General features: G+C 43.4%; 3 protein-coding genes across 4 annotated transcripts in view; 1 reads left to right on the top strand and 2 right to left on the bottom strand.

Annotated features, from left to right (window-relative positions):
* The window catches only part of rgs9b (regulator of G protein signaling 9b), a 24,901-nt gene extending 10,746 nt beyond the window's left edge, over positions 1-14,155 (top strand). Inside the window, exons 9-19 of one of the 2 annotated variants that reach the window (XM_072456190.1) lie at positions 812-874; positions 1,920-1,949; positions 2,035-2,096; positions 3,015-3,128; positions 3,882-3,997; positions 4,501-4,588; positions 9,339-9,477; positions 10,998-11,080; positions 11,342-11,465; positions 12,989-13,374; positions 13,881-14,155. In XM_072456190.1, coding sequence (XP_072312291.1) covers positions 812-874; positions 1,920-1,949; positions 2,035-2,096; positions 3,015-3,128; positions 3,882-3,997; positions 4,501-4,588; positions 9,339-9,477; positions 10,998-11,080; positions 11,342-11,465; positions 12,989-13,374; positions 13,881-14,037 — 1,362 coding nt within the window. In that variant the 3' untranslated portion in view covers positions 14,038-14,155. Of the gene's footprint in view, positions 1-811; positions 875-1,919; positions 1,950-2,034; positions 2,097-3,014; positions 3,129-3,881; positions 3,998-4,500; positions 4,589-9,338; positions 9,478-10,997; positions 11,081-11,341; positions 11,510-12,988; positions 13,375-13,880 lie in introns of those variants that run through there. The other variant, XM_072456191.1, reaches the window with a different exon arrangement.
* A 40,593-nt stretch (positions 14,156-54,748) lies between these two features.
* Positions 54,749-56,393, bottom strand: LOC140369478 (E3 ubiquitin-protein ligase TRIM39-like). The gene has a single exon (XM_072456824.1). The coding sequence runs from the start codon at positions 56,372-56,374 to the stop codon at positions 54,749-54,751; it is 1,626 nt and encodes a 541-aa protein (XP_072312925.1). The 5' UTR covers positions 56,375-56,393.
* A 6,968-nt stretch (positions 56,394-63,361) lies between these two features.
* Positions 63,362-65,199, bottom strand: LOC140369385 (E3 ubiquitin-protein ligase TRIM39-like). Its single transcript, XM_072456715.1, has one exon. The coding sequence runs from the start codon at positions 65,197-65,199 to the stop codon at positions 63,580-63,582; it is 1,620 nt and encodes a 539-aa protein (XP_072312816.1). The 3' UTR covers positions 63,362-63,579.
* Positions 65,200-72,089: the final 6,890 nt, after the last annotated feature.

Below are 72,089 nucleotides of genomic sequence, written 5' to 3'. Positions count from 1 at the left end.
CCAGTGTCTAGACTGTGGACCAGTGTGGGCCAGTGTCTAGAGTGTGGGCCAGTGTGGGTCAGTGTTTAGAGTGTGGGCCAGTGTTTAGAGTGTGGGCCAGTGTGGGTCAGTGTCTAGAGTGTGGGCCAGTGTGGGCCAGTGTAGGCCTAGACAAAATGTATGATTTGTGTCAGCAAAAGGTTTTATGATTTTTATTTCCTGGTGTGAAGCTCTAGAATTGTCTTGTGTGAATTGTCTCAATAAATAAACGTAACTTGTCTTTCTTGAGGCAAGTTAAAGTCCCAGAGGACGACCGGGATCGTCTGGTTTAGGCAAGGCAAGGCAAGTTTATTTGTAGAGCACATTTCATACACAAGGCAATTCAAAGTGCTTCACACAGCAGGAAAAATGCATTCAAATCACAAAGAAAATACAGAAACAGAAATACAATGAAATTAACTAAATTAAAAATTATCAATCCAACTGATTTTCTAAACTAATAAAATCACAAACAAAAGAGAAGAGTCCAAAGAAAAAATCCTTTCAGTCATATGCACAGCTAAACAAAACTGTTTTTAGCTTAGATTTGAACATTGTCAGAGTTGAAGCCTGTCTCACATCTTCAGGAAGACTGTTCCAGATTTTAGCTGCATAAAACTGAAACGCAGATTCCCCATGTTTTGTCCTGACTCTGGCACCAGCAGGAGGCCGGTCCCTGAGGTCCTCAGAGTCCGAGATGGTTCATATGGTTTAGTCTTTTTCTCCTGTTTAAGTTCTGTTTCTGTTCAACATGTTTGTGTGAAAAACACATTCTGTGATGTTGTGTCCAAAGCCCGGAACTGTGAGTGGAATGGACTACGGACTGGAGCGCAGAGCTGACCCCAACACTGAGCAGGTACCAGGTGAGAAGAACCAGGACTAAACCAGGTCTAAACCAGGACTAAACCAGGACTAAACCAGGAGAAGACATTATGTATTAACTACTATCGTGTAGAAACTACATCATTACAGAGACATGTCCGGGTCATATTTTTCTAAATCCAAACCTTGTGTTAGAGCGTCACAGAGTCTCAGGTGAAGACAATAATCCATGACCTGATATTTAGTTTAATCAGATTATAATCGGTAATCAGATTAGGCTGTTCTTCTTCTTCATGTTTCTGCTGCTGTTGAACTCTTCTAAACCTTTGTGTTTGTTTCTCTTTCTCTCTTTGCAGATTTCACTTCTGACGTCTGTATAAACCAGGTCTAAACCAGGACTAAACCAGGTCTAAACCAGGACTAAACCAGGTCTAAACCAGGACTAAATCAGGACTAAATCGGGTCTAAACCAGGACTAAACCAGGACTAAACCAGGACTAAACCAGGTCTAAACTATGACTAAACTAGGACTAAACCAGGACTAACCCAGGTCTAAACCAGGACTAAACCAGGTCTAAACCGGGTCTAAACTAGGACTAAACCAGGACTAACCCAGGTCTAAACCAGGACTAAACTAGGACTAAACCAGGACTAACCCAGGTCTAAACCAGGACTAAACCAGGTCTAAACCAGGACTAAACCAGGTCTAAACCAGGACTAAATCAGGACTAAATCGGGTCTAAACCAGGACTAAACCAGGACTAAACCAGGACTAAACCAGGTCTAAACTATGACTAAACCAGGACTAAACCAGGACTAACCCAGGACTAAACCAGGTCTAAACTATGACTAAACCAGGACTAAACCAGGACTAACTTAAAACAGGGAAAGTTTCCATTAAACTTGTGTAAATTACATTTATTTTTCAAATGTAAATATTTCATTCTTCCCCAAACATCTGATCAACTCATGATCAGTTGAACAAATATTCTTAAACACTTAAACACAACAAGGACTTAAAGCGCCTTGAATGAAACAGAAGGAAACATTTAAAGACAAAAGTGTGTGTCGTCCTCCAGGCCACGACTCCAGACTTCTACCAGAGGATTGTGAGTTCAGATCTCCATTAGAAACATTTGAATGCTTTGATTTGTTACGATGAGATGATTCAAACACATTTGTGTGTTTGTTCAGATCATCTTCACTCAACAGTCCATCATGAGGCCCAGAGTCAAGTCGTCCGTGTCGTTGGGAGCGTGAGTTCAAATACACCTCATCATCTTCTTCAACTGGAACATTCTGTGTCCTTCAACTCTCATCTGGGCTTTTCAAACTTCAACTAAAGTCAAGATCAAAGATCAAAGCTGAGACTTGAACCCAAAACCCTCTCACAGGAGGTCACCATGAACAGGATTCAAAGAAACCTTCCCTGCCGGACTCTAACCCTCCTCCTCTGCCAGACTCTAACCTTCCTCCCGGACTCTAACCCTCCTCCTCCTGCCAGACTCTAACCCTCCTCCTCTGCCGGACTCTAACCCTCCTGCCAGACTCTAACCCTTCTTCTCTGCCTGACTCTAACCTTCCTCCCGGACTCCAACCCTCCTCCTCTGCCGGACTCTAACCCTCCTGCCAGACTCTAACCCTTCTTCTCTGCCTGACTCTAACCTTCCTCCCGGACTCCAACCCTCCTCCTCTGCCGGACTCTAACCCTCCTTCCGGACTCTAACCCTCCTGCCAGACTCTAACCCTCCTCCTCTGCCGGACTCTAACCCTCCTCCTCTGCCGGACTCTAACCCACCTGCCGGACTCTAACTCTCCTCCTCTGCCGGACTCTAACTCTCCTCCTCTGCCGGACTCTAACTCTCCTCCTCTGCCGGACTCTAACCTCCTCCTCTGCCGGACTCTAACCCTCCTGCCGCACTCTAACCTCCTTCTCTGCCGGACTCTAACCCTCCTCCTCTGCCGGACTCTAACCCTCCTCCTCTGCCGGACTCTAACCCTCCTGCCGGACTCTAACCTCCTTCTCTGCCGGACTCTAACCCTCCTCCTCTGCCGGACTCTAACCCTCCTCCTCTGCCGGACTCTAACCCTCCTGCCGGACTCTAACCCTCCTCCTCTGCCGGACTCTAACCCTCCTGCCGGACTCTAACCGCCTCCTCTGCTCTTGTTTTCAGTTTGGTGAAATACTCTGCCACGTATCAAAGTCAAGACCCGTTTTTCTCCAAATGTTTGCCCTCGAATCCCTGGCTCACTGACGAGGCCACCTACTGGACGTTCAACATGCCCAAGTCTGTCCTGTCTGGTCTTTATACCTAATGTGTGCTTTTTACACTTAATGTGTGCTTTTAAGTTCAGGATTTACCACTTTGAAATGTTTTTGTGCTCATTTTGAGTTTTTTGTGTTTGGTGTTTTTGAGGTGTTTTTGTGGCGTTTTTTTAATGTTTTTGTGGTGTTTTTGTGATGTTTTTGTGATGTTTTTGCGGTGTTTTTGAATGATTTTGTTGTATTTTTTGCTGTCTTTTTTTGGTCTTTTTGTGGTGTTTTTGAATGATTTTGTTGTGATTTTTGTGGAGTTTTTGTGGTCTTTTTGAATGATTTTGTGGTGTTTTGTTGTGTTTTTAAATGTTTTTGTGGTCTTTCTGTATGTTTTTGTGGACATTTTTGGTGTTTTTGAATGTTTTGTGGTGTTTTTGAATATTTTGTTGTGTTTTGTGGTCTTTTTGTGGTGCTTTTGAATGTTTTGATGTGTTTTGTGGTCTTTTTGTTGTATTTTTGTGGTGTTTTTCTTGTGTTTTAAAATGTTTTTGTGGTCTTTTTGAATGTTTTTTGTAGTGTTTTTGAATGTTTTGTTGTCTTTTTGAATGTTTTGTGGGGTTTTTCTTGTGTTTTTAAAAGTTTATGTGGTCTTTTTTGGTCTTTTAGAATGTTTTTGTAGTCTGTTTTGGTGTTTTTAAATTTTTTGTGGTGTTTTGTTGTGTTTTTGTTATGTTTTGTGGACTTTTTGTGGTCTTTTTTAATGTTTTGTGGTGTTTTTCTGAAGCGTGGAAGTTCCGACTAAACAGCGCGTGGAGAGATGGACCTTCAGCTTCGGAGAACTTCTCTCAGATCCACGAGGACGAGACGACTTCAGACTGTTTCTGAGGAAAGAGTTCAGTGGTGAGACCAGGACCAGAACCAGGACCAGAACCAGGACCAGGACCAGAACCAGGACCAGAACCAGGACCAGGACCAGAACCAGAACCAGGACCAGGACCAGAACCAGGACCAGGACCAGGACCAGGACCAGGACCAGGACCAGAACCAGAACCAGGACCAGAACCAGGACCAGGACCAGGACCAGAACCAGAACCAGGACCAGGACCAGGACCAGGACCAGGACCAGGACCAGAACCAGAACCAGAACCAGAACCAGAACCAGGACCAGGACCAGGACCAGGACCAGGACCAGAACCAGAACCAGGACCAGAACCAGAACCAGGACCAGGACCAGGACCAGGACCAGGACCAGGACCAGAACCAGAACCAGAACCAGGACCAGGACCAGGACCAGAACCAGAACCAGAACCAGGACCAGAACCAGGACCAGGACCAGGACCAGAACCAGAACCAGGACCAGGACCAGAACTTGGAAACCTAAACTTTGTTTCTTGTGTTTTCAGGAGAAAACCTTGCATTCTGGGAAAGTTGTGAAGACCTGAAGTGGGGAGCGGCCGCCACCATGAAGGAGAAGGCGGAGCATATATACAAGTACTAATACTTTATATACTTGTACTGCAATAATCACATGATGAAGGAGAAGGCGGAGCATATATACAAGTACTAATACTTTATATACTTGTACTGCAATAATCACATGATGAAGGAGAAGGCGGAGCATGTATACAAGTACTAATACTTTATATACTTGTACTGCAATAATCACATGATGAAGGAGAAGGCGGAGCATGTATACAAGTACTAATACTTTATATACTTGTACTGCAATAATCACATGATGAAGGAGAAGGCGGAGCATATATACAAGTACTAATACTTTATATACTTTATATACTTGTACTGCAATAATCACATGATGAAGGAGAAGGCGGAGCATATATACAAGTACTAATACTTTATATACTTTATATACTTGTACTGCAATAATCACATGATGAAGGAGAAGGCGGAGCATATATACAAGTACTAATACTTTATATACTTTATATACTTGTACTGCAATAATCACATGATGAAGGAGAAGGCGGAGCATATATACAAGTACTAATACTTTATATACTTGTACTGCAATAATCACATGATGAAGGAGAAGGCGGAGCATGTATACAAGTACTAATACTTTATATACTTGTACTGCAATAATCACATGATGAAGGAGAAGGCGGAGCATATATACAAGTACTAATACTTTATATACTTGTACTGCAATAATCACATGATGAAGGAGAAGGCGGAGCATGTATACAAGTACTAATACTTTATATACTTGTACTGCAATAATCACATGATGAAGGAGAAGGCGGAGCATATATACAAGTACTAATACTTTATATACTTGTACTGCAATAATCACATGATGAAGGAGAAGGCGGAGCATGTATACAAGTACTAATACTTTATATACTTGTACTGCAATAATCACATGATGAAGGAGAAGGCGGAGCATGTATACAAGTACTAATACTTTATATACTTGTACTGCAATAATCACATGATGAAGGAGAAGGCGGAGCATATATACAAGTACTAATACTTTATATACTTGTACTGCAATAATCACATGATGAAGGAGAAGGCGGAGCATGTATACAAGTACTAATACTTTATATACTTGTACTGCAATAATCACATGATGAAGGAGAAGGCGGAGCATGTATACAAGTACTAATACTTTATATATTTGTACTGCAATAATCACATGATGAAGGAGAAGGCGGAGCATATATACAAGTACTAATACTTTATATACTTTATATACTTGTACTGCAATAATCACATGATGAAGGAGAAGGCGGAGCATATATACAAGTACTAATACTTTATATACTTTATATACTTGTACTGCAATATTCACATGATGAAGGAGAAGGCGGAGCATATATACAAGTACTAATACTTTATATACTTTATATACTTGTACTGCAATAATCACATGATGAAGGAGAAGGCGGAGCATATATACAAGTACTAATACTTTATATACTTGTACTGCAATAATCAAATGATGAAGGAGAAGGCGGAGCATGTATACAAGTACTAATACTTTATATACTTGTACTGCAATAATCACATGATGAAGGAGAAGGCGGAGCATATATACAAGTACTAATACTTTATATACTTGTACTGCAATAATCACATGATGAAGGAGAAGGCGGAGCATGTATACAAGTACTAATACTTTATATACTTGTACTGCAATAATCACATGATGAAGGAGAAGGCGGAGCATGTATACAAGTACTAATACTTTATATACTTGTACTGCAATAATCACATGATGAAGGAGAAGGCGGAGCATATATACAAGTACTAACACTTTATATACTTTATATACTTGTACTGCAATAATCACATGATGAAGGAGAAGGCGGAGCATATATACAAGTACTAATACTTTATATACTTTATATACTTGTACTGCAATAATCACATGATGAAGGAGAAGGCGGAGCATATATACAAGTACTAATACTTTATATACTTTATATACTTGTACTGCAATAATCACATGATGAAGGAGAAGGCGGAGCATATATACAAGTACTAATACTTTATATACTTGTACTGCAATAATCACATGATGAAGGAGAAGGCGGAGCATGTATACAAGTACTAATACTTTATATACTTGTACTGCAATAATCACATGATGAAGGAGAAGGCGGAGCATATATACAAGTACTAATACTTTATATACTTGTACTGCAATAATCACATGATGAAGGAGAAGGCGGAGCATATATACAAGTACTAATACTTTATATACTTGTACTGCAATAATCACATGATGAAGGAGAAGGCGGAGCATGTATACAAGTACTAATACTTTATATACTTGTACTGCAATAATCACATGATGAAGGAGAAGGCGGAGCATATATACAAGTACTAATACTTTATATACTTGTACTGCAATAATCACATGATGAAGGAGAAGGCGGAGCATGTATACAAGTACTAATACTTTATATACTTGTACTGCAATAATCACATGATGAAGGAGAAGGCGGAGCATGTATACAAGTACTAATACTTTATATACTTGTACTGCAATAATCACATGATGAAGGAGAAGGCGGAGCATATATACAAGTACTAATACTTTATATACTTGTACTGCAATAATCACATGATGAAGGAGAAGGCGGAGCATGTATACAAGTACTAATACTTTATATACTTGTACTGCAATAATCACATGATGAAGGAGAAGGCGGAGCATGTATACAAGTACTAATACTTTATATATTTGTACTGCAATAATCACATGATGAAGGAGAAGGCGGAGCATATATACAAGTACTAATACTTTATATACTTTATATACTTGTACTGCAATAATCACATGATGAAGGAGAAGGCGGAGCATATATACAAGTACTAATACTTTATATACTTTATATACTTGTACTGCAATAATCACATGATGAAGGAGAAGGCGGAGCATATATACAAGTACTAATACTTTATATACTTTATATACTTGTACTGCAATATTCACATGATGAAGGAGAAGGCGGAGCATATATACAAGTACTAATACTTTATATACTTGTACTGCAATAATCAAATGATGAAGGAGAAGGCGGAGCATGTATACAAGTACTAATACTTTATATACTTGTACTGCAATAATCACATGATGAAGGAGAAGGCGGAGCATATATACAAGTACTAATACTTTATATACTTGTACTGCAATAATCACATGATGAAGGAGAAGGCGGAGCATATACACAAGTACTAATACTTTATATACTTGTACTGCAATAATCACATGATGAAGGAGAAGGCGGAGCATATATACAAGTACTAATACTTTATATACTTTATATACTTGTACTGCAATAATCACATGATGAAGGAGAAGGCGGAGCATATATACAAGTACTAATACTTTATATACTTTATATACTTTATATACTTTATATACTTGTACTGCAATAATCACATGATGAAGGAGAAGGCGGAGCATATATACAAGTACTAATACTTTATATACTTTATATACTTGTACTGCAATAATCACATGATGAAGGAGAAGGCGGAGCATATATACAAGTACTAATACTTTATATACTTGTACTGCAATAATCACATGATGAAGGAGAAGGCGGAGCATATATACAAGTACTAATACTTTATATACTTTATATACTTGTACTGCAATAATCACATGATGAAGGAGAAGGCGGAGCATATATACAAGTACTAATACTTTATATACTTGTACTGCAATAATCACATGATGAAGGAGAAGGCGGAGCATGTATACAAGTACTAATACTTTATATACTTGTACTGCAATAATCACATGATGAAGGAGAAGGCGGAGCATATATACAAGTACTAATACTTTATATACTTTATATACTTGTACTGCAATAATCACATGATGAAGGAGAAGGCGGAGCATATATACAAGTACTAATACTTTATATACTTTATATACTTGTACTGCAATAATCACATGATGAAGGAGAAGGCGGAGCATATATACAAGTACTATTTCACCCTGGAGAGACGCAGAGACGACCAGAATGGACTGTTTAGCAGCTTTATTACATGAGTTATTTGGCGCTCAGACCCCGGCGGAAGACGTTGCAATCATGGGCACTCCATGATCTATTTGTATTAGATGTGTCCCCCCGGAGCCTGTAGGTGGTAGATGTGAAGAGGAGGTAGAGGATGAGGGGGATGTAGAGGAGGAGCAGGGGAGGTGGTGGGTCGCAAAACGGGTTTGAAGCGGCCGAACCATCTGCCTGAGGCTTAAATGCGACCGCCTGGTGCTGATTGGGAGCGGGGAGGAGTGACTGAGAGCGTTGATAGGGGATGAGGAGCAGGTGTAGGGGCCATGGTGCAGACGCCCCCTGACCTTTCACCCTACTTCTTGGCCGGGAAAAACTGCATAACCTCTTTGGGATAAGCGCAGAAACCTGGGAGAGTCCATGGTGAAGTGAGGGATCTGACTCTCACAGACGGACAGGCCACGCCCGCTTGAGTGCGATGATGGTGCTGGGGAGAGGGGTCCTTCCATGGTGGCCGACGCCCAGGCTGGGTGCGTTGGTTGAGCAGGTGGCCTTGATGTAGATGGGTGGAGTTAGGTCTTCCAGGCTGAATTTACGCAGGCTTCATTACTTTATATACTTTATATACTTGTACTGCAATAATCACATGATAAATTAGAAGGTGGAGCATATACACAAGTACTAATACTAGTACTTTATACTCATACAAATACTTTATATTTATACATATACTTTATACTTGTTTTGAGGACGTTCCTGGCGCGTGGAGCTCCTCGATGGATCAACATCGACGGGAAAACCATGGAAATCACCATCAAGTCACTGAAGCACCCGCATCGATACGTCCTGGACGCAGCGCAAACTCACATTTACATGCTCATGAAGAAGGTCAGTGAACGCACCACACCTCATGAAGAAGGTCAGTGAACGCACCACACGCTCATGAAGAAGGTCAGTGAACGCACCACACCTCATGAAGAAGGTCAGTGAACGCACCACACGCTCAAGAAGAAGGTCAGTGAACGCACCACACCTCATGAAGAAGGTCAGTGAACGCACCACACGCTCATGAAGAAGGTCAGTGAACGCACCACACCTCATGAAGAAGGTCAGTGAACGCACCACACGCTCATGAAGAAGGTCAGTGAACGCACCACACCTCATGAAGAAGGTCAGTGAACGCACCACACGCTCAAGAAGAAGGTCAGTGAACGCACCACACCTCATGAAGAAGGTCAGTGAACGCACCACACGCTCATGAAGAAGGTCAGTGAACGCACCACACCTCATGAAGAAGGTCAGTGAACGCACCACACGCTCAGGAAGAAGGTCAGTGAACGCACCACACCTCATGAAGAAGGTCAGTGAACGCACCACACCTCATGAAGAAGGTCAGTGAACGCACCACACCTCATGAAGAAGGTCAGTGAACGCACCACACGCTCATGAAGAAGGTCAGTGAACGCGCCACACCTCATGAAGAAGGTCAGTGAACGCACCACACGCTCAGGAAGAAGGTCAGTGAACGCACCACACCTCATGAAGAAGGTCAGTGAACGCACCACACGCTCAGGAAGAAGGTCAGTGAACGCACCACACCTCATGAAGAAGGTCTGTGAACGCACCACAAGCTCATGAAGAAGGTCAGTGAACGCACCACACCTCATGAAGAAGGTCAGTGAACGCACCACACCTCATGATGGTCAGTGAACGCACCACACGCTCATGAAGAAGGTCAGTGAACGCACCACACGCACCATACCTCATGATGGTCAGTGAACGCACCACACCTCATGATGAAGGTCAGTGAACGCACCACACGCACCACACCTCATGATGGCCAGTGAACGCACCACACGCTCATGAAGAAGGTCAGTGAACGCACCACACCTCATGATGAAGGTCAGTGAACGCACCACACGCATCACACTTCATGATGGCCAGTGAACGCACCACACGCTCATGAAGAAGGTCAGTGAACGCACAACACGCACCACACTTCATGATGGCCAGTGAACGCACCACACGCTCATGAAGAAGGTCAGTGAATGCACCACATGCAGCGCAAACTCACATTTACATGCTCATGAAGAAGGTCAGTGAACGCACCACACGCTCATGAAAAAGGTCAGTAAACGCACCACACGCTCATGAAAAAGGTCAGTGAATGCACCACATGCAGCGCAAACTCACATTTACATGCTCATGAAGAAGGTCAGTGAACGCACCACACGCTCATGAAGAAGGTCAGTGAACGCACCACACACTCATGAAAAAGGTAAGTGAACGCACCACACGCTCATGAAGGTCAGTGAACGCACCACACGCTCGGTCCACACACATGAAGATGACAAACATGAGTGAAGAGAGGGCTCTGTATTTGACATGAACGTGTTTGTGTCTTTCAGGATTCGTACGGTCGTTATCTGAAGTCTCCGGTTTTCAAAGAAACTCAGAAGAAAGCGCTGAGCCCCGAAGAGCACAAGTTCACGTACGTCTGCCAATAAACAAACAAACAAACAAACAAACAAACAAACAAACTCCCTGCCGCAGTACTAACCAAGGCTAAACCAATTCTAAACCAGGTCTAACCCTGGTGTAAACCAGGACTATAACAGGACTAAACCAGGTCTAAACCAGGTCTAAACCACTTCTAAACCAGAACTAAAACAGGACTAAACCAGGACTTAACCAGGACTTAACCAGGACTTAACCAGGACTAAACCAGGTCTAACCCGGTCTGTCTCCTCAGTGACACTCAGCTGGAGCAGAACGCCCGCTGTCGTCGCCCGAGCCTCAGCCCCATCATCCTGAGGCAACTGGAGCAGGAGAGGAGAGCCAAGATGGCGGCCGCCGCTCCGGTGGACATCACACAGGTCATGAGCAAACTGAGCCGGAAGCCGCAGTGACCCACAAACTGTGAAGAGAGACTATCTAAACTGACTTCAGCTGCATCTATGATTATTATTTTATTATTACATTGTAATTATGTAACGCTTTTCCACCTCCGCAACAAGAGCAATTTAGTTTAAATAGAGTTTGTTTTACTCATCAAATCATCAGTCCACAACATTTGTATAAGATTTATTTCATTTTATTTATCTGTGTGTGTTTAGTGTTGTGTTTATGTGTGTTTAGTGTTGTTTATGTGTGTTTAGTGTTGTATTTATGAGTGTTTAGTGTTGTTTATGTGTGTTTAGTGTTGTTTATGAGTGTTTAGTGTTGTGTTTATGTGTGTTTAGTGTTGTGTTTATGAGTGTTTAGTGTTGTTTATGTGTGTTCAGTGTTGTTTATGAGTGTTTAGTGTTGTGTTTATGTGTGTTTAGTGTTGTGTTTATGAGTGTTTAGTGTTGTTTATGTGTGTTCAGTGTTGTGTTTATGCATGCGTAGTGTTGTTTATGTGTGTTCAGTGTTGTGTTTAGTGTTGTGTTCAGTGTTGTGTTCAGTGCTGTGTTCAGTGTTGTGTTTAGTGTTGTGCTCAGTATTGTGTTCAGTGTTGTGCTCAGTGTTGTGTTCAGTGTTGTGTTTAGTGTTGTGCTCAGTGTTGTGTTCAGTGCTGTGTTCAGTGTTGTGTTTAGTGTTGTGCTCAGTGTTGTGTTCAGTGTTGTGTTTAAGTTGTCGTCTGTCAGAATAAAAGTCGCTCTTCACTTCACTCTGTCTCATTCATTCGTCACGACTTCATCTGTTCACGTCACGGTGAGTCTCATTTTATTATTTTATTCATATTTTATTGTTTAGTCGTTTAAAACAAGTGTTTTTCACTTAAAGACCTTTCAGAGATATGAACTGTGAAAATGATCAGCTCTATATCTTGTCTATGTAGTGGTCAAACTGAATATAACACAAACTCACCATCGATGTAAGAGCTAAACCAGGTCTAAACCAGGTCCAAACCAGGTCTAAAACAGGGCTAAACCAGGTCTAAACCAGGTCCAAACCAGGTCTAAAACAGGGCTAAACCAGGTCTAAACCAGGACTAAAGCAGGTCTAAACCAGGACTAAACCAGGTCCAAAGCAGGTCTAAACCAGGTCTAAACCAGGACTAAAGCAGGTCTAAACCTGGTCTAAAGCTAGTCTAAACCAGGACTAAACCAGGTCTAAACCAGGACTAAACCAGGTCCAAACCAGGTCTAAAGCAGATCTAAACCAGGACTAAACCAGGTCCAAACCAGGTCTAAAGCAGGTCTAAAGCAGATCTAAACCAGGACTAAAGCAGGTCTAAACCAGGTCTAAACCAGGTCCAAACCAGGTCCAAACCAGGTCTAAAGCAGGACTAAACCAGGTCTAAACTAGGTCTAAACTAGGTCCAAACCAGGTCCAAACCAGGTCTAAACCAGGACAAAACCAGGACTAAACCAGGTCTACACCAGGTCTAAACCAGGTCTAACTTGTCCCACAGCTGTGCCGGTTCACCACGCCCGTGCCTCACCTGGCCGTATACTCTGGTTTCTCGGACTCCGGCTCTTCGCCTCCCTCGCCGCCCTCGTTGACCTCGTTGCCCTCGCTGCCCGTGCCCTCCATGATGCCCGCTTGCCCGTCGCCCATCAGCCTGGCCCTGGACTCCACCTCGGACCTGGACCCGCCCCCTCCGGCCTCCGTGGCCCCGCCCCGCTCCAGAGTCGGCCTATCGCTGCGCAGGTTACTTAGGAGGGGGTGTGGCCCGTCCAGCGTCTTCGCCTCGTTGTCGCCAAGATGTCAGTCAACGCCAGGGGGAGGGGCCAGCGGCAGAGTGCGGCCAATCAGCAGCGAGCAGCAGGGACAAGCCCCGCCCAGACGCTTTGGAAAGTGAGTGTTCAAATATAAACTTGAATTTAGAATTAAAGCTGTAACTAACGATTATTTTAGTGGTCGATGAGTCAAACCATTATTTCTATTGAACATTGAGACTTTTTAAATACATTTTCAACCAAATAAATGTTGGATTAAGACGACTGAAGAGAATTATCATAAAAAGTGAATTCATTTTTGCCGTAGAAATAAAAAATATAATCATATACAAGCTAATTAGCTCTGTGCTAACTCATCTCAATAACGCAGTTGTTTTCAGTAAAAAAAAAAAAAACACGTGAAGATGAAAATAAACAGATTTAAAATTGAATGTGTCAAATGGTCTAAATATTGTCAACATTGCCGGCTAAATGTGAGCAATTCTAATGAATGTTTCCAGTAGCAATGATTCAAACGTGACTGGAGCGTAAAATGAGCCACAAACGTGCAGAAATGTCACTTTATTCTCACCACAAGGTTCTGTTCTTTGCGTCGCACAACTTCTAACTTTGTCATTTCTACAGTTTTTTCCAGATCAAAGTGGACATCCCTCCGGAGTGCAGGATTTATCCCATCGAGTCTGAGGACGAGGACGAGGAGAGAGCGCCCTCTAGAGGACTGGCCAACAAGGAGATCATCTGCCCCTGGGAAAGCATCACCTCTCAGAACGGGACGTCATAACACACGCTAACAGAGCACAAAACTACAACTACGGCAACGCCAGAGGGTCAAAAAGGTCATAACATACCTGCTACATGTTAACAGAGCACAAAACTACAACTACGGCAACGCCAGAGGGTCAAAAAGGTCATAATATACCTGCTACATGCTAACAGAGCACAAAACTACAACTACGGCAACGCCAGAGGGCCAAAAAGGTCATAATATACCTGCTACATGTTAACAGAGCACAAAACTACAACTACGGCAACGCCAGAGGGCCAAAAAGGTCATAATATACCTGCTACATGCTAACAGAGCACAAAACTACAACTACGCCGGAGGGTCAAAAAAGTTGTAGGTTACTTAGGAGGGGGTGTGGCCCGTCCAGCGTCTTCGCCTCGTTGTCGCCAAGATGTCAGTCAACGCCAGGGGCAGGGGCCAGCGGCAGAGTGCGGCCAATCAGCAGCGAGCAGCAGGGACAAGCCCCGCCCAGACGCTTTGGAAAGTGAGTGTTCAAATATAAACTTGAATTTAGAATTAAAGCTGTAACTAACGATTATTTTAGTGGTCGATGAGTCAAACCATTATTTCTATTGAACATTGAGACTTTTAAAATACATTTTCAACCAAATAAATGTTGGATTAAGACGACCGAAGAGAATTATCATAAAAAGTGAATTCATTTTTGCCCTAGAAATAAAAAATATAATCATATACAAGCTAATTAGCTCTGTGCTAACTCATCTCAATAACGCAGTTGTTTTCAGTAAAAAAAAAAAAAACACGTGAAGATGAAAATAAACAGATTTAAAATTGAATGTGTCAAATGGTCTAAATATTGTCAACATTGCCGGCTAAATGTGAGCAATTCTAATGAATGTTTCCAGTAGCAATGTTTCAAATCAAATCAAATCAATTTATTTTTGTAAGGCCCAAAATCACAACAACAGTTGCCTCTGAGGGCCACAGGGAGAAATGAATCAACAATGTCTGTGGTGGCGATGGAGTCAGACAATGTCTGTGATGGCGAGGGACGATGTCCCAGGGTCCTCTGTCCTTAGACTCTCCTTCTCGGCCAGGAAAAACTACAAAAAAAACCTCTTTGGGAAAAAAGCGTAGAAACCTGGAGGAGTTCCAGTGAAGGAGAGATCCGACTCTCACAGACGGACAGACGGACACGAGGAGACTGGAGCTGGACCCACTCTTCAGGCAGATGAGGGACCGACTGAGGCGAACTGGACCCACTCTTCAGGCAGATGAGGGACCGTCGGAGTCGAGCAGGACCCACTCTTCAGGCAGATGAGGGACCGTGGGAGGCGAGCTGGACCCACTCTTCAGGTAGATGAGGCACCGTCGGAGGCGAGCTGGACCCACTCTTCAGGCAGATGAGGGACCGACTGAGGCGAACTGGAGCCACTCTTCAGGCAGATGAGGGACCGTCCACATGGGGCAGGGACCACTTCACCAGGAGAGGGACATCTGGGTCCACAGGTCCTCAGGAGTGAGAGAAAGAAAAAGAAGGCGGTGAACAGTTTGCAAGTGGAATTAAAAAATAAATATTGTTTGATAGCATAAGTAGTCAGAAGAAGAGGATAGTGCTCAAGCTGTCATACTTCCCCCAGCACAGTTACTCCTAGGGCAGCGTAGCTGAAGCTGTGGGTTTATCTTTCTGTTCCTAACTACTCTGACCACGCCGGAGGGTCAAAAAAGTTGTAACATAATTGCTACATGCTAACAGGGCACAAAACTACAACTACGGCAACGCCAGAGGGTCAAAAAGGTCATAATATACCTGCTACATGCTAACAGAGCACAAAACTACAACTACGGCAACGCCAGAGGGTCAAAAAGGTCATAACATACCTGCACAAAACTAAAACTACAGCAACGCCAGAGGGTCAAAAAGGTCGTCACATACCTGCTACATGCTAACAGAGCACAAAACTACAACTACGGCAACGCCAGAGGGCCAAAAAGGTCATAATATACCTGCTACATGCTAACAGAGCACAAAACTACAACTACGCCGGAGGGTCAAAAAAGTTGTAACATAATTGCTACATGCTAACAGGGCACAAAACTACAACTACGGCAACGCCAGAGGGTCAAAAAGGGCATAACATACCTGCTACATGCTAACAGAGCACAAAACTACAACTACGGCAACGCCAGAGAGTCAAAAAGGTCATAACATACCTGCTACATGCTAACAGAGCACAAAACTACAACTACGGCAACGCCAGAGTGTCAAAAAGGTCATAACATACCTGCTACATGCAAACAGAGCACAAAACTACAACTACAGCAACGCCAGAGGGTCAAAAAAGTCGTAACATAATTGCTACATGCTAACAGGGCACAAAACTACAACTACGGCAACGCCAGAGGGTCAAAAAGGTCATAACATACCTGCTACATGCTAACAGAGCACAAAACTACAACTACGGCAACGCCAGAGAGTCAAAAAGGTCATAACATACCTGCTACATGCTAACAGAGCACAAAACTACAACTACAGCAACGGCAGAGAGTCAAAAAAGTCGTAACATAATTGCTTCATGCTAACAGAGCACAAAACTACAACTACGGCAATGCCAGAGGATCAAAAAGGTCATAACATAACTGCTACATGCTAACAGAGCACAAAACTACAACTACGGCAACGCCAGAGAGTCAAAAAGGTCATAACATACCTGCTACATGCTAACAGAGCACAAAACTACAACTACAGCAACGCCAGAGGGTCAAAAAGGTCATAACATACCTGCTACATGCTAACAGAGCACAAAACTACAACTACAGCAACGGCAGAGAGTCAAAAAAGTCGTAACATAATTGCTACATGCTAACAGAGCACAAAACTACAACTACGGCAACGCCAGAGCCGTGTTTAGGAAGCGTACTAGACTTTGTCCCAGAATAAAAGCTTTAGGCCTTTTTTATTTATCTGCAGACGACGAGTTACTCAAGTAAAACTAGGACTAAACTAGGACTAAACCAGGTCTAAACTAGGCCTAAACCAGGACTAAACCAGTTCTACATTGATGTGGTTTGTGGGGAAAGAAACCAAAAATGAAACACAAACAAAAGTACCGTTACTTCACAATGAAAGTAAAAGTAAGGCAGTATTTGTGTAAACTCTGACCTGCTGCAGTAAAAGTGACGTAACAAAAACACCAGCTGTTTTTTACCCCAAAAGATCGACACAAAAATGAGACACAAACGTTCAGATCATTTTGCTTTTGTCACTGGACTCGACTTCAGAAGAAACGGCACATTTGGTCTTTATGGTGTCATTCTTTGACGGTCATGTGTGGTCATCCTCCCAGTCCAGAGTTTGTGGTGACAGTTTTGTACTTTTAGACCATGAGACACAATGAGATGAGTGATGTTTAACGTGGCCTTAATGTTAGAATGATTTGTGTTTGTGTTTGAAGTAAATATTGACAGAGATGTAGCATGTGACACACACGAGCCTTAGACGTGACAAACGCAAAGCAAACGGGACTTTTTTCACAGACACATTAGAGATTTGTAATGATCCATTTGTGATTCAGATGTTTCTGATTTGGATGAAAACCATGTGAAATATTTGAACGTACCCTCATGTTTACAGACACTAAAATGTGAAAATGACGTGTTTGATTTGGTTGTTCTACCAGTGACTTTGTCAAGTGCCTCAATAAACTCATGTATCAAGTGAAATGATTTAGTTTTGTCTTTTTAATATAAGCGCTGATGAGAATGAAACGCTTTGTATTTGATTCAAACATGTACTTAACTGAAATAAATAGAAGGCCACTAGAGGGCACTGTATCAGGCGGTAAAACAGTCATTAAAGAAGGTTTATTGTCTAATAAAAGTGTTGACTTTAGCATTTGTACTTTTAGGTGCAGAGCAGAGGTGTTTTCAAAGACGGATGTCGATCAGTCCATTTTACACTGTCATTTTAGCTTTTTATCACAATGAAATGTGATGTTATTGAGGTTATGACAAAATTACTTCATTTACAGTCAAAAGTTCTAACCATTTGGACCCATTCAGCAAGAGACATGAGCCATAATTGGCCCCCGGGCCATAGTTTGGACGGGCTGAGTAATAATGATCCTAAACCAGGTCTGAACCAAGTCTATACCAGGACTATACCAGGACTAAACCAGGTCTAAACCAGGTCTAAACCAGGACTAAACCAGGACTAAACCAGGTCTAAACCAGGACTAAACCAGGTCCAAACCAGGACTAAACCCGGTCTAAACCAGGACTAAACCAGGTCCAAACCAGGTCAAAACCAGGTCCAAACCAGATCAAAACCAGGACTAAACCAGGTCTAAACTAGGACTAAACCAGGTCTAAACTAGGTCTAAACCAGGACTAAACCAGGTCCAAACCAGGTCAAAACCAGGTCCAAACCAGATCAAAACCAGGACTAAACCAGGTCTAAACTAGGACTAAACCAGGTCTAAACTAGGTCTAAACCAGGACTAAACCAGGTCTAAACCAGGTCTAAACCAGGACCAAACCAGGATTAACTTTAAACAGGGAAAGTTTCCATTAAACTTGTGTAAATTACTTTTATTTTTCAAATGTAAATATTTCATTCTTCACCAAACATCTGATCAACTCATGATCAATTGAACAAATATTCTTAAACACTTAAACACAACAAGGACTTAAAGCGGAATGAAACAGAAGGAAACATTTGAAGACAAAAGTGTGTGTCGTCCTCCAGGCCACGACTCCAGACTTCTACCAGAGGATTGTGAGTTCAGATCTCCATTAGAAACATTTGAATGCTTTGAGAGTCAAGTCGTCCGTGTCGTTGGGAGCGTGAGTTCAAATACACCTCATCATTTTCTTCAACTGGAACATTCTGTGTCCTTCATCTCTCATCTGGGCTAAACCAGGTCTAAAACAGGTCTAAAGCAGGATTAAACCAGGACTAAACCAGGTCTAAACCAGGTCTAAACCAGGACTAAACCAGGGATAACTATGACTAAACCAGGACTAAACTTGGTCCAAACCAGGACTAAACCCGACCAGACCCTCACCATAGTCCACAAACACCCTGACCTTCTGAGGAGCTCGCTGCAGAGACAGAGGGACAAAAGGATCTGCAACAGCCCAGTACTTATCGATGTTTCTCAAACTGATGCAACAGAACACATTTTTAGGACTCGGATAGATCTTTCCCTTCCTGTTGATGGACTCTTGGGCCACTCCTAAATCCCACTCTGTTTTCCCTTTGACCTGAACCTCAAAGTAAAACCTGCCTGAGGAGAAACTCTCCCAGAACACAAAAACAAGGATCAAACCTCAGAGCAGAATCTGGGAGCTTCTTCTTCTTCTTCTTCTTCTTCTTCTTCTTCTTCTTCTTCTTCTTCTTCTTCTTCTTCTTCTTCTTCTTCTTCTTCTTCTTCTTCTTCTTCTTCTTCTTCTTCTTCTTCTTCTTCTTCTTCTTCTTCTTCTTCTTCTTCTTCTTCTTCTTCACAATGAACCTGTTTGAGATCTTCAGACAGAACGAGCCGAGGATGAGCAGTGTCTGTATCCAGAGTGACGTCCACCACAAACTGCTGCACTCTCAGTAGTTCTAATCTTGAATGCAGTTTGTTAAAGTCTTCAGAGAGATGTTTCTTCAGCTCAGACAGAGCCCGGGCTGCACTGCCCTCACACGTCTCCGGCTCAAAGATCACGCGGCTCCACTCCTTCAGTCCAGCAGGGGGCGTGAGTGCAGGGCAGCTCTGTAGAAAGTGGAGGGGGTCTTGAGAGCGTGAGAGCCGCTCAGCCTCAGTGCTGCTCTTCTCCAGCTCACAGATCTCCTGTTCCAGCTGCTGCACCAGCTCCTGGGCTCGTTTGTGGCTCCGGCTCTGCTTCTCCTGCAGCTCCTCTAAGAACCGGTCCTGACGCCTCTGAACAGACTGCATGAGATCAGTGAAGGCCTGCAGCCCCACAGCCCTCTCTCTGTGGACCTCTGTGTCACTGAGCTCCACACAGCGCTGGATCTCCTGGACCTTCAGCCTCCTCTGCTCCACCATGTGAGAGGACCTCCTGCTCTCACACGCCTCCTCCAGAGACAACAGCTCATGGTTCTTGTGCTCTAGAAGGCCACACAGGGTACAGACGCAGCTCTGGTCAGTGCCACAGAAGAGCTCCAGGGGGCGCTGGTGTTTGGGACACATCCTGTCTTCCAGGTTCTCCACAGGCTCCATCAGCTGGTGTTCTTCACGCTGGGACTTCAGCGCTGTTTGAACCAGCAGCAGTGGAGATCAGTGCTGAGAAATTTAGCACTTCCGGTGAGGTCCAGGTTTCCGGTGACGTCATTTCCGGTGAGTGTGTCGCGTTTTCAGAGCTGTTCGTTCTTAGAGCCTTATACCGATTAATCCACGAATTATACACACTATTTACGCATCATATACACGAAAGTGAACGTTTGATTTCTCCGCAAACAATCCGGAGCCTCAAGCCGCTTGCTTTTCAGTATTTCGTGGATTAAAAAGCCCTCCTCACTTTCTAGCTCCAGCCTGAACTAGCCTAGCGTAGCCTAGCCGCTAGCGTCATGGCTGGATCTACCTTTACCTGTTTGAGCTGTCATATGTCGAGTCAGAACCCTGGCTCCTTCTCTGATGATAGGTGCGTGAAGTGCAGTGTAGTGGTAGTTTTGGAGGCCAGGGTTACGGAGTTAGAAGCGCGGATCCGCTGTTTAGAGGAGCTTAAGTCCAGTTATAGTTCGGTTTTAGCGCGAGGGCTACCATTAGCATTAGCAGTAGCAGTAAGGCCGAGCTCAGCCCCTCAGCGTCTCCCGTGCAGCCGGGACTAGACCAGGAACAGAATAGGGACCATTTTGTGACAGTTCGGAGGGGACAAGGCGCTAAACGCCGAACCTCAGAGCGCCGTGAGCTTCACGTCTATAATAGGTTTTCTCCCCTCAGCGAACACACGCCCGCTGAACACACGCCCGCTGAACACACGAGAGAAACTCTTGTAATCGGGAGTTCTATTGTTAGAGACGTGAAGCTGCCAGCTGCTAGCGTTAGGTGTTACCCGGGGGCCAGAATGGGTGACATCGAAGGAAACCTTAGGATCTTAAAGCGGAGCAGGACCCGTTTCCGGCGAGTCGTGGTTCACGCAGGCGGTAACGACGCCCGTCGGAGACAATCAGAGGTGCTCAAAGTTCAAGTAGCCGCGGTGTGTGACCTAGCGAAGTCGATGTCAGACACTGTAATATTTTCTGGTCCCCTGCCCAATCGGATCAATGCTGAATTGTACAGCCGTCTCTCAGCATTCAACAACTGGTTATCCAGATGGTGCCCTCAAAACAACGTTGTCTTTATTGATAACTGGAGTGCGTTTTGGGGAAAGCCCGGGCTCATACGCAGGGATGGCATCCATCCGACTTCGGAGGGTACATCCCTATTAGTTCGGAATTTGACCGATAGTCTTAGTCGTGTTAAGTGACCATCCAGGGATGAGCCCTGGGCGCAGAGCAGCAGTTCAAGACGCTCCACTGTCGCCGAACTCTCGCCCGTTCTGTTACATGTGAAGTGTTCAGATTCAAGACAGATAGAGACTGTGTGTGTCCCTCGTGTTCCTCGTACAAATAATGCCAAAAAGTCACATCTCAGAAAAAATATTTCAGGCGTCAGACCAAATAACTTAAGGAAAATAACAATCACAAATGACACAAATATACAAATGAATAAACACGTAATATGTGGACTGCTAAACATTAGAGCAATTTCCTCCAAATCGCTCTTAGTTAATGAATTAATTAGTGACTATAACATAGATCTTCTAGCTCTAACTGAAACGTGGCTTCAACAAGACGACTACGTCAGACTAAATGAGTCCACCCCACCCACCCATGTTAACTTTCAGACCGCCAGGAGCACAGGCCGAGGTGGTGGTGTGGCAGTGATCTCACACTCAAGCCTACTCATGAGCCCTAAAACTAACAATGCATTTCACTCATTTGAAAGCCTTATGCTGTCGATCACATGTCCAAATATGAAAAACCAAAAAGGAGTTTTGTTCATAGTTATCTACCGACCTCCTGGTCCCTACTCAGAGTTTTTAACAGAGTTTTCTGACTTTATATCAAACTTAGTGTTAGCCTGGGATAAAATAGTTATAGTTGGAGACTTTAATATCCACGTGAACATGAGTGATGACGCTCTCAGTAATGCCTTCAGCGCCTTGTTAGACAGCATTGGTTTCACTCAGAATGTAAATAAAGCGACTCACACTCATAACACTCTGGATCTTGTCCTAACGTATGGAACAGAGATTAGTGACCTCATTGTCCTCCCTCAAAACCCTATATTGTCAGATCATTTCCTAATTACCTTTCAGTTTATTCTTAAAGATCATCCAGTCCCACAAAATAAAGTTATAATGAAAAGGACAATATCTGAAAAATCTATCTCAAAATTCAAAGAAATAATAGAGCCAATATTCAGTGTCATGTGATCCTGCTGAGAACAGTTTTAGTCCCAGTTTAAGTGATCAATGTGTCGACTTGACCATGAATTCTCTGAAGTCTGCTCTTGACGTTGTCGCGCCGTTAAAACAGAAGGTCATTAGGCCAAAGCGCGCCTCCCCATGTTACGACCAAGAACTGCGTTCACATAAACAAAAAGTTAGAAAGTTAGAGGGATTATTTCGTCGCTCTCACACCGAAGAATCCCTAAAAGCATGGAAAAGTTGCCTGCTGTCCTATAAGCAGGCTCTGCGTAAGGCCCAAACCAGATATTATTCAAATCTAATAGAAGTCAACAAAAGTAACACTAAATTCCTTTTCAGCACTGTAGCTAGGCTAACAAACTGTCACAGTGCAGTAGAGCCCTCAATCCCAGCTACACTTAGCTCTGATGATTTCCTCCTATTTTTTAATAATAAAATAAAAACAGAGATAAATTAGATGAAATTACCCCCGCTATTAGCCCTGAACTAGCCCAAGCTGTAAATCTAACGTCCCATATAAATCCACCTGTAAACTTAGAAAGGTTCACAGCTGTTGATCAAGCAGAGATAACTTCAGCCATTATGTCCTCTAAAAGCTCCACTTGTGTCCTAGACCCCATTCCAAGCAGACTCCTCAAAGACATTCTCCCCCTAATTATAGACCCTATTCTTAATATAATAAATACTTCACTCGAAAGTGGCTATGTTCCACAGTCCTTCAAACATGCAGTCATTAAACCTCTTCTGAAAAAGCCTAATCTAGATCCCGACCTATTGGTAAACTACAGACCTATTTCAAATCTTCCCTTCGTCTCTAAAATCCTTGAAAAAGTTGTAGTAAAACAGCTTTGTCGCCACCTGCAGGACAATAACTTATTTGAAGTTTTTCAGTCAGGGTTCAGAGCCCACCACAGCACTGAAACTGCACTAGTTAAAGTCACAAATGATTTGTTATTAGCCGCTGACGATGGACTGGTCTCAATCCTGGTTCTGTTGGACCTCAGCGCAGCGTTTGACACCATCGACCACAACATTTTACTGCAGAGGTTAGAATGTGATGTAGGTGTTGGAGGAACAGCCCTCAGCTGGTTTAAATCCTATCTATCTGATAGGTTCCAATTTGTTAATGTAAACCAGAGCTCCTCACCAAGCTCTAAAGTAATTTACGGTGTGCCACAGGGTTCGGTGCTCGGTCCAATTCTGTTTACTCTTTATATGCTGCCATTAGGCAACATTATCAGGTCACATGGCATTAACTTCCACTGCTATGCAGACGACACTCAGCTGTATTTATCAATGAAACCTGATCAGAGCGATCAAGTAGACAGACTTAGTACTTGTGTGAAGGAGATAAAAACCTGGATGACACTAAACTACCTGCTTCTTAACCCTGAAAAAAACGAGGTCATTGTGCTTGGCCCTAAGCATCTACGAGACGCTCTATCTGAGCAGATAGTCACACTGGACAATGTCAGTGTAGCCTCCAGTTCTACTGTAAGAAACCTTGGAGTCTTATTTGACCTGGAGCTCTCATTTAAAGCTCATATAAATCAAGCTTGTAAAACAGCCTATTTCCATTTGCGCAACATCGCCAAAATCAGAAGAATCCTGCCTAAAAGTGATACCGAAAAACTTATCCATGCATTTGTAACAACTAGATTAGACTACTGTAACTCCCTGCTTGCAGCGTGTCCTAAAAGCTCCATAAAAAGCTTTCAACTGGTTCAAAATGCAGCAGCAAGATTACTAACAGGAACAAAAAGAAGAGAGCACATTACGCCAGTGCTGAAGTCTCTTCACTGGCTCCCCGTCGAGTCTAGAATCAAATTCAAAATTCTACTCTTGACCTACAAAGCCATAAATGACATGGCCCCATCCTACCTCAAAGATGCTATAGAACCATATCATCCAAACAGAGCTCTTCGCTCTCAGAATGCCGGCCTTCTGGTGGTGCCAAGAGTCTCTAAAAGTACTGTAGGAGGTAGAGCGTTTAGCTACCGAGCTCCTGTATTATGGAATCAGCTCCCGGCCCATGTTAAATATGCTGACACAGTCTCTTCATTTAAGTCCAGACTTAAAACGTTCCTCTTCGAAATCGCTTATGGTCAGACTAGTTAGGAACAGAAACATAAACCCACAGCTTCAGCTACGCTGCCCTAGGAGTAACTATGCTGGGGGAAGTATGACAGCTTGAGCACTATCCTCTTCTTCTTCTGACTACTTATGCTATCAAACAATATTTATTTTTTGATTCCACTTGCAAACTGTTCACCGCCTTCTTTTCTTTCTCTCACTCCTGAGGACCTGTGGACCCAGATGCCCCTCTCCTGGTGAAGTGGTCCCTGCCCTGTGCGGACGGTCCCTCATCTGCCTAAAGAGTGGGTCCAGCTCGCTTCCGACGGTCCCTCATCTGCCTGAAGAGTGGGTCCAGCTCGCCTCCGACGGTCCCTCATCTGCCTGAAGAGTGGGTCCAGCTCGCCTCCGACGGTCCCTCATCTGCCTGAAGAGTGGGTCCAGCTCGCCTCTAGACGGTCCCTCTTCTGCCTGAAGAGTGGGTCCAGCTCGACTCAGTGGGTCCAGCTCGACTCAGACGGTCCCTCTTCTGCCTGAAGAGTGGGTCCAGCTCGCCTCCGACGGTCCCTCTTCTGCCTGAAGAGTGGGTCCAGCTCGACTCAGACGGTCCCTCTTCTGCCTGAAGAGTGGGTCCAGCTCCAGTCTCCTTGTGTCCGTCTGTCCGTCTGTGAGAGTCGGATCTCTCCTTCACTGGAACTCCTCCAGGTTTCTACGCTTTTTTCCCGAAGAGGTTTTTTTTGTAGTTTTTCCTGGCCGAGAAGGAGAGTCTAAGGACAGAGGACCCTGGGACATTGTCCCTCGCCACCACAGACAATGTCTGACTCCCTCGCCACCACAGACATTGTCTGACTCCCTCGCCACCACAGACATTGTCTGACTCCCTCGCCACCACAGACATTGTCTGACTCCCTCGCCACCCCAGACATTGTTGATTCATTTCTCCCTGTGGCCCTCAGAGGCAACTGTTGTTGTGATTTTGGGCCTTACAAAAATAAATTGATTTGATTTGGTGTCTTTTCAGCCCAGAGACTGTGAGATGAGGCTTGAGGTGGGTCTAACAGAACGAGGACAGACGGACCAGGCAGGACTTCAGGGCCTTCAGCTTGGGCTCAGAGCAGAGGTAACACTGGACCTCACTAAAGGTCATGTCCTTCATAGATCTGCTCTTGTTCTTTTAGTTTAGTTTAGTAGTTCCAGTTTACCCTCTGAAACCAGCTCTCGCAGCAGTGTGTTGATGCTGAGCTCAGGTCTTCTGTCATAGCTCCTGTTACACAAAGGACATGTGCAGGGCCCCTCAGGGGCCCAGGCCTCACTGATGCAGCGTTTGCAGAAGTTGTGTATACATGAGTGGACACAGAGAACTCAAGTGTTACACTACCGTCACCTACTTTCTTCTTTAGACTTTATTCTTCAGAAGCACAGGAGTTCACCCACTCTGACTCCCTGAATGGGTCAGGGCGCCTCGATTCCCATGCAGCACGTTCTCTATCTCTGCCCACTCAAGACCTTTAGTTCCAACGTATTTTCCTGCAGCTTTAGCGATGATCCTGGTCTTTTCAGATTTCTAATGCGTTTGACCAGTACAGTTAATAACTTCCAACATAAAGAGGAGAAAATCCCTCCTCTTCATAACCAAGACATCCTCAGCACCTTCAGAGCCTCTGTCCCACTCTTGGAGACCACCTTGGGGACCTCCTTCTGGCTGAGAGAAGCACTGGCATCTCTCACTGCATCCACATTCTTACTTGATACTTTCTTGACAGCATCCGCATAGGATATGTATCAAGCGTCTTTAATATTTTGCACCTCATCTTTGTTTCTCAACCAGATGCACCAGAATCCATTTTTTGGACTCGCAGTGATCCATCTCTTCCTCTTTATGGACTCTTGGGCCACTCCTAAAGCCCACTTTGAACTTGGGATGGTAAAATGCCATGTCATTGTACCTATGCTGTTATTGTGTAAGGATAATATGAGAACATGGGTTACTGATCAAGATTGTCCGGTGCCTCTGTATCGGGCCAATCCTGCCTCAGGTCATGGCTCCGGGGTCAGGTAGCATGAATCTTTGCTTCCGTGATGTTTGTTCCGTCTCTTTTGAAGCTGATTTGATTGTGATGATATGCGTACGTGTCAGTTTATGTCACAAGGAAGTGTGATGTAATTGTTCTGGAGGATGAGGAACAGAGAGAGTCAGGGAAAGTGATAATTTACTGTGCACGAGTAAATAAAGTTCTACTTTTTGAGAAAGACAAACTTGCACCCAGACCACTGCCTCACCCGCACCCAGACCACTACCTCACCCAGACCACTGCCTCACCCACACCCAGACCACTGCCTCACCCACACCCAGACCACTGCCTCACCCAGACCACTGCCTCACCCACACCCAGACCACTGCCTCACCCAGACCACTACCTCACCCGCACCCAGACCACTGCCTCACCCAGACCACTGCCTCAGCCGCACCCAGACCACAGCCTCACCCGCACCCAGACCCCTGCTTATATATATATATATATATACAGGGCTCAGATTGAGGATTTTCACTTGTATAGCGGTGCTGCTAAACAATCCGTTAATTTTTCGAAATTTGTATAGCAACTTCATAATTGCATAGCAAAACACGAAAGTGACTAACAATCAATATTTTCCATTGATATAACACGATCATTTATTTAAATGTATTTGTAAACATTCTATTAAAGAAAACTCTTAACAAATTAACTTTTAAACACTTTTTAAACATTCAAAAATTTTCTTTAAATAAAACTTTCAAATAAAATTAATTATTGAACAAATTAATCAACACAAAGTCAGATAGCCTTATTTACAACTTTCTTCCATATCATCATCAATCAGATGACTATTTGCAGGAGTCTCATTTACATATTAATTGTCATTACACTAAAATTATTTTATAAAATACAATACAAAATACAAAATAAAGTTTGCTGTGGCGTCCATCATGGTGTATTTTATGTGTTATTCAAATTGTACCGCTCTATTTGACGTTTCATTCCATTTTTCGTTTTTCTACTTGATGACGGTCCCTAAGTACTCTCGTCTCGTGTAATTCGCTGCGCCCAAAATATGCATCTGATTGTTAAAAACGAGGTTGTCGTCACTTGGCAGTGTAAATATGAATATTTTGGCATCTGAATGATCTGCAAAGACTTTTGCTTTTAGGAGCTATTGACCTCGGAAGTCCGAATCTGTGACGCTAACCGCACGTGGCTCCTCCCACTTTCAGACTCTGATCTGAGACAGCAGCGGGACTCGTCATGACAACACAGCATCTTAAGTGTCATGACGTTATTGACGATCGATTGACGAGTAATCAGTACTTTTAGGCGCTTTGGTTATACATGTGAACACACATTTTTGTATCGCAAAAGCTGCAATACAAACACACTTTTTCTGACGAATGCATCGCATTTGAGAGAAATTGCGTCGCATTTTGCGATGCGATACCGCTTATTTGAACCCTGATATATTATATATATATATATATATATATATATATATATATATATATATATATATATATATATATATATATATAATATATATTATATAAGTGTAACCCTTATTTCTTGTGGCTCACCAGTCTCTGAGGCAGTGGGTATTGCGGGTTACAGTTGAGTTTATAATGTTGTGGGTTTTCTGTTATTTTCCTGTGCCAAAATAGACCAACACGGCAGGACAGTGTTTGAGCAGCCGTCTCTTTATTTCACGTGCTCTCAACTCTCAACTCGACTCCTGTGCGTCAACAAAAAGGGTTGTACTGAAACAATATACAGAATAAATGTTCCCAAAATAAAATAAGTGCAACACACTATAATCAAATAATAAATTCCCCAAGTAAATCAAACAGAAATTAATATTAAATAAAATCATATGTTACAGTCTTCCCCTGCCACAAAATGAAATGTCCCCATTTCAAATAGGACACTCATAACCTTGAGCACACAGTAGAATAATCAACAAAACACAATACGAACAGTACAATATGTGTAAAATTAGGCCGCACACATACAGCACTAGAAACATCAGGGAGTAACATATCAAGTGACAAAGTCCCTGTATCTATTTGGCTTGCAAACCCTGCGACCAGAACGGGACACAACAGGGCGTGCCATGGGGGAGGATGGAGGGGACACACTGGGCTGGGAAACAGGGGAGAATGGAGGAGAAACAGAGGGAATAGAAGAACAAGGAGAAGGCGGAGCACCTGGAGTAGCCACTCCTGCAGGTGCAACTTCAGGCAGCCTACACCGAGCAGGCACATGTGGTGGAGTAGGAGGCAGAAAAGGTAGAGCCCCAGACAAAGCTGTAAGGTGAGGAGCTACTAAGGGTGTAATAGTCAGTCCGGATGAAAATGTCCTGTCCATATTCTCAACAGGCTGCAAAGCTCCTTTGAATGCTTTGAGTCTATTGTGGTGTACAATCCATGTCTGTGAATGTGCTTTCTTAGGATCCGTTACCTCATAAGTCACACCTGGACGACCGACTTGTGTCACATGTTTCAAAATGACAAATGGTCCTTTCCACCTGGGAGCCAGTTTATTCATTTTGTTACCAGGGTCATCAAGAAGAACAAGGTCCCCCGGCTTATGCGGATGAAACACAACTTTCTTGTCATAGTGGAATTTTTGACGCAACTTACCGAGTGTGGAATTGTGAGTCGCATCCACAAACGCGTGTGTCAAACGTGACGTCAGGTAAGAGGCATAAGCTGCAGGCGTACCTGGTGTAGGTGAGGTCACAGAGGGACTACAGTTCAAGATAACGTCCAGTGGCAAGTTTGGTTCAAGAAAGAATGGGGAAAACCCTGTGCTAGAATGTACACTGGAGTTGTATGCGAGTTCCACTTGTGGGAGAAACTGGTCCCACTCACCCCCAGTTTGAGCAATGTACTTAGAAAGTTGGTCCTTCAGAGTCCTGTTCAGTCTCTCCACCATACCATCCGACTGGGCGTGGTACGGGGTGGTGCGTGTTTTGGTTATCCCCAGTAACCTGCACAAGTGTTTCACAAGGTCAGATTCAAACTGTCTACCCTGATCTGTGTGAATTGACTCGGGCAACCCGTGTTGTCTGACATAGTCCTCAAAAATGCATTTTGCTACCGTAACGGCACGTTGGTCTTTCAGTGGAAATAGATTTGCATAACGTGTAAAATAGTCTGTGACAACCAAAACATACCTATTGCCCTGAGATGTAATAGGTAGTTCAGTGATATCAGCAGCTACTTTTTGAAAAGGTCTGTCAGCCTGAATAGACTGCAGTGGAGCGCGTTCATGTGGTACTGGAGAACCTCGTTTTTGACAAGGGAGGCACTGAGAACAAAAAGCGTGCACATCACGTGTCATAAAAGGCCAATAACAGATACGCCTAGCTCTCTGTAGTGTGCGTTCTGCGTTCAAATGTCCACTTAACTGATTACCATGTGAAGCTGACAAGGCTTTGGGGAGAAGTACTTTTGGTAAAACCACTTGAAAGTTTACAGATGAGTGAGGACTTCGTTTTGACTTTCTGCAAAGAATCCCTTGTCTCATAGTAAGGTTAGGAAACTCATGCCATAGTTTTCTCAACAAAGGGGAGGAGTACCTCAGCCTACCAATAGGGGGCCTACACGTACTATCATTCACCCATGAAATAACTGTACTGAGACATTCATCACTCTGTTGTTGTTGTTTCAATTGTTCAGAGTCAATAGATAATGTGTCGCCAATGTCCTGAGTAATGTTGTTAGTGTTGATGTCTGTGGCAGCCACCGCGGTGGTTGTGTCAGTGACAGCCACAGTAACACACTGCTCCGCTTGGTCAAGTCTTTCTGTACTGGGGCGTCTGGACAAAGCATCAGCATTTGCGTGCTGTTTACCTTGCCGGTGCACGATAGAATAGTCATAAACGTCCAACTCAAGTATCCATCGGCTGCGTCTGCCTGTAGGATCATTGTCAACGGCAGTTTTCTTTAGGCTCAGCAGAGGCTTATGGTCTGTGATCACAACAAAGGAACTGCCAGAAAGAAAATGTTTAAAATGTCTCACAGACCAGACAATTGCAAACAGTTCACGATCAAAAGTAGACCATTTCCTTTCTGAGTGACTCAAGGTGTGGCTTGCATAGGCAATAACATGTTCTTTACGGTCCTGTCTCTGGGCTAACACTGACCCAATGCCCTCTAGTGATGCATCAGTGTACAGCAAGAAAGGTTGAGAAAATACAGGATGTGCCACAACCGGTGGTTTAGTAAGAGCATTCTTAAGTGACTGAAATGCCTCCTCACACTCAACTGTCCATAAATAGTACCTTTGTGAGTAAGCGAGTGCAGTGGGGCAGCAGTGACAGAGAAGTTCCTAACAAACCTACGGTAGTAGGAGCATAGTCCGACAAAAGCCCTAACTTCTGTAGCCGTCCTGGGCGTTGGCCACTTGCGCACCTTTTCCAGGTTCTTCTCGTCGGGCTGAAGTCCTTGGCTGGAGACAACATGACCCAGAAATGTCACTTCTGTCTGGGCAAAGTGACATTTCTTTGCTTTCAATTTAAGACCAGCTGATCTGAACCGGTCAAAAACTTCACCTAGGCTCTTAAGGTGGTCAGTGAATGTTTGGCTAAAGACAAGTACATCATCTAAATAGATTAAGCACTCCTTCCAATGCAAACCATGAAGGACTAGTTCCATCAGTCGTTGGAATGTCGGGGGAGCATTTGTCAGTCCCATCGGCATAACCTTAAACTGGAAAAGACCAGTCCCACTGTGAAATGCCGTTTTCTCTCTGTCTTGTGACTCAAGTTCAACCTGCCAATATCCACTTGAGAGGTCTATGGTGCTAAACCAACAGGAACCTGACAAGCTGTCAAGCGCCTCTGCTGGACGAGGAAGGGGATAAGAGTCTTTGATAGTGACTGCATTGAGTTTTCTGTAATCTATACAAAATCTGTAAGTACCGTCCTTTTTCCGTACCAAAACAACTGGGGAGGACCAAGGGCTGTAGCTTTCCTCAATAATGTCCTGTTTGAGGAGCTGCTGGACCTGTCTGTCAATTTCAGCTCTGATGTTAGGGGAAGCCCGGTACGCTCGCTGCTTGATAGGAGGGTTGTCACCGGTCCTGATGCTATGTTTAACCAGGTCAGTCCGTCCATAGTCCTGGTCATGGGCACTGAACACGTCACAATAAGACATAAGTAAAGCCTGGAGCTGTTGTTTCTGATCAGCAGTCAGAGCAGAGTCATCAATGTTAACATCTGGCAGTAACTGCTCAGTGGTGTCAATCTGGGTAGTGACTGCATCTACATTTCCCTCAACAATGCAGTAGTCGTCATCACTATCTTGGCCTATAGGATAAAAATCACCTAGTTTAGTGTCACTGGGCACCTGTAAGTCAGAGGTAGTTGGATTCATGACTCTAACATAAGTCAACCCAGCCTGAACTGGAGCAACTGTGCGTGCAGCCAGTAAGCCCTGGGAAATAGTTAGTTCTGGTTCAATAACACCTACGTAGGTCGTGTTAAAGTCGGATACACCGATAGTGGGTTGGACTTTTGCCAGAACAGTCATTTGTGACATTGCAGGCACAAGAAGTGGTGTCACAGTAATGGCATTGCAACTCAAAGGGGCAGTCTCTGCAGCGGACAAAAGAGGAACTTTGGCTCGATTACCCACTGTGAGCATGCCTTCCTTTAAATCAATGATTGCAAAATGTGCAAAAAGAAAGTCCCAGCCTAATATAACAGGCTGTGTGACATTCCTGACTACTTGGACAGTGTGAGAGAACATCTCACTGCCTAACCTCATGTTTACTGTGAGATTGTCCAAGTAGTCACCAGTCACAGCTCTAGGGACAACTGGAGGTCGCTGTAAAGGTTTTGTTCTCAGAGAGGGAATTGACATTCTAAATGCTTCACTAATCAGTGAGATGTCTGAACCAGAATCTATGTAAGATAAGATAAGATAAGATATTCCTTTATTGTCCCACATGGGGAAATTTCATTGGTGCAACGCAGGTAGATACAGAGGTAGATACAGAAGAACAGATCACTTATAGGAAGTCTGAAAAACACTTTCAGTAGAAGATCTCCTATAAATAAATAAAAACTCCCATAGACAAATAAATAAATAAATACCATTGCATGTGATCCCGACAGTAATTGCACATGAATATGTGTCACGACAGCACATAGATTGCACATGAATTTTACAGTAATTGCACATGAATTGCACATGAATTCCAACAGCAATTGCACATATGACAGAATTGCACATCAGTATTAGATTAGGTCAGTATTGCGAGTGTTCAGTACTAACAGTTTTTGTTATAAAGTCTGACAGCAGCAGGAAGGAAAGACCTACGGAACCTTTCCTTTACACAGCGAGGGTGGATCAGTCTGTCACTGAAGCTGCTCTCCAGAGCGGACAGAGTGTCCTGCAGGGGGTGACACTCATGGTCCAGCATAGATGTGAATCTAGCCAGTACACTTTGGTAGCAACATTTTCAATAATGGCCAATACATTACGTGTGAATGTCTTACGTTTGGTTTGTCCTATTGATAGAATGTGGGCCTGATCACTAGAAGCAGACACTTGGCCCTCGGTGTCTACTGTCACTCGTTTCCCTGACTGTAGTGATCGTCACTAAAGGTCACACGGTGGTTTCTGTCATATTTATCCCTGCCTGAGCGTGCTGAGGGGGATCTGTGTCTACCTGCACCAGAAGTAGAGTCATAGTCATGGTAAGTGGAGGACTTATCACCATGGTGATGGGAAGGATGCCATCCCTCTGGGCTCCGGGGTCTAGAGTGCCTCACGTAGCTGGATTGATGGTCCTGGTGACGAGGAGTAGGTGCAGGTCCCGAAGACTGCCGACGGTCGAGGTGATCTGGCGATCGCCGACAGTCGAGATGATCTGGTGAGCGCCAGCAGTTGTGATGGTCTGGTGAGCGCCGACGGTTGTGATGGTCCGGTGAGCGCCAGCGGTTGTGATGGTCTGGTGAGCGCCGACGGTTGTGATGGTCCGGTGAGCGCCTGGAGAACCCGTAGTCGCTGTAGGATCCACTGCTGGGCCGGTGACAGGTTGGTGTAGAGGAGCGGGCGTCCCGGATAGGAGACACGGATGGGGTACGCCGATACCTCTCCCTGCTACGGTCACCTCGGAAGTGGTCAGGAACATCACGGTGGTTCACATCATGTCCCTGTTTAACATGCGTCTTCAGAGTTTGAAAATCTCTGGAAAGTTGCTTAATAGCATCAAGCAGTTCGTTGGAGCAATCTGCCTGGTTCTTTTCATTTTTGGTGGAAACCATAGCAGACAGCGGCTCTTCTCTGGTTGCAAGTGTTGTTGCATATGGTGTGTTCGTCACTGGGAATGATGGTGGAAGGAGTCTTAAAGCCTCCTGAGCACGTTCCCATTTACATGCAATCGCCAGCGCATCTTCTAACGTCGCTGCGCCATGCTCGTGACATTTCCATTGGAGAATGGGGTCTAATCCAGCAATAAATCTTCTAAAGCGTTCCATGGCAATGGCTGGCTCTCCGTAGTTCGGAAAAGCTTCCAGCACTAACCTTGTAACTTCAGCAGCATAAACTTCCAACGGTTCTTTGGACAGGCGTTGTCTTGCATTAACAAAAGTTTGAAAATGAAGCAAAAATTCCTTTCTGCCGAAAACGTCATTAAGCTTAGCTGTACATTGGTCATAGTCCTGTTTCACAGCTGGTGACAAAGATAGCCAATATGCTAACGCATCTCCACTAAGGGGAGTGGGAAGTATTGTGGCTGTATCCAGCTTCTGTCCATCAGCGCAGGCTTTAACTGCTAGCTACAATCTGGTTTTCCATAGAGCAAAACTTTCCTTGTCCTTACCATCGCCGTGGAAACATGGCGGCAAATCCATGCGGTAATGAATTACAGTCTTTGGAGAGTCTCCCGCCAAACCAGCATCGCCATTAACATGTGCGTTGTTGTCCTCAACGCCGTCATCTGGCTGTTGCTGCGACATACTGAAAAACTGTCCAGCTAAAACAAGCAGGTGGAACTCTGGGTCTTCACAAAAATAACCAGTGATGGTAATCTTGTATATTCCCGAACAAGTGAGCCACCGCCGAAGCTAGCTGACTGCCTTGGCAAATTAGCACAGCCGAAAACAAGCAAGAAAAACACCGCTGCTACCAATCTGTAACCCTTATTTCTTGTGGCTCACCAGTCTCTGAGGCAGTGGGTATTGCAGGTTACAGTTGAGTTTATAATGTTGTGGGTTTTCTGTTATTTTCCTGTGCCAAAATAGACCAACACGGCAGGACAGTGTTTGAGCAGCCGTCTCTTTATTTCACGTGCTCTCAACTCTCAACTCGACTCCTGTGCGTCAACAAAAAGGGTTGTACTGAAACAATATACAGAATAAATGTTCCCAAAATAAAATAAGTGCAACACACTATAATCAAATAATAAATTCCCCAAGTAAATCAAACAGAAATTAATATTAAACAAAATCATATGTTACATAAGTAAGAAGTAAAACCTGAGGCCATTCGAGGCATAAACGAGATTGGAGGCAGATTTAACAATTGTGTCGGTTTTATTATAGATTACTTAGAATTTACTGATTAAAGGGAAAAAAGTTATATAAATTAGGCAAAATAGAGGGTAAAATCGTTTTGATTATGTTAATTGAGAATTATTTTCCAAGAATCAACCTAATTGATTGTAATTGTTTGCAAAAATTCCACAACATGATTTCCTCTGAGCTCCAGACTCTCGTTTATTGTTGGTCACACACGCAATGGTTGAATTAAGATTTGGTTACATTCAAGCGTGTCTCAAGTGTCCCGGGACGTTTCCTTCAGCCGCTCTTCTGTCGTCTTTGAACGCGCCTTGAAAATTTGTTTGTCAAATTGGTTCATGTTAAAGCACAGATTATTATGATAATGCCCTTTCCATTTCGCTTTCCCTGAACATGTTTGCATAGTTTGACTCACATCTTGACACAGGGATAACAACATCCAGAAATACAATCACTCTTCTTAATGACATGGTTTTAATTACATTGACCAGGCACAAACAAGTAATTTATGTCAGAAGTGAAGTCATTCTGAAAAGTCTGCCACCAAAATAACTTTCTAACATAGAAACAACATGCACTTGTCATAAGGGATGTCTTTTTGCCTGCCTTATTTAACATGTTTTAATTACTGGACAAAACCTAAATGAAGTGTGAGTTACATGTGTCAATCAAACTTTATGTATAGAGCACAATTCAAGCAATTCAAGAGTTACAGCAGTCTAATCTAGACGTTACAAATGCATGGATACGTTTTTCAGCATCACTTTTAGGCCGGATTCTTCTGATTTTATCTATATTATGCAGATGGTATAGGCTGTTTTACATGCTTGATTTATATGAGCTTTAAATGAAAGCTCCTGGTCAAATAAGACTCTGAGGTTTCTTACAGTAGAACTGGAGGCGACACTGACATTGTCCAGTGTGACTATCTGCTCAGATAAAGCGTCTCGTACATGTTTAAGTCCTGGTGCTACTTTACACAGTCTTTAGTCTTTTTTCTGAAGTTGTTCCAGTATTTATTGTTTAAAGGAAAACTTTGTCCAAGGTAAAAAATAAAACAATCTGCCAAACAGTGTCCAGTGTCCCAGCTCATGGCTTAGGTCGGCCTTTACTGGCTGTAGGGGGCACTGGGGGGTTTGGTAAATGCTATAGTAAGTGAATAACCACATAAAACCATGCGTCCATCATTGTTCTGTTGGCTGACATAGGCCGCCCCGGGTGATAACGGGCCGGGCCATATCTGTCAGAGGAAGAGAAAGCTGACTGAGAGTGGGCCGCTGAAGTCTGACAGTGACCGGCCCAAAAGTGCACCGGCCCACCCCCCGGTGCCCCCTATGGCCAGTACAGGGACGTATCTAATTAGCACACTCTGGGGGCACGGACAGGGGCAACTGAGGAAAACTTTTATTTCAAGTAGTTGTAACCCAGGTGATTTTCTGCTCCTGGACCGTTTCTGCCTCCGTTTTGCCTGCCTGGTCCCTTTGCTTCATTTTTGCCTGCCTGGTCCGTCTCTGCCGAACTATTGCGAGACTTCGCACACGTATCGCGAGATTTGCGGCGCTAAGCTCTTTAAAACATGGCCGCGCGCTGTTGTTCGGGAGGAGTGTGGGCCTCGAGGTTGTTAAGCGGCTGCAGGTAGGCGGTTAGCCCTCTAAACATTACATTTTACGGATATTCTGCTTATTCACTGTTATGCCATCGACTTTGCAGATGCCTCTGCCTGTGATCTTGTGTTTTGTTTGACTGATATACTTAAAGTGGACCTGGTGAGTGCTTTGTTATTGTTCGAAGCTAACATGCTATGCTACTGTTGATTGAATCAGTTAACAGACTTGTCAGGCGGTGCGGGCGCTGGCTGCACTCGTTCATGTTAAACTGTATCATTTTAGCACTTCAACTTTTGCTAAATCTGACACTGAAATCTAATGATTTAAAGTTAAATTATTAAAAGTTAATTTCACTTTATGCTCAACACTAACTATTTATGCCCAAACACTGGGAATATTAATTACTGATTGAGATGAACAGATGACATCAAATATTGTATCGTTGAATTGTTGAATTATTATTATTAATTAATAATATTTTTGTTGTTTATTCATGGTCCTGTTTTGAACAGGCCAGGTTCCAGAACTGGATGGCGAGCTAAAGAAACAGAACGAACCGAGAGAGTGCAAACATCTGCCAGTGCGGTAGGAGGCGCTGCAGCCGCTCCCCACACATACATTATATCCTACATAATGTCCCCTGCTAGTGGATACACTGACTCGTACTCTGAAAACCTTGGAATATACCCGTGGATTCTATTTTTGTGGACTGAGTTTACACATTATTTTTGTGGACTAAGTTTACACATAGCCCGGGAGCATAATTTTGGAAGAGGGTGCTGTATGTTGAAATTGTATTTTTTGCATAGAGTTGCGATGTGTTTAACTTCTGGACTAATGAAGCCTAATCTGTGTAAGCTAATTAAGATAGGCCCACCCCAGAGAGAAGGCACAAAGAAAGGATTCTGCTCAAACTCTGCCCATTAGGGATGAGGTTGGGATGGATGATACAATACTGTCTCTGTAAAACTGTACAGGGGGGTGCTGTGGCCTGTAGTTCCCGTGGTTATAAGTTTACATATTTAAATTGCATTTTAATGTCTTTGTTTTATCTCTATATTTAGTGGACTCGCGTCGAGGAACTGGCCTTCTCACCACGACAACAAACTGTAAACAAAGGGAAAAGAGAGAGACATTTTCTTGTTTGCCTCTCCAGTCTGTTCCTGGTTCTCTGAGTCTCCAGTCTGTTCCTGGTTCTCTGAGTCTCCAGTCTGTTCCTGGTTCTCTGAGTCTCCAGTCTGTTCCTGGTTCTCTGAGTCTCCAGTCTGTTCCTGGTTCTCTGAGTCTCCAGTCTGTTCCTGGTTCTCTGAGTCTCCAGTCTGTTCCTGGTTCTCTGAGTCTCCAGTCTGTTCCTGGTTCTCTGAGTCTCCAGTCTGTTCCTGGTTCTCTGAGTCTCCAGTCTGTTCCTGGTTCTCTGAGTCTCCAGTCTGTTCCTGGTTCTCTGAGTCTCCAGTCTGTTCCTGGTTCTCTGAGTCTCCAGTCTGTTCCTGGTTCTCTGAGTCAACCTTGACCATATTTAAATATACGTCACATTTGTCCGTTTAAATATTCTAGGTTGAGCTAAAGAAAATATTGATATGGGGGAAGAAAATACATTTTAATTTGGGTGAGTGAAAGGAAAATGTAAAATCCCAAAACACCATTTAAATATTTTTCAAAATTTGTTCTAAAAAAATACATATTATTTACACTACCTTTTTAGTTCATAAACAAATGCTTTAATTTTCCAGGATATAAACTACCAGAAATGACTCAAAACAATAGTTATTCATAGTGTTGATGTTTTGTGCGGTGTAAGTTTGGCTGTGATATATGTGAATAAACGTGATTTTGTAATGAATAAATAAAACTATTCCAGCAGCTGTCACTGTCTCTTTAAAACACACCTGTTTCCCTCACGCCCTCTTTTGAGCGCCTGTATCTTTCATTGGTTTTCCTCCAGTTGCGTCACTCTTTATAAAGGCCACGTTTCCGTATCGTCCCCCTTTCCCAAACCGGTCCAGTTCAGCGCCATCATCTTTCTCTAACAACTGGTTTTCCTCCAGTTGTTACGTGCTCTGTGCGTGTTTGTAATCCTATATTTGAATAAATCCAAATATATCAAGCGGTATAACGTAAGTTGAAGGCGGATGAGTTGTGGCGGAGTTTGCAACTGCGTCATTGTCGTTTTAACCTTCATATACCTAGCTTCCGTACGATATTTTAATTCAAACCGCTGACTTTGATGGTTCGGTTGAGCCAGAGTTTATATAAATTTGACTAAAGTAAAGTAGCGCTTTGTGAGACGCGGAAACGCTCACGTGGCGCTCAGGCTTCAGGAGGCGTCGGCCAAGACGGGTGCAGAGGAGGAGGTGGTGGACATGCTGGATGAAAATGGCCAGGAGGTGGTGGACATACCAGATGGAAATGTCCCCCACCACGTACTGGACATACCAGATGGAAATGTCCCCCACCACGTACTGGACATACCAGATGGAAATGTCCCCCACCACGTACTGGAAATACCAGATGGAAATGTCCCCCACCACGTACTGGAAATACCAGATGGAAATGTCCCCCACCACGTACTGGACATACCAGATGGAAATGTCCCCCACCACGTACTGGACATACCAGATGGAAATGTCCCCCACCACGTACTGGACATACCAGATGGAAATGTCCCCCACCACGTACTGGACATACCAGATGGAAATGTCCCCCACCACGTACTGGGCATACCAGATGGAAATGTCCCCCACCACGTACTGGACATACCAGATGGAAATGTCCCCCACCACGTACTGGACATACCAGATGGAAATGTCCCCCACCACGTACTGGACATACCAGATGGAAATGTCCCCCACCACGTACTGGACATACCAGATGGAAATGTCCAGGAGGAGGTGGATGAGCCTGACATTAGTAAGTGGAACTGAACACACTTATTTAACTAAAAATGAATTATAAGTCATTATGTTGTTGCTTTTTTCATAGGTGATGGAGATCGTGGTGCTAACCTAAGGTAATTTAAATACATCAGAGTATTTTACGTTTATTATTATTTATTAGTATTTTAGAAATTAAAAAAATGAATCTGAAAATGAAAGCATATGAAATACACATTTCCATCATTATTTTATTGAATCCAAGGTTGATATTACGTAGTTACATTCCCTTTGGTAAATACAAATGCACACTTTCACTGTTACTCGAGTAATATGAATAATAATATGTTCAATACTTTATGTTGACTATAAATGATGTGTGTTTCTTGTAAGTACCAGATTTTGTGCGTTATTTAAGGTTTTGTCTTTCACATTGACTTCATAATTATAAATCTGAGGTTCAGACAAATGTCAAACGTTCCAAATGAAAGAGTGAAAGTCTGAGCTGTTTCTCTTTGTCCAGTCGAACCAGGAAATGGAGATAAAGTTCTGACCAAATCTGTGTTTTAGTCTCAAACTGTTGAAAATCCCCTTATTAAAATGTGAACTTTATGAAATGAATTGTGTGACGTTTAGTTTGATGAACTCTGTGGCTAAAGGACTTTAATCTGATCTCTTTGACAAACTTATACTTGTTATGAAATAGTTAAATATGGTTTTACTGCATTATTTCAATTTAGTAAAAAGTTATGACAAAATATTGCATTTTTAGAAATTATTCCAGTTTGAAAACTAAACTCACGAATATTATGTTATTCTAAATATTCACTTTTTTGACCAAACATTTGGTTGGAAGAGTCAGTGTGACTCTTACAACCAAATGTGCAGTTATTCTGACTTCAGCAAGAGTTTTTACAATATTTTTTTCTTGTACACTGCTGTGTACTGTGTACTTTGTACTATGTACTTACTTAGTAACATTATTCTACTCTTCTTTCAGTACATTGTTAACTCTGTTTACTTTTGCTTCTTTACTTCTTCTGTTCCACAGGTCCATCCTCCAGAAGCTCCTGGGTGTGTTTTACTTGTCGATGGAGGAGTTCGCTCCTGCTGGACTCTGGTGAGGTCATGACTGGTGTTAGTTGTTTTAGCTTTAGTACAATATTCATATTTAGGCCATGTCCACTGATAAAATGCATATGTTTTTTTATATTTTGACCTGTCGTCCACACATAACCGGAAGATTATGTACTTGAAAACGGTGCTTTTGGAAAACTCTGACCAAAGTGAAGATTGTTTGAGTGTGGACACGGATAAACAGCCTTTTAAGTTCCCAAACCTCACTGTCTGCAACAGTCCAATCCATCTTTATTTATACATTTTACCAACACAAAGTCTCCAAAGTGCTGCACAGAGTACGAAACAAGCACAAGTAAAATATGTTAATGTAACAATACAAAATATGGCGGGTTAAATGTTGGTGGTCGCCCCAGTTTTTGGGACAAGAAGTTGGAACTGGCCCTCAGACCTCAGACCTCAGCGAGCGCAGGAGTGTAAGGAACAATGAAGCACTTTAAAACAAACAATACAATTTAAAATTAACTCTAAAATGAATGAGGAGCCAGTGCAGTGAGCATAAAATAGATTTTGAACTAACTGTATGCGTGACAGGTTAGCTTGTTAGCTGTTAGCTTGTTAGCTTGTCTGATCCCAGTGTACAGTGCATTACAAGTAAAAGTAGATAAAAGTACGGATCACCCTCTGCAGGTGACTAAAAGATCGTGAATGAGTACATGTCACACACGTCACATATGCATCCTTTATGTGGAGGGACATGTTTCTAAAACGTACGCAATACTTTTGATAAACTGAATAGCGGTGAATATGCGTTTATAAAAATCTGTGTGTTCATGTGATGACCCGGCTGAGGAGAAACCGGCTGGTCATCACTACATGACATTTAAGGACATTTATCCAAAAGCATTTAACATCAAACCAATATTTACATTTGAACAGATGACTTTCAGGGTTTAGCTGAGGATTTAAGTGTTATTTGTGTTTCTTGGTCCTTCAGTGATTATTGAGTTTTTCCTCATTTTGTTTGAAAATAACAGATTTTGTGCTTTATTTATTCAAATTAAATTCTGATCAGAGTCTCATTTCGAGGACCACTACTTTGTACTTCTGCATAATAATATTCTTCAGTAACATTACTTGAGTACATTGTTGACTACTCGCTTGTCTTTACTTCTTCTGTTCCACAGGTTCGTTCTGGAGTGGCTCGTGATTGTGTTTTTCAAACAGTCGATGGAGGCGTTCGCTCCTGCTGGACTCTGGTGAGGTCATGGCTGGTGTTAGCTGTCGTAGCTTTAGTACAATATTCATATTTAGGCCATGTCCACTGATAAAACGCATATATTTTTCTATATTTTGACCTGTCGTCCACACATAACTGGACGACAAAAGCCCTTGAAAACTGCTTTTGGAAAACTCTGGCCAAAGTGAAGATTGTTTGAGTGTGGACATGGATAAACAGCCTTTTAAGTTCCCAAACGTCACTATCTGCGACAATAAATGAACACATGTCACATATGTGTCCTTTGTGTGGACGATTATGTGTAGACACAATACTTTTTATGAAACGAAGGGCGGATATGCGTTTGTACGCGTGTTCATGTGAGCTCTGATGACTCGGCTGATCAGAGTCTCCTTTCTTGGACCACTACTTTGTACTTCTACTTAATAATATTATTCAGTCACATTACTTTACTCTTACTTGTGTACATTGTTGACTACTTGCTTGTATTTACTTAATTTACTTCTTCTGTGTTCCACAGGTACTTTCTGGTGCTTCTCATGGCGGTGCTTGTTTTCACTTCAGCTCAATGTGGTCTGAAGCGACTCTTTCCAGAAACTCAACGTTCTCCAGGAGTGAAGGTTCTTTTGTTCCTACTCGAGATGTTGACGGCAGCTGCAACAGAACACCTGATGAAATCTATGGAGAAATTCACTGCTCCAATGTCCCAACTCTATTTCATGTATGTTGCCTTCGGACGTAGCATTATTCATTCGTTGTAAGTATGCCCTACTTGCTTGTATTTACTTCTTCTGTGTTCCACAGGTACTTTCTGGTGCTTCTCGTGGCGGTGCTCGTTTTCACTTTAGCTCAAAGATATTTGAGGCAACTCTTTCCAGAACGGCAGCGTTCTTCGGGAGTGAAGGTTCTTTTGTTCCTGCTGGAGATGTTGACGGCAGCTGCAACAGAACTCCTGAAGAAAGCTGTGGTGTAAACCATTGCTGCAGTGACGCAGTGAATCAGCAGCAGGCTGAAGATTCAGCTCCTTCATCAAAGACTCTATCCTTCTTCTCTTTCCTGCTGTTCTTCTGCTTCCACCTCACCCCGACACAGCCTGGTTCATACACCACACAACATACACGATGTATTCATTATCAAGTTATAGCATTAAATAATTAGTCATTAATTTGTGCTAATCAAGTTATATTTATAGTGTTGATCGTGTAAACCAGGGGTGTCAAACTCATTTTGTGTCGCGGGCCGAACATAACGTAAAACATAAAACATTTACGAATATAAGAAAAAATAGCTTTATATAGCCTACGCTGTTTTTGAAGCAATTACTGGATCAATTAAAATAAATTGCAAAACGTTTGTTCTCATAAACTGAAAAGTATTAAGAAAATCCAGTGTAATTTCACCAACACTGTGCTTCAGTTTATGTGCATTACAACTTCAGTTCATCTACAGAGCAAAACATTTAGTCATAGGTATTTGGAACTGAAAAATATTGTATTAGACTTAATAACAAAATAAACTTCTCAAGATCAAAAAAACCTTTTAAATGTATTAATATTTCCACGTCTGTGTAGTTCTCTGTAGTTCTCTGTTCACCTGAACTGACTCAGCACAAAATACAAACAAACGTGGAGCGTTTAAGAAAGGAGGTTAAGTTACGCCTCTCAGTGCATGAGCCACAGTGTTCCATCAAACCAAACTCTTTTGTCAAATTGTGGGCCAAATGATATATAAGAAATAAATATAAGAAATACACCTTTCTGTGTTTTATTTTAGCTAATAATTAGATAATTAAATCAGATCAACTCTGTATTAGCTCAACTTTCCCTCCTCATTTCTTTTCTGGACCGATATGTGTCTTTTTTTGCTATTGACAGTTTCTCATTTGTGAAAGAAGAAAATAAACGGTTGACTTTCAAGAGCCTTGTCCTGGTGTCATTTTTATTTCAAGCGTTCATTTTCACTAAACATCTTTTATCACATGTCATTTGTGATGACATCATGATCGAGGCAAAAACATGTGATTGGGAAGTCATTTGAGCACCTGGTCCTCCCCCACCTCAAGTGCTTCACCCCCCCTGCTGGACCCCCTGCTGGACCCCCTGCTGGACCCCCTGCTGGACCCCCTGCAGTTCACCTATATCAACCTGGCTCTCCATTTCACCCTGCAGCATCTGGTCTCCCCGGGAACCTACGCCAGGATCCTGTTTGTGGACTTCAGCTCTGCATTCAACACCACCCGCTCTGCTCCAGGACAAGCTCTCCAAGCTCAACGTGCCTGACTCCACCTGGATCACTGACTTCCTGACGGATCAGAGGCAGTGCGTGCGCCTGGGGAAGAATGTCTCAGACACTGGGACTATCAGCACAGGAACTCCACAGGGCTGTGTACTTTCCCCTCTGCTCTTTTCCCTGTACACAAACTGCTGCACCTTTGGCCACAACTCCAGGAGGCCACTCCCCTCAGGCAGGAGGTCACTCCCCTCAGACAGGAAGCCACTCCCCTCAGGCAGGAGGCCACTCCCCTCAGGCCAGAAGCTACGGTCGGCACTAGCCCATAGATGGAATTGGGACATAAGTTATTGGTCCGGAAGTTACAGAGTCCAATATGGCGGCCCTCATGGCGGCCCAAATCACTTGCGGTTAGAGATAAAGCGTTCTTACCATTTTGTGACACTGGTAGGGTGGAGGCACATGTCTCGCAGCGGCAAATCTTCAGACGTGTCGGCCTGGTCGTTAAGGTCTTGACTTGTGGTGGCGGAGAACATGGGTGCGAATCCCGCTGGACTAATGAACACTTAAAGTCACTTTAACCATCATTTAATCGCTCACTGGTCACTTTCTGCACTGTATCTCTGTATATCAGTACAACTATAAATTTGAGTACATATCAAGCCTATTTTAAAATTTATTTTAACTTATTTTAAAAATCTGATAGCTTATTGTTATTCAACATTAACTTATTCATTGTTGTATTGTTTTGTGTTTCACCGATCATCAGGACAAGTTCTTATGTTTGTGAATTTTGTTCATTGACAAAATGTCAATAAACCTTTTCTTATTCTGATTCTGACCGTGATCAGCAGAACGGACCAATCAGAGGTCAGGTTTATGGTTCATGTGTTTGTAATGACCGATCCACATGACACAAATAACTGACACAAAGTCCAACGTCTTCTCTGTCGCCGTCAACTAACTCCCGTGAAATGATCTTTTTGTTGTAGATTCATAGATTTGAGCTGTGATTCCAAAGACGTGACAAACAAGCGTGGATTTCTATTTTGGACATTTCTTTAAATAAAAACAGTAAAAACTGTTTTTAGTCAGACTTCAGTGATGACAACATTAGACCACCAGAGGGCAGCAGTGCTTTAGATAAAAATACAAGCAAACAAGTAAGTGAACCAAGACCAGGTCTAAACCAGGACTAAACCAGGACTAAAGCAGGTCCAAACCAGGACTAAACCAGTTCTAAACCAGTACTAAACCAGGTCTAAACCAGTTCTAAACCAGTACTAAACCAGGTCTAAACCAGGACTAAACCAGGACTAAACCAGGTCTAAACCAGTACTAAACCAGGTCTAAACCAGGACTAAACCAGTACTAAACCAGGTCTAAACCAGGACTAAACCAGGACTAAACCAGGACTAAGCCAGGACTACTACACTCTTTATCACAGCTCAGGGGCCACGCAGCCACAGCAGAGAGACACCACTTGATATTTGATTTTTAGCATTCTTATAACATGAATTATGAGTTAAAATGACCTTCTCGGACACAGATGAACATTTTATCGATCCCGAACCCGTCACGTTTAAGGACGAGCGCCGCGTCTGTGCGAGGGCGACGCGCTCCGCCTCACTTCGTCTAGAAAAAGCAGATTTTTGTGAGAAAAGTTGGATCCAAACAGAACGCGCACTTCCTCCTTTCATCGTTTCAGATCAGCCACTTCAGATTTAATGGAAAATAATTGTCTCTAAATATAACTCCTTTGAGGCTCGCGCCTACATTTGTGTTTTCTCGTCCTTGAGCGGCGCATTTGTCACACTTTTGCCTCTTTTCGCTCGCTGTCTGACAAACACAGGTCTGAGGGCCACACTTCTGTCATTCACAGCCGGCGGGGACAGCGCCCGAACGCACCGCCGCTCTGCCTCGGGTGAAGATGTCCACATGGGGGCGCTCTCCCACCCGAGGCCCCGAGGCCGAGCCACCTCCCGCTAACGACAAAATATGAGCAGTTTATTAACATTAACATTAACGACTGACAAACTGAACATCCGGCAGTGTCTTTACATTTACAGTTCATAAAGTATCATCTGAGAGTGAACTGTTAGCTTGTGTTGGCGTTAGCTTGGCACTGACGTTAGCGACATTAGCGTCACTGAGGCTCAGGAGCAGCTTCACAGACAGAAACTATCACCATTTTACCTGTCGGATGTTAAACTTTATTCAACATTTAAAACCACGTTGGAATGGCTAACTCGGCTAATGCTAATGCTAATCCTCAGCTGTCACACACACTCACAACTCAGAATTCCTAATGAAATATTGTCTTTGGATAATGTTATTGTGCCAGGGCCAATCAACGAATGTTAGATGTTTGGTAAAAAATTAAAGGCTTAATCAATACCATGATTAAACTAGGACAAGCCCAGAATAAAACAAGGACCAAACCAGGACTAAACCAGGACCGAACCAGGACTAAACCAGGACTAAACCAGGACCAAACCAGGACTAAACCAGGTCTAAACCAGGACTAAACCAGGTCCAAACCAGATCTCAGGTCTGTGTGGCGTTTGCATGTTCTCCCTGTGTCTGCGTAGGTTTCCCTGACCACTGAAACATGTATAATAGTTTTGCTGGTGTATGAACGTGTTTGTCCGGCGTGTTCTTTAACATGTTCTGACCAAAGACAAATAAACATTATATTTAGAAAATGGGACAAATCCATGAACACGTTCTGGTTCTCACTTTTTAAGACGGTAAGAATCAGTGTCTTCAAGGCCCGAGGGCCAGATCAGGCCCTCCAAGCAATCTGATCCGGCCCTCGAGCCGTGAAGCTCTGCACCTGAAGTGTTCTTCACTCGTCACCACTCACTCTCCTCATCCGAACGTCCTAAATGTGGACAGAGATGAGTTTAAAAGCACTTTTCACAACTTCTGAGCCCAGAGCGAGTTTTGCTCACGGTAAAGCTAACAAACATTAGCATGCTAACGGCACATGTTCTGCTAAAATACTATCATTAGACGCAGAGAGAGAGCTTCGGTCTCATTTTAACACAAACACATGCTTTTACTTTATACTTCAAAATTTGTACAGTATTTTTACTTTTGTAGAAAGTCAAAGTGCTTCTTTAAAATTACATACACATCCTATTCTATATCCATTTAAGTGCAACAATAAACATATTTTTATGGAGATTCAGCTACACAAAAGTGCATAATTAAAATCCTAAACATCGTATTGTTCTGGTGAAATCGATTTCTCTCAAACCCGTCACGCTCTAGAGTTTATCATTTCAAACACACACATTGTTCCGTGTAACCCATATCATCCTGTTAGCTCCGCAATCAGGCTAACGCTAACCGCATAATTTAATCTGCAAACTCCACAGAGAGGGCCCGAAACAGCCGCGACCATATGGGCCCTCGATAATGGAGCCACGCCGCAGGAACAGCCAATCACGTGGTCCGCGCGCATCAATCACACATGACACGTTATTAGCGCGTTAGCTCGAGCGCGCTGCGGCGAGAGAAGGCTGGCGGGCGTCGCGCTTTCCCCCGTCGCTCGCGGCCACCACCGCTGGCTATGGAATGTCCGAGTGTGTCATGATTTACAACCAGGAAGTCAAACTACTGTTACCTAGCAACCAGACTGTGTACAAGAGCCGAAATCCACATGAATGACTTCTTCTTCTTCTTTGGTGTTTTATGGCGGCTGGTATCCAAGTGTTACATTACTGCCAGACTTTATTCTTTAGACAAACAATAATATCACAGAACACCTGTATTTTGTCATTAAACTGTCTCTGTGTCGCACACTGATGACATCACAGAGGGATTCAGCTCTTTCTTCACAAACTGCAACTTAACGGAAGTAAAACGGCTATAAATGTTTACCACAGGTTCTACACCACCAAACTGCGTCAGAATTAGAAAAAACAGGAGAAGCTTTAATATGGACTTCAAACACTAGGATGGGAGGGCATGCGGCTCATTTAGCTCAGATCCGTCTTCATTTCAAACCCGCCCAGCGTCCGTTTGACACAAAATGACAGCGACGTGATCGATGAGCGATGGAAACGCGGGTTCGGTCGAAATATGGATTATTCCAGAGAAAGAGGAGGCGATGAATCATGCGTTTGTATGAAATTAAAAGGGCAGCGTAAACCGAGGTTACGCTCCTGTAAAAGGCTCAAAAACACAATACAAATACAAATGAGTTGCTGCAGTCCAAAAACAGATATAAAACTGTGAAATTCTAATACTGTATTTTAGTATAGTTTTGGCCGGGGTGCGACTTATACTCCAGAGCGACTCAAATTTGATATTATTCATTATTTTCACACTGGCAACCACAAGAGGGCGCTCTAGGCTCAGACGCAGAAGAAGAATCTGCACTTCCTCTTCCTCTGGAGTTTGTGGAGTTGTTTAGAAGTGACACAGAGGAAGAAGAATTCAATAGATTTAGTGATTTGGGGTAAAACTGATGCTTTGCTAAACTTGTTAGCATGTTCTTTATGCTATAGTTATCTGAATAACTGTTCATATGTTATGTTAACATACCAGACACTTACCACAGTTCTGTCTGTGCCTCATGTAGCTGAAGGTGTTAGCGTTAGCATACGTACACCTATTCACCATGTTCTTTGCGTCCGATGTGAACTTGAGTAAACAGTTGTAGAAAAGCAGATAAACATCACATTCATCACGAGACTTTGTTATTGTGCGCAGTTGAACTCGTGACCTTTCTCTCTATAAATGTCCAAGCGTCGAGGAAATTTACGCGTTGCGTTAAGCTGAAGTGTCCTTTATCTCCCCCTGCCGTTGCAAGTGTGAAAATAACAAATATAAATCGCTCCGAAATATAAGTATATAAGAATAAATATAAGTCGCACCCCGGCCAAAGCTATGAAAAAAGGTGCGACTTATAGTCCTGAAAATGCTGTAATTACTTAGCAGAGTTGTAGATTTATATATATTGTTATCTGACTGTAGCAGCTCTTTCACATTTTAGTCGTGTTTTGAGCTTTTACAGGCGAACATTTCTCTATTTACCACTGACTCTCGTGCTGGCCCGTCCTCTGCGTAACCGCTACGATATAAAACTTAAAAACACATAACCTTTTGCATAAGCGAAACGGAAGATTAATGTCTTCTGGGTTTTTCTGTACGACGTGGCACAAAAAACACGTCTGCTCTATGTTTTCTGCGGCGCACATTCGACCTTTGCGGCGGGTGAGTCTGTGTAGCTGTAAGTCTGGCCCCGCCCCCCCGGAGGACTCGCTCGGGGCACCTGTTGTTGTCTGAAAGTGTGAAAACGCAGCGTGTTTTGGGCTCGGCGGACGCAGAACAGATGCTCCAAAGTCAGCAGGACCACGCCTCAACCTCTTACTCCTCCAGCAACCACGCCTTCACTCTTAAACCACACCTCTAATTACCCAGAAGCCCTTTTTTACAGGCCTATCCCAGCATCTATTGTTGTCTCTGCTCTCTAGACAGAGACATTCAATCAGCCAGAGCGTTCAGAGAATCATGAGCCGTTTTCTATCAGATTCTGACCTGTTCCCAGTTTGAACTTTCAGGCGGTTGTGTCTCCATCATGGATCATGTGATCCATCATCATCGATCTATCATCGATCCATCATCGCTCCATCATCACTATCATCAATAAACATTCTTTCATATTCCATTGTTGTGGTGTGGTCCTTTCTAGTGAAATGTGAAAAATGGACAGAGAAGTTTAAATGTCTTAATTTTGTCCACATTTTAGACACAAACGCATTTACAGAGGATTTTGGAGTTTGTGACTGAACTAGATGTGAGTGAAAACTGGTCTCATTTCTTGGACTTGAGAGTGTGATAAATGAGGCTCAGAACCTTGTGTGCTTCTGTCAGACTCTTGGTGTGTGTAGGAGCTACTTAAAGGCCTGGTCTTTATGTCTCTGTGGGAGGAACAAGTCCCAGACAAATCTGTGGATCAAGTGGATTCAATGGAAGTAAAAAAAACTGGACAAGTCAAAGGTCAAAGGTTAATGTCCAGAGAGAAAACTGAGCAGAAAGAAAAAAACATCTGTCTCACTTTAAAAAGATTTCACACATTGAGAATTATTAAAGAATCAGATTTATTGATTAAACATTTAAATACATTTCCTAATTTCTAGAAATTTTTATATATGATATTTAGTTTGCTCAAAGCAGAGACTTGAACCCAAAACCCTCTCACAGGAGGTGTCAAAGTAGGTAAGTAAGAAAGCTGCTACCTGGCTAAAAGCACTATTCTTCTATCTATGTTGTTAGGTGAAATCTTTATTTTATTTTCTGATTAATACATTTATTTAATATTATCATTATTATTTTGTTATTTTCTCTCTCAATACAGAGCTTGTGCAGGCCAAGAACAGAAAAAAATAAAAATAAATCACATTAAATAAATGATGAATAACAATTAACAACAATTGTAGCAAAAGCTTCAGTTGTAGTCATCTGGACTCAGTTAGAAAAATTATATATAATTTTTCTAACTGAGTCCAGATGACTACAACTGAAGCTTTTGCTACAATGGAACACGCCTGGACGAATGAGGGATTACACCGACAATTAACAACAATAATAATGAATAACAATGAATAACAATTGAAATCTCATCGTTGAGTCTGCGCGTTTGCGAATCATAACAAAAAAAGGACCTTATGCCATTCAAAATTAATGATTTTTTACAGGATCTCGAAAACACAATCTGCGCAAATGAAGAACCTGTTCCAAAAATATGCAGAGAAAACATTGATTCGTCAGAGTGACAAAGCAGTGGCTCCCACAGAACAACAATGGAATCGTAATCATGAATATCATCAATCTAAGGTCCTGCTTTACAAAACACATACAATGTGGACAGTGAAAGGAAAAAATATTATTTTCAGTGAAACTGCATAAAATTGCAAAAGATATTCTAATCAGAAAATAGAGACTATCTCCAGTGTTGGGAAAGTTCATTTTGTAAATGAACTAGTTCAGTTCATAGTTCATAATTCAAAATTTTGAACTAAGTTCACAGCTCCAAAAAATGAACTAGTTTCGTTATTTTTTTCAATATTATGGAATCATTTTTCAAAATGATTTCCACAGCCCATATACAACCACACGCAGCAATTATTTTATTAGTTTAATGCTGAAACTATGTGTAAGATTTCATCTTTATATCCAATTTTGAATCCTTCCCCAGGATTTACATTCACATTGAAGGGACAGATTTCCCCAGAGGCAAAGTTGGCACAGAAATGTTAGATTGGTCCCATCCTCACCAACCTTATCATAAAAGTCACGTAACTGGTCGTAGGGCGATTCTTGCTGCTCTGTTGCGGCCGCGTCCATGCTGCTTTTTGTTTTGATGCACATGCACAGTGCGGTGCGACACGTGAAATCTCAGTCTGTAATAGCGCTATCGTCCTCTACAACTTTGGAGCTCTCACACTTGCCAGGCTCTGGTTGGAGAACATAACTGTGTGTTTTTTGCCTTAAAGTCTCACATTTTATTGAACAAAATTAAAAAGAATGAACCTGCCATTCACAGACACCAGAAAGAACGCGTTCACAGTATAGTTCGTCGGCAGTAATACAGTAAGTTCAGTTCACGTTCACCAAAATTATGAATGTTCAGGCACAACACTGACTATTTCTGTGCAATATTCAGGTGAAACCAGAAGAGCATCAAACAAGAACCATCTCTCCTATCAGAAAATGAAACAGAAAGAACAGAGCTGATAATGCTTCCCTTTTGGAGTGAATAACAAAAACAAAGATGAAGGCTCTAGCACAGATGAAGAGAGCGAGCAGACTGGGGTACGAGGTCGACGTCACAGCTACAGCGCCCCCCCACCCTGACCAAAGGAGAGATGCAGTGCCTCTCCTCAGAAACAAACATCATAGCGCATATGCACATCTGACAAAAGAAAATCATGACAGAAGCTGAACCAGCAAAACCCGCTCCCCACACTTCAACTCCAGTGGTTCCTCCCCTGCAGTGCTCATCCATGGATTCATCTATGGCCATGGACAGAACCAGCACCATACCACAACTGCCAATGAAACATGCTGCAGTCTCGGGTACTCTGACTATGGTCCCGTCAGAACCCACTTCAGAACAAAGACTGATTTGAAGCAACAGGTGTTAGCTCTGAAAAGATTGGTTTCCAGCCAAAATCCCATCTCCAAATTAATGCTCGAGCAAACAGTGGCTCAAACAGAACAACCTGCCACCAATGCATGGTCAGCACCTGAAGTGGCTTCAGACACAGATGAAGAAAGAAGATTACAAGTACAACAACTACTGGAAGAAAAAGAACAAGAAGTGGCAGCTGATCTACCCCAGAAAACAAGAACAAAAAAAACTTGAACAAAGGGGGGTAATTTCTGGGAAGAACAGCAGAAACTCCACATACAAAGAGGAGTGGAACAACAGAAGAAAACAAGATTAGACCCATTTGTATCACCAAACACCAAATCAATATGTGGTGGGAACATTCACAGGAATGGTGGATGAGCATGGATACGACAACGCTTTCCTGAGTGGAGAACTTCACCCGTTCCCCATCCACAAAGGTACCAAGGAAGAAGATGATGGGCTTTCTAGCAATGAAGAGGCTCCTCCTCTCGTTGCACCTCTCCGAATGACTGCAAACAACCAAGCAGTGTACCAACCATTCATATAGAAAGATCTGGATGGGCTGATGTTAAAACTGCCCAAAGTGACACAAGGTGCTGCAGGAGAAACTCTCTGTTGGGTGTGTCTGCAATTCTTGTTAGAGCAACAGATGAGCGTACAGAGGCCAAAGTCCGTTCTGAAGTATCTAAGAGGATTCACGCTCCAGTTACAGCGTCCACACAACTTGCCACCATAAGGCCTCAGGTAACCAAGGTGCTAAAATAAATGTACCCCATCTGCATTCTCGACACACTGATGGCTCTGGAAATGAAAAATGATGTTCCATGATACAACTGGAGAGCCCATACAACCAGGAACAAACAACACCATCATATTAAGATAACATAAGATAAGAAAAGCCTTTATTTGTCCCACAATGGGGATATTCAAGTGTTGCAACACGGTACAGAAGTAAATAATAAAAAAAAACAGATAACTTATAGAAAACACTCTTGTAGAAAAATATTCTTTACTTCTCTGGCAAAAGGACTACCAAAATCTGTCCTGGATCATTTGGCTGATGTTGTTGCCGTCTATTCCAAAACAGAAGAATTTGATGCCCATTGGCAATGGGGAACATTTCCTAAAGGAAAAGAAAGGACACAAGGGAATATGGAAAAAATGCAAATGGCAACGATCAAATTACAACTCAAAAAGTTCCAAGAAGAGGTGAATGATAAAAAGAAGGAAAATAAGTCTGCAAAGGTAATGACTGCGGCAACAGAAGAGACTCAGGTGTCAGAAAGTGCCCAACAGCTTGCTTCGGTGATTAAAATGGTGATGGGACAAGTAAAACCCACTATGGCACAACCTCAGGAAGTCCCTTCCGCCACAGGACCAAAGAACAACACACCTGCTTCAGTAATCATCTACAATCAAGAATGTGGACGTAAGACATTTTCTCGTGGAAGAGGGTGTGGGGCAGGAGCTGGAAGAGGACAAAACAAGTTCAGCGTGACTTCAGATCAGTGCTTAAACTGCTTTGGAACTGGACATTGGGTTCGAGACTGCCCCCAAGGGCAAACACAAAGAGGTCAACACCAAATGGCCCCAAACCAACCTGGCCAATTTGTCAAGCCAGAATCATCTCCCACAAACCCTTGTCACTTGTGGTCTACCTGCTCATACCACATTTTTGGGCCTTGGGCTGGCACTGTTTCTGTTTTTCACCAATATCCTTGCATCTGCTCTTACTAAAGAACCTGCACATCTTCTGACCCTGAAGATACACGCTGACTATTACTCTGCCAAAAACAAATCTGACTCTGATAATGACAAGTCTCCTATACTTTATCCTTAATCTGACGATTCGGATTACTACATCCCACCATGTGTTTAATTGGGGATGCTCCTTGTCTCACACTGTTTTATGTCCATGATGGGTTATTTTTGCTGAAATATATAATTATTTGATTTGATTTTTAAACCTTTTATATGTTTTTTGGGGGTTTACGTTCTATTTTTTTGTGAGGTTCGGCACCTCTTTAGTGTGATCAAAAGGGGGAATTGTGAAAGATGACCAAACTATTGTCATGCATTTACTTAATGTACCTTACTGTGTAATTTCTGTGTACTTTCTCATTATCTGTGAACTGGTACAAACAACCTTAAAGCTGACGTCATGCCATTATATCAGACCCAAGCAACAGCAATATAAGAAACAGTTAAACTGTGGAAGGTTGGATCTCAGCTGCAAGACGAACAACATGCTGCTGTTTTGCCTGTTTTCCCCGTTTGCATCAAATAAAGACCTTGAGAACGATCCTCGCCTCTCACAGTCTGTTATAGACTAAACTTATTAGGGGTCACCAGGAATAGGATTAAAATAAACCTTCAGACATTTCAAAAGAACTGAAACCATAAAGAGAAGAACTTTGTACTTTCAAAATGGAGTAAAACGTATCCACTGCTCTTGGTCACTTTGACCTCAGAAGGTCTCCACTGCAGTGAGGACCAGAGGAGCAGAGTTTAAACCTTCATCATTTAAACTGGGACTGAAATATGGAAACAGTTTCTCCCTGAAGCAGCAGCCACTGAAAGAGAAGAGATGATCTGCAGAATCTGCATCATAAAAGGAGACCAGACCCTCAACATAGTCCACAAACACCCCAACTTTCTGAGGAGCTCGCTGCAGAGACAGAGGGACAGGAGAATCTGTATACGCCCAGTACTCATCTTTGTTTGTCAACACAATGCACCAGAATCCATTTTTAGGACTCAGATAAATCCATCCCTTCCTGTTGATTGACTCTTGGGCCACTCCTAAATCCCAGTCTGTTTTCCCTTTGACCAGAACTTCAAAGTAAAACGTGCCTGAGGAGAAGCTCTGCTTTCCCAGTACACAAGGCCAAGTATCAAACCTCAGAGGAGAATCTGGGAGCTTCTTCTTCAAATCAGTGTGATGAACCTGTTTAAGATCTTCAGAAAGAATGAGCTGAAGATGAGCAGTGTCTGGATCCAGAGTGACGTCCACCACAAACTGCTGCTTTCTCAGTAGTTCTAATCTTGAAGGCAGTTGTATAAACTCTTCAGCAAGGTGTTTCTCCAGCTCAGACAGAGCCCGGGCTGCACTGCCCTCACACGTCTCCGGCTCAAAGCTCACGCTGCTCCACTCCTTCAGCCCAGCAGGGGACGTGAGTGCAGGGTAGCGCTGTAGAAAGTGGAGGGGGTCTTGAGAGCGTGAGAGCTGCTCCGCCTCAGTGCTGCTCTTCTCCAGCTCATAGATCTCCTGTTCCAGCTGCTGCACCAGCTTCCGGGCTCGTTTGTGGCTCCGGCTCTGCTTCTCCTGCAGCTCCTCTAAGAACCGGTCCTGACGCCTCTGAACAGACTGCATGAAATCAGTGAAGGCCTGTAACCCCACAGCCCTCTCTCTGTGGAACTCTGTGTCACTGAGCTCCAAACAGCGCTGGATCTCCTGGACCTTCAGCCTCCTCTGCTTCACCATGTGCTGGTTCTGAGCCTGAGTGTGCAGCAGAGAGGACCTCCTGCGCTCACACATCTCCTCCAGAGACAACAGCTCATGGTTCTTGTGCTGTATAATGGAGCACATCATGCACACAATCTTCTCATCAGTGCCACAGAAGAGCTCCAAGGGGCGCTGGTGTTTGAGACACATCCTGTCTTCCAGGTTCTCCACAGGCTCCATCAGCTGGTGTCTTTTCAGTCCAGAGACTGTGAGATGAGGCTTGAGGTGGGTCTCACAGAACGAGGACTGACAGACCAGGCAGGACTTCAGGGCCTTCAGCTTGGGCTCAGAGCAGAGGTCACATGACACTTCTCCAGGTTTGGAAAGCTTTGACTTTGACTTTTCAGCCTGTTGTTTAAACTGAAAGACCATCTCCAAGAGCAAATAGTTGACTCTGAGCTGTGGTCTGCTGTAGAAGACTTCATTACACAGAGGACATTTGCAGGGCCCCTCAGGGGCCCAGGCCTCACTGATGCAGCGTTTGCAGAAGCTGTGTCCACATGGAGTGGACACTGGCTCAGAGAACACCTCCAGACAGATGGAGCACAGGAACGTCTCCTCAAAGCTCCTTTCACTTGTGGAGGACATCTCTGAAACACAAGGTCAACATCAGTTACTCTAAAACCAGTCTTTTCCATCAGAAAAGTCAAACAACAGAAGGAAAAGAGATTTTAGTTTGAAGAGAAGAAAACTAAACACCAAGAGGAAAAGAGCTTTTATTTTGTAGAGAAGAAAATTTTAATGTATTAAAAACAATAATCTTAAGAATAAAATCAGTGATTTCCAAACTGGTGTTACCAGCCTGGCTGGCCCCGTTAAGAGGGGCACTGTGGGTAATCTGGAAGAGGCTTTTGTTTTGGTTGTTAGGGCCAAGCGTTTGTCTGCCGCCGCCGGTCCGTATGCTCTCTGCATCCTGGTTCATGTACTGAAATAATTTGTGTTGCAAACGGGTCACATGCCTGTTCAATCTCTGTACTACGATCAGGAGATTAGTAAGCAGGGGAAGAAAGCAACACTGGGGGCTCGTCCGGGGTACTGTCCTTTGCAAAGGCTTAGGGAAATTCAGAGACGATCACAAAGAAAGACGGCGGCGCCTGTTTGCTGCGGTAATGACAATGAGAACAATAAGAGACTATTGGAAGTTGCAGATCATAATGTGAGTAGGAATCTGTTTTGGCCAGAGATGACAGAGGCTTCTAGGGCCACTACTAGCCAAACTAAACGTATGGAAGATGTGAATGTGAACGAGACCAACCAATTTTTTTTCAGACCTTCTGCCTGCCCATAGAATGTTTTACCCCTGGTGTTCAAGCGCAAATGCATAGTACACCCATTTTTTGTGGCGCCATTTGTAAGTGAGCAAGAGTGGTTGGCTTCTCGGCACGGTCCCAGGCAGGAGGAGTCAGTTCCTCACCGCCACTCAACGTGCCTGCCAGGCAACTCCACTGACAGCAACGAAGAAGAATGCTGCGGATTTAAAGAGAGAATCCCAACCCTGCGACCAGAACATTTTGATGGGTCAGGTTCATAGAAAGATTTCATGCATCAATTTAAAACATTTGCACAAGCCAATCACTGGACAAAGCAATTCAACTCAGGTTCAGTTTGGCTGGTGCAGCCGGGACTATCGTTCACAAAAACCCTTAGTCTGCAATCTGGAGCTATGAGCACGTTCTAGAGGAGGTTAATTCTGCTTATGGTCCACATTCAGAACACGCCACCGCCATCGGGATTGAGCTGAGGCAGAGGGTCAGAAAACCAGGTGAAGCTCTGCACAATCTCCAAGATGACATATATGAGATGATTGCCATTGTGTATGGGGACAGTGCCGAGTTTGAACAAGTTAGTATCGCAGTCGAGATTTTCACAAACGCCATGAACAATGCTGATATTGTCCAGAAGCTTCTGGAAATGAAACCCCACACTCTGGCCGGAGAGTATGATATGGCACACCGGCATGAGACTACCAAGAAGGCCGCCAGGACCTTAATTCAAATGATGTGCACAAGTTCGGTGCCACACACACAAAGCCCAAGGTATTATATATATCTACCTACATACATACAGTATATGTGTTCCGGGGGCCCATGCTGTTGTACATCCCCAGAGCTCCAAGAGCATCTCCATCCGAGTCTTGGTCCACGCCTGTCATTTTGAAGAGGGGGGTAGCAGGTGTCTTCCAGCCTGCTGAGGTGGTGGGCAGCCGTCCAAGCCGGGGCCAGTTAACTCTATTTCTGTTCCTTCCATTTATTTCTGCTGACCAGCAGCTACAGCAGAGTCTCGCTGTGAGGGTGGCCCAGCCCAGTAATAGCAGCTGGGCTGCTCCTATTGTTATGGCAAAGAAGAAGGACCAGACCCCTCGGCTGTGTGTTGAATGAAAGAACCATCATGGACGCTTACCGTCTTCCGCGCATCCAAGACACTCTTGACACCTTGTCAACTACCAGGTACTTTAGCACTGTTGACTTGACATCAGGGTACTGGCAGGTGGAGATGACGCCTAGAGCGCATAAAGACTCTGCTTTTTGTACACGTAAGGGCCTTTTTTAATAGAATGTGATACCATTTGGACTTTGTAACGCTCCGGCGACATTCCAAAGACTTATGGACCGGGTCTTAGTGGGGCTGCAGTGGGAGACATATCTAGTGTTTTTGGATGACATTGTGGTTCTTGGGCAAGACACTTCACAAATGCTGGAGCGTTTAGAACAGGTTTTCATCCGGCTACGGCAGGCAAACCTTAAACTTAAGCCATCTAAGTGAGGTTTGTTTCGAGAGGAAGAGGCATATCTGAGACATAAGTTATGTTCCTGATTTTGCGTCAATAGCACAGACTTTACATGAACTCACTAAGACATATGCCCGTTTTAGCTGGACTACCCAGTGCCAGCAGACGTTCGACGGATTGAAGAGACTGTTAAAATCCCCAACTGTCCTGGGCTACCCACTCGACAAAGGGGATATGACTGGAGTCATATGCCTGTTCAGCCTCTGTACTGCGGTCAGGAGATTACTGGGCAGGGGAAGAAAGTTACACTTGTTTGATCTAAACTCATGTGTTTTCTTTTTTCTGTAAAGATCAACATCTAATATTGAATGAAACATGAACATTTTGAAGTGAACATGAACATGAACATTGTGCTTCATAAATCTGGTCTCTCTCAGTCCATCTTTTACTCTCCCACATTCAAACGTCAGAAGATTCATGGACTAATCCTGACTAAACTAGTGTTTAATCATGTTCATGTCTGGACTAAACAGACTCTAAAACACAAACCAAAAGAGACATTCAAGTGTCCAAAAAGAAGAAACATCAAGAATATACTTTATTCATCAATATTCTCTGTGGAGAAGCTTCAGTCACATATTTACACCTTTATCTGCTTCAAAATGTCTTTAAAGTCTCAGAGTTCAATCAAATAAAGGTTTAACAAGTCACTTCTAAAAGAATGATTTCATAAAGATTTAAAACAAGCTGTTGACTCTTGGTATTTTGAAGAGAATCAAAGTATCAAATATATTGATGGATTTAAATCCTCTTTACATTCTGCTCCAGTTTCACAGTTTGATATTAAATTCTAATAAAAGTTTGAACTTTCATAAGTAAAAACTGTTCCAGATCCACATTTGAAGAGAAAAAGAACAAAGACAAAATGGAGGACTTTATGTTTGATTTTCACTTCCACAGAAATGACATTTCTTGCAGTGTATTTTGATATTTGACAAACTAATGTTGAGTTGAATGAAAGAAGTGGTGACATAAAGTGCAGGATTGACAGCAGCAGCAGAAGTTTTCTCTTTAGTGGTATTAAATAAGAATAAGAGTGAGAATCACAGTGTAAGTGTGTGAAGCAGAAGAGAAATGGACCTGGAGCAGGACCAAGTACCAAACTACACCACCAATAGTAGTAGTAGTTGTAGTAGCAGTAGTAATAGCAGTAGTAGTAGTGGGCCTAGTAACACTGACCTGTGCTGGAGAAGATTGTTGAGGGTTTGAAGCTGCTGAGGTGCCTTTGAGCAAACGCCTTTATCTGTCAGTCCTTTTGTAAGTTTGGGTCTTGCTCTGAAGTACTGAAGTATTCGCAGTAGAAATTAAGTATTGAAAGTACTCCTTGTACAAATCCTTTTGAATAAAGGTGAATGATAATCTCGTGGCTCCTTCTAAAGACGCTCCAGCCTGAAAAACTGCTGTAAATGTTGTAAATGATCAGATGAGAACGACGAGTTTCATTGGTCAAAAGCTGTTCTTGTGTTGAGCTGTTTCTCGTTGCAAAGCTCTGGTCACTTTGAATGTTGTAAAAGGTCCAAAGGTCAGTTTTTTAGTGCCTCGTTATATCACAGACAGAGATAACAGGGAGATCCACTTTGAGTCATATTTCACAATCAGTTTTATTATTTGAAGCATTTGTGCAGATGAATGTAGCGTTGTGAACAGATGCACATTCACACATCTCAGCTGATACATTTGTGGACAATCCTCTCAGTAAAGTCGCTGTTATGATGACATTTTTTTGACCAGCAGCAATGGTCCAAAAGTGTCGGGACGATTCATTGAAACACAAATATTTTAGTAAAAGTACTTAATAGATATTCAAGCTTTTCACAGCAGCAAAAACAACACTACAAGGATAAAAAAAGGAGGATAAAAATGGAAAAAAAATTGTCTTCCTCCATCTTCTTCCTCTTATCCAGGGCCGAGTTGCGGCGGCAGCAGTCTAAGCAGGGACACACAGACTTTTCTCTCCCCAGACACTTCTTCCAACTCCTCCTGGGGGATCCCGAGGCGTTCCCAGGCCAGCCGAGAGACATAGTCCCTCCAGCGTGTCGGGTTGTCAATGGTCCGGTGCAGCTGCACTGATCCAACTGTCAATCTCACGCTCCATCCTTCCCTCACTCGTGAACAAGACCCCGAGATGCTTGAACTCCTCCACTTGGGGCAAGGACTCCCCACCCACCTGGAGAGGGCAAGCCACCTTTTTCCGGTTGAGAACCATGGCCTTTGATTTGGAGGTGCTGATTCTAATCCCAGACGCTTCAGACTCGGCTCAACCTGTCCCAGTGCATGTTGCAGGTCCGAGATTTATGGAGCCATCAGGACAACATCGTCTGCAAACAGCAGAGATGAGATCCTGTGGTCCCCAAACCGGACACCCTCCGACCCCTGACCACACCCTCTGACCCCTGACAACACCCTCTGACCCCTGACCACACCCTCTGACCCTTGACCAGACCCGACTGACCCGATAAAAAAACAGATATTTCACTGGCTCACCGAACGGTCTTTCCTAAACCGCTGTGTACAATCATTTTATAGCGCTGGTAAACCTATCTTTCATCCCAAGGGACAAACAACGCATTGAGCAACGCATATGCATGTTCATTTTCGGTCCTCCTTATGCCTCTGTATTACACAGATCATGCAGGAGGGAACTTATATTGCTTTTTACATGTTGATTTGGGTCTGTTGGCGCCATTGGCCTGGCCACCGCTCATGTCGTTCTATGTAATGGTGTGGCATCATTTAAATTTGAATTGCGTTATGCATTCTGGGAGGGAAACAGCGTCATCACAACAAACATGGCGGCGCCCGTGTCCCCCGCATGTTCCCCCCGCTCGCCTTCACTACCAAAACAAAGGATAACGCCGTACAAAAGGTCGATTGAAATATCTTAAAGTCAGGAGATTTAGTCTCCTGATCGGGTTGATCGAAACATTTTCCGTCATTGACTGTTGAAACCTGACCCCTGGACTGTTGAAGCCTGACCCCTGGACTGTTGAAGCCTGACCCCTGGCGGTCAATGCGAGTCAAAAAATTGCAAAATTTTGATATTTTTTCTGCCTTCAAAGTTAAAGAAATAAGAATTTACCTACCGACCGACCCACTTGAAAAATGTTGGGTCAGGTTACAGCAAACAGACAATTTATTTGGGGCGCTTGAGCCCAATTCTTTTTACATTGGTTTATCAAAGCATTTATATCAGGGACATATTCAACAGCAAATTGACAAGTGAGTGCCTTCATTAATAACAAATATAACAGTCTAAAACGCTAATACAACGAAGAGTTATTTAGTATTGAAAATGTGAGTCCTTTGTCTAAAACATGTGTAAAAACAGAGTTCGAATGGTGGTTGTGGATCAGGATCGTTCTTGAGAATCGAGAGCATTTCAAGCCGTAATGTCTGTTTATCTCAGAAGTGGCTCAATTAATCTGCAAAACAAATCAAATTCTTGTTTTGAAGATGAAATGATGAGAAAACTGTCGATGCAGACTAGAATAAGACAATAAGTGAAAAAGTTATTGAACTTAGTAGTTTTTTATCTTAATTTGACTTTCCTAAAACAAGATTTGCCGATAGAACAAGTAAGTTTAGTTCTTATTTCAAGTGTAGTTGCACATTAATAGTTTTCTTTTTCAGATTGTAAGTAAAACAAGACATTTTCTGCTTCTTCCGTTGCCAATCTTACTTTAAGGTGTTGAAAAATATACTCCAAGCAAGAAATATACCACTTATTCCAAGCACTTATTTACTTATTATCTTATTTTAGATGGTAATTTTTCCTGCGCAATTTCAATTAAAACAAATATATATATATATATATATATAGAGAGAGAGAGAGAGAGAGAGAGAGAGAGAGAGAGAGAGAGAGAGAGAGAGAGAGAGAGAAAGAGAAAGAGAAAGAGAGAGAAGCTTGTGAAACACTGCAAACAACTGTATATATTGATATTTCTGCAGTTTAGTTTAATTTCACGGTTCATTCATGTTTGTTGTGAACCTCAAATGAGACATTCAGCAAATATAATGTGGTTATTGTTTCTCAGAAGATTTAAAACAGCATCGACAGATCATCATTTTGATTAATATGCAACAAGCGTCGTCTTAAAGAGTCACACCATGTTGTAAACGAGTAAAGTCAGGCAATCATTAATAGAACAAGACATTTCTTTTACAAACAAGCTCCTTTAACCTGGAAAACCAAAACCATTAACAGAATCTGGATCTTTCTTTTTGGAAAGTTTCCTGATGATGATTTTCTTATTCTTTTTTTTTTTTTTTTTCTTTTTCAAAAAAATAAATACAAATTCAACAACATGTAAACAAAACAATGGAAAACAAAAACAAGACAAGAGAGAGAAACGTCATAGAATAATAAAACAGTAGACATCCAGCAATTAATAAAGTAAAAGATTGAAATCATGGCACAAAAAACCCAAAGAAATCGTTCCATTTTGACCAAAGTCTTGTCAAATTTATACATTTTTAAATTAAGTTGGATGTAATTTTTCCCATGCTACGAATCTCCATTATAATCATGGTCAGGTGTTTAATTATCAGTGCTTTTTCTGTGCCAGGAGCCCCAGACACAAAGTACAGAGGCCCAAATATAGAGTCCTGACATCCAAATACAGTGTCCTGAGGCTGAGGCCCAAATAGAGTCCCAAGGCCCAAATACAGAGTCCCGAGGCACAAAAACAGAGCCCCGAGGCCCAAATACAGAGTCCCGAGGCCCAAATACAGAGTCCCAAGGTCCAAATACAGAGTCATGAGGCCCAAATAAAGATTTATTGATATTTTGTTTGATCAAAGCCAAGACTTGAACCCAAAACCCTCTCACAGGAGGTCATCATGAACAGGATTAAAATAAACCTTCAGACATTTCAAAAGAACTGAAACAATAAAGAGAAGAACTTTGTACTTTCAGTCAAAAATTGAGTAAAAAGTATCCACAGTTACATTTGATTGAAGTTCAGAACTTTTATTCTTGTTCTTAGTCACTTTGACCTCTGAAAGTCTAAACTGCAGTGAGGACCAGAGGAGCAGAGTTTGAACCTTCAGCATTTAAACCGGGACAGAAATATGGAAACAGTTTCTCCCTGAAGCAGCAGCCGCTGAAGGAGAAGAGAAGATCTGCAGAATCTGCATCATAAAAGGAGACCAGACCCTCACCATAGTCCACAAACACCCCGACCTTCTGAGGAGCTCGCTGCAGAGACAGACCGACAGGCGAGTCTGTACAAGCCAAGTACTTATGTTTGTTCATCAACCCAATGCACCAGAATCCATCCTCAGGACTCAGATAGACCGATCCCTTCCTGTTGATGGACTCTTGGGCCACTCCTAAGGTCCACTCTGTTTTCCCTTTGACCTGAACCTCAAAGTAAAACCTGCCTGAGGAGAAACTCTGCTTTCCCAGAACACAAACACCAGTATCAAACCTCAGAGGAAAATCTGGGAGCTTCTTCTTCACATCAGTGTGATGAACCTGTTTGAGATCTTCAGACAGAACGAGCTTTGGATTAGCAGTGTCTGTATCCAGAGTGACGTCCACCACAAACTGCTGCACTCTCAGTAGTTCTAATCTTGAATGCAGTTTGTTAAAGTCTTCAGAGAGATGTTTCTCCAGCTCAGACAGAGCCCGGGCTGCACTGCCCTCACACGTCTCCGGCTCAAAGCTCACGCTGCTCCACTCCTTCAGCCCAGCAGGGGGCGTGAGTGCAGGGCAGCTCTGTAGAAAGTGGAGGGGGTCTTGAGAGCGTGAGAGCCGCTCAGCCTCAGTGCTGCTCTTCTCCAGCTCACAGATCTCCTGTTCCAGCTGCTGCACCAGCTCCTGGGCTCGTTTGTGGCTCCGGCTCTGCTTCTCCTGCAGCTCCTCTAAGAACCGGTCCTGACGCCTCTGAACAGACTGCATGAGATCAGTGAAGGCCTGCAGCCCCACAGCCCTCTCTCTGTGGACCTCTGTGTCACTGAGCTCCACACAGCGCTGGATCTCCTGGACCTTCAGCCTCCTCTGCTCCACCATGTGCTGGCTCTGAGCCTGAGTGTGCAGCAGAGAGGACCTCCTGCACTCACACGCCTCCTCCAGAGACAACAGCTCATGGTTCTTGTGCTGTATAATGGAGCACATCATGCACACAATATTCTCATCAGTGCCACAGAAGAGCTCCAGGGGGCGCTGGTGTGTGGGACACATCCTGTCTTCCAGGTTCTCCACAGGCTCCATCAGCTGGTGTCTTTTCAGCCCAGAGACTGTGCGATGAGGCTTGAGGTGGGTCTCACAGAACGAGGACAGACAGACCAGGCAAGACTTCAGGGCCTTCAGCTTGGGCTCAGAGCAGAGGTCACACTGGACCTGACTAAAAGTCATGTCCTTCATAGATCTGCTCTTGTTCTTGTCCAGTTTATCCTCTGAAAGCAGCTCTCGCAGCAGTGTGTTGACTCTGAGCTTTGGTCTTCTGTCAAAGCTCCTGTTACACAGAGGACATGTGTAGGGGCCCTCAGGGGCCCAGGCCTCACTGATGCAGCGTTTGCAGAAGTTGTGTCCACATGGAGTGGACACTGGCTCAGAGAACACCTCCAGACAGATGGAGCACAGGAACGTCTCCTCAGAGCTCCTTTCACTTGTGGAGGACATCTCTGAAACACAAGGTCAACATCAGTGACTCTAAAATCAGTCTTTTCCATCAGAAAAGTCAAACAACAGGATGAAAAGTGAGAAAACTGAACCTGACCGAGTCCAGACCTAAGATAATTTCGGAACAGTATTTGGAAGAGAATCAAAGTATCAAATATATTGATAGATTCAAATCCTCTTTAAAGTCTGCTCCAGTTTCACAGTTTGAGATTAAATTCTAATAAACGTTTGAATTTTCATGAGTAAAAACTGTTCCAGATCCAAATTTAAAGAGAAAAAGAACAAAGACAAAATGGAGTTTGACTTTCACTTCCACAGAAATGACATTTCTTGCAGTTTATTTTGATATTTGACAAACTAATGTTGAGTTGAATGAAAGAAGTGGTGACATAAAGTGCAGGATTGACAGCAGCAGCAGAAGTTTTCTCTTTAGTGGTATTAAATAAGAATAAGAGTGAGAATCACAGTGTAAGTGTGTGAAGCAGAAGAGAAATGGACCTGGAGCAGGACCAAGTACCAAACTACAACCACCAATAGTAGTAGTAGTTGTAGTAGCAGTAGTAATAGCAGTAATAGTAGTGGGCCTAGTAACACTGACCTGTGCTGGAGCAGATTGTTGAGGGTTTGAAGCCGCTGAGGTGCCTTTGAGCAAACGCCTTTATCTGTCAGTCCTTTTGTAAGTTAGGTTCTTTCTTCTGAAGTACTGAAGTATTCGCAGTAGAAATGAAGTACTGAAAGTACTTCTTGGTCAAATCCTTTTGAATAAAGGTGAATGATAATCTCGTGGCTCCTTCTAAAGATGGTCCAGCCTGAAAAACTGCTGTAAATGTTGTAAACAGATGAGAGATTTAGCTGTTTCTCATTGCAAAGCTCTTTGGCCACTTTGAAAGAAAGGCTCCAAAGGTCAATTTATTAGTGCCACGTTAGATCATAGACAGAGATAACAGCAGACATGTCAACTCTCAAGCAATTGTGACCTGCCTCATGCACTGATGGCCTTTTCTCACGCTAAAATATATATATATATATTATTTTTTCAAATCGGTAATTTTTTTGAAAAAATGCCCTTCCCGATCGTGTCAAGCACTGTCACTATCGTCAGGGAATTTGAACGCTTCCAACAGGCCACCGTAGATCTAACTGCTGACATGAAACTAGGTCACAACAATCACAAGCGGTGTTTCAGGACGCAAGTTGTGCAAAATGGCGCTGCCCATGGCAGCCGCGGCGATTTGGTGCTACGTGTTGTTTTGTCTGTTTTTATTTGTAAATGTTGTGTTTGCGTGCTCTTACACCCGTGAAAAGCTCCTGTCCATCAGAACCACAATTCCTACGGACCTAGTTCCAATTTTTTTGCATCTGCTGCAGAAATAGTCCCTCTTTTGGCTAAAACCGTGAGACGACGCAAAGGACGACGCGCCGGTGCGCTTGTGAGACTGAGAAAGCGGGCGCACTTGGATCTCTGTGTCACTGAGCTCCACACAGCGCTGGATCTCCTGGACCTTCAGCCTCCTCTGCTCCACTATGTGAGAGGACCTCCTGCGCTCACACGCCTCCTCCAGAGACAACAGCTCACGGTTCTTGTGCTCTAGAACACACAGGGTACAGACGCAGCTCTGGTCAGTGCCACAGAAGAGCTCCAGGGGGCGCTGGTGTTTGGGACACATCCTGTCTTCCAGGTTCTCCACAGGCTCCATCAGCTGGTGTCTTTTCAGCCCAGAGACTGTGAGATGAGGCTGGAGGTGGGTCTCACAGAACGAGGACAGACGGACCAGGCAAGACTTCAGGGCCTTCAGCTTGGGCTCAGAGCAGAGGTCACATGACACCTCTCCAGACGTTGACTTTTCAGCCTCTAGTTTAAACTGAGAGACAATCTCCAACACCAAAGAGTTGACTCTGAGCTCAGGTCTCCTGTCATAGCTCCTGTTACACAGAGGACATGTGCAGGGCCCCTCAGGGGCCCAGGCATCACAGATGCAGCGTTTGCAGAAGTTGTGTCCACATGGAGTGGTCACTGGCTCAGAGAACACCTCCAGACAGATGGAACACCGCAACATCTCCTCAAAGCTCCTTTCACTTGTGGAGGACATCTCTTCTTCTTCTGTGTTTTATGGCGGTTTGGTGCGTTGTACGTGCTGTTGTTTTTGTTGTTGTTGTTTTATGGCGGTTGGTACGGGTGTTACATCACCGCCAAACCTAATTCCTTAGACTTTATTTTTCCTTCTTGTGGCGGTTGGCATCCAAGTGTTGCATTTCTGCCAGATTTATTCTTCAGACATTTTCCAGAGTGCGACCGGCTTTATTCCAGGGCTCCAAGTTGGGCCTTGAATTGGCCAGATTCAATTATCTGTTGCGTAGTTGCTTGATAGTTGCATCTTCATCTTCTTCTTCTTCTTCTTCTTCTTCTTCTTCTTCTTCTTCTTCTTCTTCTTCTTCTTCTTCTTCTTCTTCTTCTTCTTCTTCTTCTTCTTCTTCTTCTTCTTCTTCTTCTTCTTCTTCTTCTTCTTCTTCTTCTTCTTCTCTTCTTCTTCTTCTTCTTCTTCTTCTTCTTCTTCTTCTTCTTCTTCTTCTTCTTCTTCTTCTTCTTCTGTGTTCTTTGGTGTTTTGTCTTCTCCACTTCCTCTCGTCCCTCCATTTATTTACTCTGATTACTTTGATTCTCCAAAAGTAGACTTCCTTTACTTTGACTACCATTTAGAGCCTTTAGCCTGTTTTCTATTTCTGCCGAATCAAAACTCTTTTGTTCTGAGGAATCTTCAGCTTTAGCAATGATCCTGGTCCTTTCAGTTCTTTTGAGTTTGAGCAGCTCAATTTATAACATCCACCATAAAGAGTACAACATCCTCTCTGTCCACATCCAAGGTATTTGTGAAGGTGAAGGAACCTTCACACTTGGAACCTCCACACTTGGAACCTTCACACTTGAAACCTTCACACTTGGAACCTTCACACTCGGAACCTTCACACTCGGAACCTTCACACTCTGAACCTTCACACTCGGAACCTTCACACTTGGAACTTTCACACTTGGAACCTTCACACTTAGGACCAGCGCAGGCTTCTCTGACTGCATCCACTTTCACCTCTTTACTTGAGACTTTCTTGACTGCATTGGATGATCCTTGAGAGTCTTTAATGTTTTGCACCTCAGCAGCTCTTTTTCTAACTTCACACCCCCTCTAGGCAGAGCTATGTTCTTCCACCACAGTTACACCTTGGTCACGCTTCCCATACTCATGATCTCCTGCACATTTACCACATCTTTGCTTCCCTCTACAGACCGCTGCTATATGTCCAAAGCGCTGGCACTTGAAGCGAATTAGGGACGGTGAAACATACGGCCTTACGCTATTGAAACTGTGTCAACTCGCACTTGTAGGCCAAGAGCTGTGATAGCAGGCAGGCTATGTCATGATCCTGTGTTTATGTTCTTGTTTGTGTTTTCCCTGGTTCAGCTCCTGTTTGTGTCTCGCTCCCTGCCCTATTTTTCCCGTTCTCTGCAGCTGCCCTTCATTCCCTCGTTGGGCCATGGGAGGGTATATATGCTCCCTCTCTCCCTTCATTCCCTTGTTGGGCCATGGGAGGGTATATATGGTCCCTCTCTCCCTTCATTCCCTCGTTGGGCCATGGGAGGGTATATATGCTCTCTCTCTCCCTTCATTCCCTCGTTGGGCCATGGGAGGGTATATATGCTCCCTCTCTCCCTTCATTCCCTCGTTGGGCCATGAGAGGGTATATATGCTCCCTCTCTTTGTTGACATGAATCATACATTTTGTCTGTAATTAGTGATCCAAATCTATTGTTCCACACTGTTTCACACTGTTCCACACTGTTTCACACTGTTCCACACTGTTCCACACTGTTCCACACTGGCCCACACTCTTTCCCATAGTTATTTGACGTTGCCATAGTGACAGGCGTCTCCGGGATGGACACATCTCTTTTAGATGGATTATTTGACATTGTAAAAAAAACACAGACTGCAAAGGAAGTAACAAAGTACTGCAGTACAAGTACTGGAGTCAAAGTACTGGAGTACAAGTACTTGAGTCAAAGTACTGAATTCAAAGTACTGGTTTAACTACATATATTAGGTAATAAACATGTGACAGCAGTTTAAACATCTTCATTTTGTCCACATTTTAGACACAAACACATTTACAGATGATTTTGGATTTCTGATGGAGTTTGCATCTGCCAGACTCTTGTACAGTTTGGTGTGTGTAGGAGCTACTTTAAGGCCTGATCTTTATGTCTCTGTGGGAGGAACATGTCCCAGACAAATCTGTGGATCAACAAGTAAAAGAACACGCGGAAACGTACAGAAAGTTTGATTATTTTGTGTTTATTGTCTAGAAAAAGGACATTTTTTGTTGTCTTTGTGGCATCAGAATTGACTATGGCGACAACACAACTTTACAGCGTTCAGATGCATGTTCTTCCTGTGTCCCGGCGGCAGAGTGGTTTTCCCCGTCTCTCTTTCTCGGATCGACCTTGGCGTCTCGCTCCTCGTTCCTCGTTCTCCTGATCCCGTCTGAGCTGCGGATTTACTTTCGCCAAAACGAAATCAGACCCGGTCCTAGCCCGAGACACCGCCGCCACCGCCGCCACCGCCGCCACCGCATCTCTGGACATAAAGTGCGGCCCTTGGGCTCAAAAACATTTTCTACAAGTTAGAAACGCGCCAAGAGCATAAATTGAAGCTTGGTGCAAATATTGACGAATGGGAGTTCCTGCTACCGGCGCCATTTTTGAGGATTTTCGACCATCCGTAAAATAATCTGTGAGATATTTTGGTCAGGATTGGCATTTGTTCGGCTCTTTCACACGTCTCGGCCTCTCACGCCCCCTGCTGACTGCATCCCGAGCTCGCGACAAGGCGTTGGCTCCCTCATCTCGGTTCATGCTTCTCGGACCTCGTTTTTTTGTTTCCGCCTGCCGCGGCGGGCCGGGCGTGGCGGTTTCCTCGCGCCGCCTGTTGCTCTTCCGTTGCCGCTCTTCTTTGACCGTTTGCCATTTCTTTTTCCACTTTCTCTCCGTCGTTTTCTCCGTTCTGCTTGATCAGAACGCTCGGCCAGTTTCGCCATCTGGTGTTTTTGTGTTCTGTCCATGGTGCGGCTGGTGTGTCCATGTTGTCTTGAGTATTGTTTGAAAAGTAAAGAAAGAAAATGAACCCAGATTTGGTCCGGATTTCGGTCTGGACCTCGCCCACGGATCGCGGACGCTCAAGGTCGACGGGAGAAGAAGAAACGGGACGTGCGGGGAGAAGAAGAAGAAGAAGAAGAAGAAGAGCACGCAAACTCTGACCCGCAACCTCCAGACTGAGAAGAGGACGCGGGCAAACCATTCTGCCGACGGTGCCCAATCGGATCTCTCGCCCGTCCCGCCGCAATCAGAGGCTAATGGATCTTTAATGACTTTTGTAATTGTGTTTTTTTGAATTTCCATCTGAGTTTCTGTCCTCCAGCTCTTCATCCGTCTCCCGTTCGTTTGGCAGAGACCGGTCGAAGCGGGTGATAAGCAGTAGCAGACACGTGCTTGTGCTGGAGTGACGCCACGTTTCCACCGGTTCAGTTTGAAGGAGCTCCACATTTTGTAAACTTAGATTTTTTTGTGTGCAAATTTCTATGATTGATTTGGACTTGAAGTTTAACCTGCAATATTTTCGACCTGGTTTAGTCTTGGTTTGGTCCTGGTTTAGACCTGGTTTAGACCTGGTTTAGACCTGGTTTAAGTCCTGGTTTAGTCCTGGTTCAGACCTGGTTTATTCACGGTTTAAGTCCTGATTTATTCCTGGTTTAGACCTGGTTTAGACCTGGTTTAGACCTGGTTCATTCCTGGTTTTAGTCCTGGTTTAGACCTGGTTTAGACCTGGTTCATTCCTGGTTTAGTTCTCTCTTCAGTTGATGGATCCATTCTTGTTGATCCGGTCGTAGATTCCTCTGTGGGCGTGTTTAAGCCGCTCTGCTGCAGGTTTAACACAAACACAACAGTTTAAATATGAAATATGAACACTAAGCATGTCATAAAAACCTTTAGTTCTGCTTTAGATCTGAACACAGGATCTGGGTCTAGTCCTGGTTTAGACCTGGTTTAGACCTGGGTTAGTCCTGGTTTAGACATGGTTTAGTCCTGGTTTAGACATGGTTTAGTCCTGGTTTAGACCTGGTTTGGACCTGGTTTAGTCCTGGTTTAAACCTGGTTTACTTCTGCTTTAGACCTGGTTTGGACCTGGTTTAGTCCTGGTTTAGACCGGGATTAGACATGGTTTTGACCTGGTTTACGTCTGGTTTAGACATGGTTTGGACCTGGTTTAGACCTGGTTTAGTCCTGGTTTAGACCTGGTTTACTTCTGCTTTAGACCTGGTTTACTTCTGCTTTAGACCTGGTTTGGACCTGGTTTAGTCCTGGTTTAGACCTGGTTTTGACCTGGTTTAGACCTGGTTTAGACCTGGTTTGGACCTGGTTTAGTCCTGGTTTACACCTGGTTTAGACCTGGTTTGGACCTGGTTTACTTCTGCTTTAGACCTGGTTTACACCTGGTTTAGACCTGGTTTAGACCTGGTTTGGACCTGGTTTAGTCCTGGTTTACTTTTGCTTTAGTGAAATCATTTTTAAATCATCTTCAATAACAAGTCAACAGTTTTTCCAGGATCTTCTCACTTTGTGCGACGCAGCTTTTATTTTTTTATTCTCTCCAAACGCAAACTCATGAATCATAAATATTCATCAACGTGAATCATAAATATTCATAAACGTTCAGCAGACGCTCCGTAAACGTCTCGCACATATTTTCATTTTGTGTTTAAATGAAGCGAGTTCTTTTCCTCATAAACAGAAACATTTGCCTCGTTCACTTTAACATCTCGTAATACAGAGCCCCGCCTTC

The sequence above is a fragment of the Eucyclogobius newberryi genome, unplaced genomic scaffold, assembly GCF_026437365.1.
Source record: "Eucyclogobius newberryi isolate DKJ021-1_F unplaced genomic scaffold, fEucNew1.0.hap1 SCAF_20, whole genome shotgun sequence".
NCBI classification, from domain to species: domain Eukaryota; kingdom Metazoa; phylum Chordata; class Actinopteri; order Gobiiformes; family Gobiidae; genus Eucyclogobius; species Eucyclogobius newberryi.
Note: the sequence above shows the minus strand (reverse complement) of the source record. Positions and strands in the feature narration are given on the sequence as shown.

What these genes read in the sequence shown, in the direction of transcription:
- LOC140369385 (XM_072456715.1), bottom strand. Translation starts at nt 65,199, where the DNA reads ATGTCCTCCACAAGTGAAAGGAGCTCTGAGGAGACGTTCCTGTGCTCC.
- LOC140369478 (XM_072456824.1), bottom strand. Translation starts at nt 56,374, where the DNA reads ATGTCCTCCACAAGTGAAAGGAGCTTTGAGGAGACGTTCCTGTGCTCC.